Source organism: Grampus griseus, assembly GCF_964374135.1.
Source record: "Grampus griseus genome assembly, chromosome: 7".
NCBI lineage: Eukaryota > Metazoa > Chordata > Mammalia > Artiodactyla > Delphinidae > Grampus > Grampus griseus.
This window is the reverse complement of record NC_139001.1, coordinates 44,530,077-44,591,514: the sequence shown is the minus strand read 5'-3', so window position 1 is coordinate 44,591,514 and position 61,438 is coordinate 44,530,077. Positions and strand designations below refer to the sequence as shown.

At 39.2% G+C, this 61,438-nt stretch overlaps 1 long non-coding RNA gene and 1 pseudogene across 2 annotated transcripts; both read left to right on the top strand.

Moving 5' to 3' along the window:
• The first annotated feature begins 21,949 nt into the window (after positions 1-21,949).
• Positions 21,950-35,033, top strand: LOC309825190. The gene is made up of 4 exons (XR_014297005.1): positions 21,950-22,091; positions 32,665-32,858; positions 33,782-33,950; positions 34,326-35,033. It is a non-coding gene; the product is annotated as an uncharacterized lncRNA (long non-coding RNA).
• Positions 35,034-35,548: 515 nt separating this feature from the next.
• LOC309824681 (nucleophosmin-like) lies at positions 35,549-36,415 on the top strand (annotated as a pseudogene). Its single transcript has one exon. The product of its transcript is annotated as a nucleophosmin-like (transcript).
• Positions 36,416-61,438: the final 25,023 nt, after the last annotated feature.

Sequence of the window (61,438 nt, the reverse complement as noted above, 5' to 3'; positions counted from 1 at the left end):
ATGTGTGTGTATGTGTGTGTGTGTGTGTGTGTGTGTGTGTGTGTGTGTGTGTGTGTGTGTGTGTGTGTGTGTTTAAAGAGGAAGAATTAGGAGAGGCATCTACAGTTCAAGGGGCATCTTGACCATCAGTGGCCTTGGTTAAAACTTGGCAGATAAGTTTACAATCATGGCAAAACCATTGAAGATTTTTATATTTATCTTTATTAATTTTATCCTAAATATGCACATGAGGTATTCTGGATCATAAGCAGATTTTGTGTTCATTACGTTACAGTAAATAAGAAGCACACGGGCCCCCCTAGGGTACTGCAATGAGAGCCAGGTCAAGTGTCTTACACAAGTAGCTGGATACTCCATAGGCGAGTGATGACAAAAAGTGATTTTTCTCTGCTTATAAGGAGGAAGGGAAGCAGCTGCCCCCTCCCTTCCTGAAATAGTCTCCTTAGAAATATCTCTGAGTCCTTTTTCCTTATGTGAATAAAATAACTCCAGGAGCCAGATAACCCCATGTACCTCAGTTTTTATGACCTAGAGATGTCTCCAAGGTCTGGGCTTCATACCAAAGGAGATAGCACTGCCATTGGTCATCCTGATACCCTGGGGCTTAACCTAGGGACCTAGTTTGTGTTGTAACCATTTGGCTCTTTCAGGGACATGAGAGAAATTGTATTGTCACTTCAGATCAAAGCAAGTACCCCGACAAGTGGATACAGATCTAATTCTCATGGTATGTAAAAAGTGTTGGGAGGTTTGGGGTTTTTACCAGAGCACGAGGAAGTCCAAGGACCTTTTATTTCCCTGTAAACACCCACAGTGTTCTAAAACCAAGGAATGCCTAGAAATTTCTGGTGTCCAGAAAATTGACTTTATTCATTAAGTTTTTGAATATATACTTTGTGAAAAGGTGAGTAAGATGTAGTTCCCGTCCCTAAGTTGCAATGGTGCATGTGGTCAATTTGTTATAGGCCAATGGGACTTGAAACTACTGCTTACACAGTTTCAGAGCAGACCCACCAACATCACAATATAGGCAGGCTTACTGTTAAATAGCAAGAAAAGATTCTAACCAGATGTTTTGCCTCAGATCAACCACATGAAAATTGCTGCCTCACTGTCACTGCACACAGCTGTCCTGAAGATGTGTACTATTAACAGAAACTTACTTATCCAGACCCCTCTGCAGTTCACAAAATGCAACACCCATAGAATTGATCTCCATAAAAATTAGAAGAGTGATTAGTATAGCCCAGAAGTGACTTGCCCAAAGTCATATGATGAATAAACAGAATTCAAATTCTGATTCAGATCTTTGATTACAAAACCTGAATCCTTTTCACTAAGTGAATTCTATATAATTCTATGTAAGCACTCAATATTTATAATATTATAATGTTAATTATTGCAATAGTTGCTGTATATCTCATTCAAGTTCTGAGGACATGAAAATGTTAAAAATTCTTAAACGAGACCAGTTTAAGAAACTGTATAAGAACGCATTGAAGTCATACTTGTTACCATACAGCATAAATCAAATACTGGGAAATGGCAGCAGTAAGTGGGCTAATAGAGTATGTGATAATCTAAGATGACATCACTTTTTTTTTAATCCCTCACCCCGCACCACCGGCAATTTCTGGCAACCACTGATCTTTTTACTGTCTACGTAGTTTTGACTTTTCCAGAATGTCACAGAGTTGGATCACACAGTATATAGCCTTTTCTGACTATCTTTCCACCTAGTAATACACATTTAAGATTCCTCCATACATTTTCATAGCTTGATAGCTCATTCCTTTTTAGCATTAAATAATATGCTACTAATAATAATATGCTATTATTACTAATTACTAATATTATTACTAATAATAATATGCTAATAATGTCTTGATATACCACAGTTTATTTATCCATTCACCTACTAAAGGCATCTTGGTTGCTTCCAGATTTGGCAATTTTGAATAAAGCTGCTGTAAACATCTGTGCAGGTTTCTGTGTGAGTTTTCAGCTTTTGTGGGTAAATACCAAGGAGTGTGATTGCTGGATTATATTGTAAGAGTATGTTTTAGTTCTGTAAGAAACCACCAAACTGACTTCCAAAGTGTCTGTACCATTTTGCATTCCCACCAGTAAATTCCACATCCTTGTCAACATTTAAAGCTGTCAGTATTCTGGATTTTGGCCATTCTAATAGGAGTGCAGTGATATCTCATTGTTTTTGTTTTTTGCTGTACGCGGGCCTCTCACTGTTGTGGCCTCTCCCGTTGCGGAGCACAGGCTCCGGACGCGCGGGCTCAACGGCCATGGCTCACGGACCCAGCCGCTCCATGGCACGTGGGATCTTCCCGGACCAGGGCACGAACCCGTGTCCCCTGCATCGGCAGGCGGACTCTCAACCACTGCGCCACTAGGGAAGCCCTATCTCATTGTTTTAATCACATTTCCTTGCTGACTTACGGTGTGAAGCATCTTTTCATATGCTTACTTGCCAACTGTAGATCTCCGTGAGGTGTCTGTTAAGGTCTTTGGCTCATTTTTCAGTCAAAGTATTTTCTTATTGTTGAGTTTTAAGAGTTCTTTCACATTTTGGTTAACCCTCCTTTATCAGATGTCTTTTATAAATATTCTTTCCCAGCCTGCAGTTGTCTTCTCATTCTCTTAACACTGTCTTTCCCAGAGGAGTTTTTAATTTTAGTGACGTACAATTTATCAATTCTTTCTTTCATAGGTTGTGCCGTTGGTGTTTTTTTTTTTTTTAATTTTATTTTATTTTTCCTGGCCATGCCACATGTGTGGCATGCAGGACCTTAGTTCCCTGACCAGGGATTGAACCCGTGCCCCCTGCAGTGGAAGTGTGGCGTCTTAACCACTGGACTGCCAGGGAAGTCCCATGCCTTTGGTGTTGTATCTAAAAAGTTATTACTATACCCAAGGCCACCTATATTTTCTTCCATATTATCTTTTAGGAGTTTTGTAGTTTTGCACTTTACATTTAGGTCTGTGATCCATTTTTAGTTAATTTTTGTGAAGGGTGTTAGGTCTATGTTTGGATTCAATTTTTTGCATATGGGTATTCAGTTGTCCCAAAATCATTAGTTGAAAAGACTATCTTTGTGCCATTGTATTGCCTTTGTTCTTTTGTCAAAGATCAGTTGACTATATTTACATAGGTCTATTTCTTGGCTTTCTATTCTGTTCCACTGATCTATTTGTCTGTTGTTTTGCCAGTACACTGTCTTGATTATTGTATCTTTATGTAAGTCTTGAAGTCAGGTAGAGCCTGTCCTCTAACATTGCTCTCCTTCAATGTTGTGTTGGCTATTCTGGGTCTTTTGCATCTCCATACAAACTTTAGAATGTGTATGCCAATATCCACAAAATAACTTACTGGGATTTTGATTGGCATTGCATTGAATCTAATATCAAGTTGGGAAGAATTGACATCATCACAATATTGAGTCTTCCTATCCTTGAACATGGAATATCTCTCCATTTATTTAGTTCTTTGACTTTGTTCATCAGAATTTTGTAGTTTTCTTCATAGGGATCTTGCACATATTTTGTTACATTATACCCAAGTATTTCATTTTTTGATACTAATATAAATGGTATTATGTACATTTGAAACTTAATTTCAAATTTCACTTGTTCATTGATAGTATATAGGAAAATGACTGACTTTTGTATATTAACCTTGGATCCTGCAACCTTGATATAATAACTTATTAGTTCCAAGAGTTTTTTGTTCATACTCTCAGATTTGCTACATAGATGATTATGTCATCTGTGAACACAGTTTTATTTCTTCCTTCCCAATGTGTATATCTTTTATTTCTTTTTCTTATCTTGTTGCATCCACTAGAACTTCCAGTATGATGCTGAAAAGGAGTGATGAGAAGGGACAGCCTTACCTTGTGTCTGATCTTAGTGGGAAAGCATCAAGTTTCTCACCATGAAGTATGATGTTAGCTGTAGTTTTGTTGTTGTATTTGTTTGGTAGATATTCTTTATCAAGTTGGGGAATGTCTCCCTATTCATAGTTTACTGAGTGTTTTTATCATGAATGAATATTGGATTTTATCATGAATGAGTATAGTTTTCCATCTATTGTTATGATCACTAGATTGTTCTCTTTTAGCCTCTTGATGTGATGGATTATATTAGTTGATTTTCAAATGTTGAACCAGTCTTGCATACCTGGGACAAATTCCACTTGGTGGTGGTATATAATATTTTTTATATAGTTGGGCCTCTGTATCCATGGGTTCCATATCTATGGATTCAAACAACCATGGGATCAAAAATATTTGAAAAAAATTTCCAGATAGTTCCAAAAAGCAAAACTTGAATTTTCTGTGCACCAGCAACTATTTACTTAGAATTTGCATTGTATTTACGACTATTTACACGGTATTTACATTGTATTAGGTATTATAAGTAATCTAGAGATGATTTAAAGTATACAAAAAGATACACATAGGTTATATGCACATGTTACAGAATTTTATATAAGGGACTTGAGCATCTACAGATTTTGGTACCTGCAGTGGGTCCTGAAACCAATCCCTGGTGCATACTGTGGCAAAACTGTACGTTATTGAATTTGACTTGCTTTTATTTTTTTTTTTTTTTGAGGATTTGTACATCCATGTTCATGACAGACATTATTCTGTAGCTTTCTTTTCCTGTAATGTTTTTGTCTGATTTGGTATTGGGGTGATCCTGACCTCACAGAATGAGTTAGGAAGTATTCCCTCTGTTTCTCTCCTCTGAAAGAGATTGTAAAGAACTGGTATAATTTCTTCCTTAAATATTTGGTAGAATTCACCAGTTAACTCATTTGAGCTTGGTGCTTTCTATTTTGGAAGGTTGTTAATTACTGATTCACTTTCTTTAACAGATATAGATCTATTCAGATTGTGTATTTCTTCTTGCGTGAATTTTAGCAGAATGTGTCTTTCAAAGAATTGGTCCCAGGGCTTCCCTGGTGGCGCAGTAGTTAAGAATCCACCTGCAAATGCAGGGGACACGGGTTTGAGCCCTGGTCTGGGAAGATCCCACATGCCGTGGAGCAACTAAGCCCATGCGCCACAACTACTGAGCCTGCGCTCTAGAGCCCATGAGCCACAACTACTGAGCCCACGTGCCACAACTACTGAAGCCCGTGAACCTAGAGCCCATGCTCCTCAACAAGAGAAGCCACCACAATGAGAAGCCTGTGCACCACAATGAAGAGTAGCCCCCACTTGCCGCAACTAGAGAAAGCTCGCACGCAGCAACAAACACCCAACGCAGCCAAAGATTACATAAATAAATAAATAAATTTATTTATTTAAAAAAATAAGAATTGGTCCCTTTCATCTGGGTTATCAAATTTATGGGCATAGAGTTGTCCACAGAATTTCTTGATTGTCCTTTTAATGTCCATGGGATGTTTAGTGATGTCCTCTCTTTCATTTCTGTTATTAGTAATTTGTGTGCTCTTATTTTTCTTAGCCTGGCTAGATGCTTATCAATTTTATTCATATTTTCAAAGAAACAGCTTTTGGTTTTACTGATTTTCTCTATCGATGTCCTGTTTTCAATTTCATTTATTTTTGCTCTAATTTTTTTTACTTCTATTGAGATATAATTGACATACACAGCACTGTATAAGTTTAAGGTGTACTGCATAATGATTCGACTTACACACATCATGAAACGATTATCACAATAAGTTCAGTAAACATCCATCATCTCATATAGATACAAAACTAAAGAAATCAAAGTTTTTTCCTTGAGATGGGCACTCTTAGGATTTACTCTCAAACAACTTTCATATGTAACATACAGCAGTGTTATTTATTATGTTGTACATTACATCCCTTGTACTTATTTATCTTACAACTAGAAGTTTGTGCCTTTTGAACACCTTCGTCTAATTCTCCCTCCCACCCTCCCATAACCACAAATCTGATCTCCCTTCCTATGAGTTTGTAATTTTTAAAATTTTATTGGAGTATAGTTGCTTCATTTTTGAATAATAACTAAATGATAACACTATGTTAGTTCCTGGTATACAGTATAGTGATTCAGTATTGTTATACATTTCAAAATGATCACCACAATAAGTCTAGTTACCATCTGTCATCATACAGAGATATAATTATTGACTATATTCCCCACACAGTACATTTCATACCTATGACTCATTTATTTTGTAACTGGAAGTTTGTGCCTCTTAATCTCCCTCACCTATTTCTCTCATTTCCCCACTCCCTTCCCCTCTGGCAACGACCTGCTTGTTCTCTGTACCTATGACTCTTTGTTTTTTCATTTTTGGTTGTTTTATTTTTTAGATTCCACATATAAGTGAAACCATACAGTATTTGTCTTTGTCCGACTTATTTCTCTGAGTATATGATACACTTTGGGGTCCATCTGTTTTGTTGCAAATGTTAAGATTTCATTCTATTTTATGGCTGAGTAATATTCCATTACTATATATATATATATATATATATATATATATATATATATATATATATATATATATATATATATATATATATATAGTTGCTTCCATATCTTGGCTATTGTAAATAATGCTGCAATGAATAGAGGAGTGCATGTATCTTTTTAAATTAGTGTTTTTGTTTTCTTCAGATAAATACCCAGGAAAGGAATTGCTGGATCATATGGTAGTTCTATTTTTAATATTTTGAGAAACCTCCCTACTGTTTTCCATAGTGGCTGCTTTTAATTTCACCAATTTCTGCTCTCATTTTTATGATTTCTTTTCTTCTTCTTACTTTGGATTTAATTCACTTTTCTTTTTCTAGTTTCCTCAGGTGGAAACTTAGATTATTGATTGTAGAAATTTCTTTTCTAATGTATGCATTCAATGCTATAAAATTTCTTCTAAACACTGCTTTCGCTATATCCCACATATTTTGATAAATTGTGTATTAATTTTCATTCAGTTGAAAGTATTTTTTAAATTCTCTTGAGATATCTTCTTTGACTAATATGTTATTTAGAAGTGTGTTGCTTAATCACAGCATATTTTGGAACCTTTCAATTATCTTCCTTGTCTTGATTTCTAGTTAATCCCATCACAGTCAAAGAGCAGACATTTCAATATTTCTATTCTCTTAAATTTGTTAAGGTGTGTTTTATTCCAGAATGTGGTCTCGGTGAATGTTCATCTTGGTGAATGTTCCATGTGAGCTTGAGAAGAATATATATTTTACTGTTGTTGGATGAAGTGATCTGTTATTATATCCAGTCGATTGATGGTGTTGTTGAGTTCAGCTATGTCCTTACTGATTTTTCCCCTGCTGGATCTGTCCATTCTGATAGAGGGGCACTGAAGTCTCCAATTATGATAGTGGATTCATCTATTTCTCTTTGTAACTCCATTAGCTTTTGCCTTACATGTTTTAATGCTATATCACTTTTTTTAGCAAAGGTATTTTGTAAATTTTATAAAATTATATTAATATTTTAATGCAAATGCTTAACACTTAAAATTATCAAAGCTCAATTTAAATACAAAATTTTATTTAATAAAGATGATTAACTCCAAGAATTATACAGCATTTCATTTCTGCTACATAATGCCAACCCTATGCAATACAATAAGAACTGTATCATTCACTGTTCATTTTTTCCACTGCTCTTCTGAATCCTAAAGGGCAGAGGGGGAGGTAATCAAACAGACACAAAACAAAATACAATCCAAATAAACTGAGCAGAGTGATTCCTGATAGTTATAAGTACATTTTGACTAAGCTCTCTAACCAAGTAGCTAGGGGATAAATGCAGGTATTGCTCCCAGGTTGATAAGAGGCTTTGTTGCCACAACTTAGTAAAAGCTTTGTACTAAGTACTTACTGTACTTAGTAAAAAGCTTTGTCACAGTTTAAGGATGCATGTTCTTTAGATAGTTATTACACATACACAGTGTCTGTAAATACTAGAAATATAAGTTAGACAGGGTCTATGTATTCCTCAAAAGTTGGGTACAGTTTTAAAAAAGGTGAAGTAACATGAGTTTCAAAGTCCACAGGAATCCTGCCTGAAGAGTTTGAACCGCTGCCAATAATTCATCTTCACTGTGCGAGATTCTTAACTCTGGGACCCTTAGGGTTTGTCCAAACTGGATTTTCTGGCTTTCAGTATAGCAAGTGCATCTTTCACTGTGTGGTAAATAACATTCTTCACCTGTAATTTATCTTCCTGATTAGCATGTGTTTGTGACAGATACCAGAATTCCTGAGTAAGCCAGGAACATTGTTTACCATGCTCTGGAGAAACAAAATCTTCAGTCACTTTGAAACGGCTATATAAGTTATGAACTTTATATGGAATTCCAGATGGGATAAATGCCACATCTCTGGGAAACTGTATAATAGCCCAGCCTTGGACTCCATACTCTTTTTTTTTTTTTTTTTTTTTTTTTGCGGTACGCGGGCCTCTCACTGTTGTGGCCTCTCCCGTCGCGGAGCACAGGCTCCGGACGCGCAGTCTCAGCGGCCATGGCTCACGGGCCCAGCCGCTCTGCGGCATCTGGGATCTTCGCGGACCGGGGCACGAACCCGTGTCCCCTGCATCCGCAGGCGGACTCTCAACCACTGCGCCACCAGGGAAGCCCAAACTCCATACTCTTGATGAAGATGCTTTCTTAGTGATCAGTCTAAATACCAGCTCTGATCACTGATAGGACCATGGCTGCAGGGTTTTCTTGAATTTGCTCTTCTGTTGCCTTTTTAGGAATCCACATTATCTTCTTTGTGTCTTCATTAGCATATATTTGCCAGAAGGCTTCTGGCTTCTCTTTTCTTCCAATAAATTGCTTTACTGTGAGTTCATGAGAATATCCATCTTGCACAATTTTAAGGACTTCTTGGTCACACTCTCCTTTGGGATTTCCTACATAGACCAGGACATTAGCTCCTTTGGGATTTCCTACATAGACCAGGACATTAGCTGCATCTGATACGTCTCAGTAAAGACATTGCTCCACACTTTTGATCTTCTGGAGTAATTAATCCATAATTAATCTTGGGACCCCAGTCTGGCCAAATAAAGTAGTCTGGCAGCCTAGAGACAAAATTCAATTTATCATCTCACCCTGTGTACTCAAGCAGTGGGTGCTGGCCATCAGATCAGCAAACCCGGAGCGCATCATATCTCTAAAATCTCCCCCTGATAGCCAGTCCTTAAGTATCAGCATTGTTAATTCGTTTTCATTTTCCAGGAGATTTGGAACATCTTCAAATCCATTCCAGAAGTATCCTACTATGGCTTCTGTGATTATTTCACTGGTCCTTGGTATAGACTGAATGTTTGTGTCCTCCCAAAATTCGTATGTTGAAACCTAATCCCCAGTTGTGATGGTATTTGGAAGTGGGGACTTAGGTTTGAAGGCAGAACCCTCATGAATTGGATTAGTGCCCTTATAGAAGAGACCCCAGAGAGCTCTATTACTCCCTTCCATCACATGAGGACACAATGAACACAGCCATCTATTCCAGTGGAAAGTGCTACAAAGTCATGTGCCAAAAGGTGTAGCTGTATAATTCCATTACAGAGAGGGAATGAAGGACTGGGAACAAAAATTCACTCTACCCCCTCATTCCAACAAACTGGGGAATGAAAGAAAGAAATGAGTGTTGAGTAGACATCCAATTGTGTCGACACCAGAGTAGTCAAAAGAAGCCTTAGAAACTTATTTTTCTGATTTAGTTAGCAGGAAGAAGAGGAGGAAGTAAGGAAATGGTAGAGTTACAAATTGCTTTCCTGGGCAGGGGTTTCCAGCTACAACATTGCTGGACAGTTGGATAGGCTGATATAGACTGTTTAATAACTCAAACTCTCAGTTTCATAGTCTGAATGCCTGTGAATAGCAAACATCTCTGATGTAGTATGTGCCTGGTACTACACTAAGTACTTTACATGCATTAGCTCATTTTATCCTCACAACAAACCTATGAAGCTATTCTCACTTTACAGTTGAGAGGTCAAATAACTTAGGCAGCTGCTTACGCATGTGAAAGCTATGATTAGAGCCCAAATCTCTCTGATTTCATTCACTCAGGCATCCACTACTTGCCAGGCATTGAGCTGAGGACGCAGACCAACGACACAGCCCCTGCCCTCCAGGACTTCAGATCTTAAGTTTCTAAGCTGTACATCCCACTAGACGTTACATGTCAACTAAAAACAATGAATCCAAGACAAATATGCGTGTTATTTTTTAAATGAATATACTTTATGTCAGTTACACTTCTGAAGGCTTATCATGTCATACGTCAATAAACTATCATACCAACTCTTTGAAGTAGGTACTATTATTCCCCATTTTAAATATTAAGAAACTGAGATCCCTAGAGGTTACCTTTGTTATACACTAGAAAGTGATGGAGCAGGATTAGAAACCAAGCCATCTGACTCTAGAGCCTACCTTTCACCACACCTGCCACGTGCAGCACATGGTTAATAAAATACAGGTTTCTTCAAGTATAGTAATGAATCAATATAGCTTTTTCTGATGTGTTTTCTCATTAAAAGATACTAGTTATAAACTTATCACATAAAGGCCTGTAAACTATTTCATGGTTAAAAGGGTTCCTCACAGATTTTTTTTTTTTTTTTTTTTTTTTGGTACGCGGGCCTCTCACTGTTGTGGCCTCTCCCGTTGCGGAGCACAGGCTCCGGACGCGCAGGCTCAGCGGCCATGGCTCACGGGCGACCGCTCCGTGGCATGTGGGATCTTCCCGGACCAGGGCATGAACCCGTGTCCCCTGCATTGGCAGGCGGACTCTCAGCCTGGTATTTTTAAAGTGTTTCAAAATTATAAACTATGAGGGAAGATATTAAAATATAAAACAATAGGTGTGATTTCTTTTTCCTTAAATCTCAGAGACTGGATTTCATTTATTCCACTATTTTGTCTGTGTTTGATGTTCACATAATACTTTACAACTGCTAATTAATCACGGTACATTCCAGCGATTATTATAACATTAAAATCACTTCGCTTGGGGGTGCTGGAGGCGCCACTGGAGCCCGCTTGCCTGACAGCTCCACACAAGAGCCCTAGGTTGGGCGGCAGTTCCAGCCACATCGGCTCGCGGTTCCCGGCCACCTGACGGCACAACCGCGGGCCGACATTGCCGCCGCCCAGGCGGCGCTGTTGAGCGCGGTTCCCCGAAGCAGTGGCGCTGCCCGGCTTTGCCCACCGCACTCCGGGCCCCTGGCCCCCGACTCGGCGCTGAGGACAGGACCCCACCGCCCACTCTGCAGCAGCCTGGCACTGCACGATATCCAGGACGCCTTCCAACTCCAGAGCAAATTTTTGAGAACATAAAGCAAGAATATAGTCATTATCAGAAGTGGAGTCATTCAGAAGTTGTTCTTAATCAGAGTAAAGCTTACGTTTCCGAAAGTCGTTCTCCCTCCTCGGCACACCCAGCACCTAGTTCTCCAGGTTCCTCCTGGATGAAGAACGACCAGTCCCCCTTTACTCTCCAACAAATTGGAATAATATGTGGGCATCTCTTAAAAGACTAGAAAGATCATATCTGGGAGGGGTATGAGCAAATCCTCTACACCTAACTAGCAGAATGGTATGAATCTTCTGTGAAATTCACACTCATCAGATTATGCCACGAGGTAGGAAGAGGCCAACAAACTATGTGTCCTGAAGCTTTTTGCGAATCTGGGTGCCAAGCTTGACATCAAGAGATGGCTGCTATCTATAATACTTTTTGCAACTGGTTTGATATCACATTTCACTCCAACTTTACATCCTGAGAACACTTAAATGTTTCTACAGGTCCATTTTAAGACCTTAAAACTTCCTGCTTGCAACAAGCATCTCTTTCTTTTCTGCTCATCCAATAAACAGCTGTGCCCTACTGGGATAGATTTTCCAAACAAAAATACCTGAAGCAACAACTTATCAAAATATACCTTCAGTGGCATTTAACAAGTGGAGTTTCCCTATGCATAGTTGTGTAGGAAAGTGTGTGAATGTGTCTTTTACGTTATTGTTTATTCAAAATTTTTTCTTTTTTTTTTTTTTATCTTGGGGATTCTGGCTGTGAATTTGACACATGATGACTATGGTTAAAAGCATTTCCTTGGTGTACAGAAGATCATTAATGTTTTGGGACCATGTACATTATAACAGTAGATTATGTGTAGGTATTATTATTAAATACAGGGGCTGTTTCCAGGCACAGAATATGAATCATAAGTTAGTATGGACATCAGATGTTCTTATAATGACATAGCAAAAGTCTATGGTCCTAGGTCTACAAATGCATGGTGGGAGACTAGGACAAAGCAGAAATGAGCCATTTGACAGTTGGATTCTCCCTAGCTGATATTAGGAAAATACTTTGACTCCAACACTTAAAATACCCATGTGGCGTCTGTGTTCATCTCATTCACATAAAGAGCTCCCTGGACACTGAACCTCTAAAAAGAAAACGTCTCCTCTGGAGTAAAAGCATCAGGATTTACTTGGGAGCTTAGCATAGGTGAACACAGGGTGGGTCAGATTCCAGAGGCATTGCTTCTTGGGAGAAACCGCTTCTTGGGAGAAACCACTTGACCTTTGTATCCATTATTAAAAATAGAATTTGGATTCTTTGGTCAGGTTCCCCCAAGTTCTTTTAAGAGGTGTCCACGGTCAACTGCTTAAGCTTTGTTTTGGCAGCCCCCTGACCAAAATTGCTTATGGACTGTTTTTCACCTTGTTTCCAAGGCTGAGGAACAGAAAGCAGCCTCTGCTTGGAGGAAGTGGAAGTATACATTTATTTATTTGCTGCTACTTGTTCGGGACCACATTTTATAAAATGCTTTCTATTATTATTATTTCTAGAAAGAAAAGTTCTATTAAAATTGTTTTAGTTTCAATATAGGATAGGTTTTTTAATAGGGCTTATTTTGAAATATTGAGTTTAATTCAAATGAAAAAAAAAGTTATAGGTAACCTCATTAATGCAGTTGCAAAACTCCTAAATAAAGCATTCACAAACTACACTCATCAATGAACAAGAAATAACACTACACCATAATCAATGGTGGATCTAGAAAGGCAGGGATTTTCCAGCACTGGAAAATCTATTTATGGAGGTCGTTGACTTTTAAATAATATTTAAATCCTTGGTAATAAAGAAGATTCCCTAAGAAAGATGAGTTAGATAAAGAGAAAGTGATTCCCAAAAATGTGACCTGCAACATTTAAAGCTTATGCAAAGGAGACTCCAAAGGAGCAGCCAATGAAATGAGGGTGGAGTAGGAAAGAGGGATGTGTGGTGTCAAGGCATCCAAGAGAAGAAATTGTTTCAAGCGGCCAAGCTCTGAGAGGTTAAGTAACATGAGGACTCAGAATTGACTATTAATTCAGCACAGTGGTGGTCAGTATTTCTGTGATAAACACAATCTCTGTGGAGTCATGGGAGAGGAACCTGATTGGACAGGGTTAAGGAAAAATGTAAAGTGAGGAAATGGAGCCCAGACTGTAGAAAACTCTTTTAAGAAGTTAAGTACTGAAGGGAACAGATAAATGGCGCAGTAGCTTGGCTCTTTTAAGAGGAGTGGGTAAAGAAAGTTTTGTTTCTTTGTATACTATTTAATATTTGTTGTTGTTGTTATTTAAGGATGATAGGTACTGGACATATTTTACACCGAAGGGAATAATCAAGGAATAAAAGTTTGATGATGCAGGAGAGAAAAGAGAGAATTATGGGAGCAATGCTTTCTCCCTCAGCCAGGAACACCTTGCCAATCTCCAGCTCAGGTGAAACTCAACTGTCTGCCATGCTCCCAAACTCAAGCAGCTGAACATAGTGGAGGAAAAAATACACAGCTAGTCTCACTTAAAATCCATGACTACAAATCTCAAAAGAGCACATAACATTAACCAACAATCCTTCTACACTTCGCTAATATGATGACTTCACCTCTCTGCAAAATAACTACATCACACGTTCTTATCTCTCCAAAAACAAACGGTCTTCACCACCTCCACTAAAATAGGAGCTATTAGATAGATATCCTCTCATCTTCCCACCACCAAATCTACCTGCATTCCTGTACCTTCCTTCTTTCTTCTGTCTCTCTGTGTGGTCTGGACCCCACTTCATTATAAGAGGACAGCAGCTGAAGGATGACTGAAATATTTCGGCTTTCTTAGAAGAAATAATAAGCCCAAATAAAACTGAAAAATTGCTAAAATTATACAAAACAAAAATGTGACTAAAATTAATGGAAGAAAAAAATTAATGGAAGAATTCAATCTCCTTGAAAAAGTTAGATTTACAAACTTGACCTGGGGAAAGAAAATTTGGTAGTAATAACGCACCCAAATAAAAGTCCCATACTATGTGCCATCACCTATAAAAATCTTCATTAGAAAACTTATACAGAAAAGCTGTCCCCTAAAGAAAATGATTCAGTAAAATAATAATAAAATGGTAGATTTTGACTGTGAAAATCAATCAAGGCCATAAATAGTTATTAACACGCTGATATTTAGAAATGAAGCCCAAACAATCTTTTATAAAAATATTGGGAAAAAAACTGTCAGAGAGGTCAAAATGTCCTATACTAATTTGTTATACTTCCTTCCAGACCTATTCCTATGTATTCAGAAGAGTGGAGTTCACTCCCCACTGCTCCAGCTTAGGGTCCTCAAGCATAATCAGCTGGTGAGAACATAGTACAGACAGAGGACAGTTCCCCCAGAGTGTAGACTGAATGATCAGCGAGCATAGGCCCCGCATTCAGGCAATATGAAGTTCTCTTTCACAGGAAGTCTGGGGGCTTCCCTGGTGGCGCAGTGGTTGAGAGTCCGCCTGCTGATGCAGAGGACACACGGGTTCGTGCCCCGGTCCGGGAAGATCCCACATGCCGCGGAGCGGCTGGGCCCGTGAGCCATGGCCGCTGAGCCTGCGCGTCCGGAGCCTGTGCTCCGCAACGGGAGAGGCCACAACAGCGAGAGGCCCGGGTACCGCAACAACAACAACAACAACAAAAATGGAGACATAGGAAGTCTGGGTGGCCAGGTCTCTGATCCAGCATGGCTTTTGGAGCCTCACAGCAGTCCTCCATCAGACTATCTGCCCTTACACCTTCTATACAGGGGCTCTTCCTTGGACCACATTTTCCATTTGGGGGCTCCTGGCATTTTACCTTCCTTTCCTACCCCCAGCATCTTTCCATGCTCCCCTTTTGCCCTATAGACTTTTTCCATTTCTCTTGTAATATCCTTTTTTTAAGGATTCCAAGAATTTATTTTACTAGAAAAATTAATATCCAGTCTCACTAGTAATCAAAGATAAATTCTATAATTTAAAATAACAATGAGATACCATTTTCACCTATCAAATTGGCAACAGTTGACAAAATTAAAGGGGGGGGTGGATATTACTCACAGCAGCTGAGGAACTGCAAATTGGCTCAACTTTCTGGAAGATGATTGGGCAAGACATCAAAATCTTTTAAATGTTCACCCTCCTTAACCCAATAATTCTGCTTCTAGGAACCTATCTTTTTTCTCCTTTTCCTTTTTTTCATTGATATATAATGTTGTTTAAGGTGTACAATATGCTGGTTTGATATACTCTTGCAAAGTGATTACCACCATAGTGTTAGCTAACACCTACATCAGGTCACACAATTCCCATTTCTTTTCTGTAGTGAGAACATTTAAGATCTACTTTCTTAGCAACTTTCAAGTGTATAACACAGTATTGTTAACCATAATCATGCTGTACATTAGAGCCCCAAAACTTATTTGGCTTATAACTGGAAGTTTGTACCTTTTGACAAACTTCTCTCACTCCTCAGCCCCTGATTAACAGGGTAGACTACTCTCAGTTCGAATTTTTTTTTATTTTTTATTTTTTTTAGATTCCAAATAAGTGCTATCATACAGTGTTTGTCTTTCTCTGTCTGACTTACCTCACTTAGTGTAATACCCTCAAGGCCCATCCATGTTGTTGCAAATGGCTGTAATATCCTTTAATGTTTGTTAGAAAGAACCTCAGTGTCTTTAATGAGAAACTGATTTCAAGCCACTTCCCACTCTGCATTTAAAGAGCTTGGCAGTAGCCGCTCCAACCTAACAACAAGTAAAAAGCTAAACATACTGAAAAATCAACAACTCTTCTTGGATCCACAAAATAGGGGAGAGAACACATGGCAGACTTCTGCCCCCAAGACTGGAGAGACAGACAGCGAATACAGAGTCATGACTTACCAGAGCAGAAACGCACTTAGCCAAAATGACCTCAGGAACCAGCGTCAGGGTAGGAAAACCGGACCTGTAATTGATGAATTGCTGGAGGCTCAGTATGGACAACTCTGAGAGTTAAAAACTCCAGGGCACCCAGTCATAGGGGCCCCCCACGATATCGTGAGATTCGCTTCCAGGAGCTTGAGCAGGTTCCCACGGTAAATGTTGGAGAAAAATCCTCTCCTGCTTCCAGCAGGAGGAAGGGAAAATACGCCAGAACACTGCGTGCTTCTTAACAAGGCCTGCCCTCAGGAGAAACTAGTTAACCGGAGCCTAAGAACCTAACCTGCTGCAGTATTATTAGAATCTAACTCACCTGGAGGGAAGGGAAATACTCCAGTCAGCTCTAGCCTTCCACATGGGGGAGGGGAAGTACCCAGCGGCAGCCCACTCTAGCCATCCTGTCCCACCTAAGGGGGGAGAAAAAAAATGGAGAAACACTTGTGAAGTTCGCAATCCAGAGGCACAGCTTCACTGAAAGACTGAGACCTAATCATAAGACTATAGAATACTTCTCCAATGCATACCTCATTACCACATTCCTAAAGGCCAATACAGCAGTTCCTTTCACCCAGTACATCATGGCTAGCTATGAAAAAAAAAAATTACAAAGCATACTAAAAGTAAACAACAACAGCAACAATGCCTACATAGTATTCCAAAAGGAGAATGCATCCTATTTTGTTTATACACTCTCCTATCTATATCGTTTAAAATTTCCACTGTCCTAAAGCAATAAAAACCCATATATATATATATTTGTGGAATCAGATGGTAAATTTCCTTAGGATACATTTCTAAAAATCATTTGCCAGAAGTTTGAAAATAATAGATTATCACTAGCTTAGTAAACAAATACTGTACAATATCACTTATGCATGGAATCTAAAAAACTACAACAAACTAGTGAATAGAGTAAAAAAGAAACAGACTCATAGAGTCTGTTACCAATAGGGAAAGGGAAGGGGGAGGAGCAATATAGGAGTAGGGAATTAAGAGGTACAAACTAGTATGTATAAAAAAAGCTACGCGGGGGCTTCCCTGGTGGTGCAGTGGTTGAGAATCCGCCTGCCGATGCAGGGGACACAGGTTCGTGCCCCGGTCCGGGAAGATCCCACATGTCACAGAGCGGCTAGGCCCGTGAACCATGGCCACTGAGCCTGCGCGTCCGGAGCCTGTGCTCCACAACGGGAGAGGCCACAACAGTGAAAGGCCCGCATACAGCAAAAAAAAAAAAAAAAAAAAAAAACCTACAGGGATATATTGTACAACAAGAGGAATATAACAAATATTTTATAATAACTATAAATGGAGTATAACCTTTAAATTTTTTGAATCACTATATTGTACACCTGTAACATACAATAATTTAAAAAAACTCAAAAAAAAAAACCCAACCCCAGCCTAAGGCACAGAAGAGCATGGGGAGAAATGTGGGAAGAGGAGAAAATACGTAGGTCTAGGAAAGTTTATGACCATGTATGTTACTTTTTTCTCCTCTTAAACTGTTTATATTAATTGTTTGAATATGGTAAAAATATCCTTGGACTTCACAGAATATGTGGAGAAAAGTAAGTCTGCCTCTCAAATGTCTCCCAGTTCCTAGGTTTCTCCCTAGTTTCTCTGTCCTTCTAGATATCAGGATGAAGCATAAGAAAAGCCATTTTTGTAGCTCTTACATGGTTTAAAGTTTTAAGAAATGTAATATGGTTCCACCTAATATGATATGCACGTCCATTTACTTTTCCAAATACATGACCGTAATATATTCAGTGACTTTTTCACATATATCAGGATGTTTTGCTATCAACTTCTCTCCTCAGTGGGAACAAAATATCTGAAAATCAGCTTTTAAAAATTAAAACTGCCAAGGGATGTCAGATAAGTGGAGTAGAGGAGGTCTTGGGTGTGGTGTTACTCATTTTCCTAAAATGAAAAACGGTTTCCTTTAACTTGAAGAGGGAGCAACACGTTTGAAGTCTATAAATTACATAAACAAATGATAAGAAAACATATTGTGTGAAGAATATCTCCCACTAACAAAGCCTAATGGTTTCCTACAGTCGGAGACAGCCCAGCCTCTGGCTATGCAGGCACGTAGGCTAGAGGGTGCTGTAGTTCAGTCCTAATGTGTTGGTTCCTGTAGCCAGGATTTGGGGATAAAATTGCCTAGAATAGTTTTTGCACCATTAGAGGACCATGGGTGAATAGTTTGCCTATTGCAACCCCACTCCCTGAAGTACATTTTCTGCTAAAAAAAAAAAAAAAAAGGAAATTACTAAATCTTGGCTGTGTAACTAAAATAATATCTTTTCAAAGAAAATTCAGATTATAGAACTGAAAGAAACCATGGAGGGTCCATGGTTTTTAACAGGGAATCATATCAGTAATGCCATGGCATCTTAACTAATCGTTCAAAGGCAATAAAATGACTTTTTTCAAGTTTGAAACCAGATCTTTGGACACTGCAGCATTGGAAAGTGATCCTTCCTATTTTAGTTGTCCAGCTTTTCTGAATAACTGCTCAGTCACCTCTTCAAAAGACATTCCTTATTATTCTCTCCACAAAGTGTATCTAGAATCGCTATATCCTGGTCAACTCTGCTAACCCAAAAAGTACATTTCCTCACTCCCGGTCTCTGAATAAATTTATCCCTATACACAGTATAAATTTTGTCTATTCATGTATTGGTTTTATTTTGACCTTCCCTTGCCTCTCTGTAGTGCATTGGTGTTCCTGTTAGTTTCTAACTTAAAAGCATTCGGTTTTATGTTAAGCTGTTTGTTTCAATGGGAAAATATGTTCCTGTGCCAGATTAGAAAATGATGGTTGCGCATCCAAGCTAGACCACCAAAAACTATTTTATCTATAATTTACCTGAACCATGATGCCGATGCCCCTTTATCAATTACACCTCCATTCCATTGAATAAGTATTGACTACGCATGCATTGGAAGATTCTGTTGCATTCCTGTTGTGGGACACTAGCAAAAAAATTTCTCTTCACTTCAGTAGGAAGCATGACCACTGGCTGTAGAGTCAAAAAGGATTGCTGGGCATCAGTCTCAGTGTTCACTCGCTGTATTTGAAGTACCCCTGGTCCTCGGGAATATTCTTGTTTTGTGTTCAATAGACATCTATTCTGAAAAATAGTGTGTAGTGGATCTCAAACTAATGAAAGAATGAAAACATGGCAAAATTCAAGTGGGAGCAGTTAGTTCAGACAGTATTTTGTTTAGTAATTAAATGAGTGAGTCAAGGTAAGCCAGCCCACAAACTCAGCTACCCCAACTGTTTCCTTTTCTTTAAAGTTAGCAGCAGATATGTAGGGAGCATTAGGGCAACAGCAAAAGAGAAACCTAGGAGACTTCTCTAAATCTTGCCACTTCTCAAAATGGAAGTAAAAGAGTGTGGGGAGAAATTAAAAATGGAGAAGATAGAAAGTTTATCTGGGTGCCTTCGGTGAGAAGCAGGGTCAGTTCCTACAGCCTGGTTAGGATGTGGTTTGTTCTGGTTCGTTTGTAAATGATTATAGGAGGTTTTCCTAAAAGCAACAATGATGTTGCTGCTGTGTTATCAGTTTATATCACCTCATGAACGAGAACATACCTGGGCAAGATTAAAGACTCCAGGTCGCACTTACATTTCTAACCCTCTGCCAGCTGCCTCTCAAATTGCTTATAAGGTCACCAGCAATGAGGCGTGTAAGTGTGGATAGCTCTGTGAAAACCCACCATCACTAATGAAAACAAACTCCAGTGTCTGGTCCAGTGTCAATGAGTCAATCACATCCTATTTGTAGGGAAAAGACAGTAGTATTTATTGTGTGGACAGTGGTCCATTAACACACCTTTTTTTCAGAATATTAGTTTGTTTGCTTATAAGTGGACATATTCACTGCACAAAGACAAATGTTCTCACGCTGAACAGAAGGTAAACACTGTTCTCAGAGTTTTCTCTCTTTGATGAGCTTTGCTGTATGGGTGGAATATGGAGGGTGATGGGGAAATAGGAAGAATGATTATGGAATAAGTAGCAAATGTTTCCTGGTAGTTGGTTTACCTAAGATTAAATGCAATTACCTGTTCCTCTGACTCACTAAAAAGCTTCTCAGTCCAAGAGGCAAGGTCTGCACCTGGTATGTGAGGGAAGCCAAAGGGCTTTCTGATTACTTACCTGCCAGAATAGCCACATTAGCACAGACCATGGGAGTGGATTAATCCATCATCAACTGTAGTCATCTAAGAGAGAAAATTTCCCTAGAAAATAAATCCACCCTGTTGAGACTGAGGTGTTGTAATGGATGGTGAGTGCTCTAAAAAGGGAAAGAGTATTAACATTATAGGACTAGAGGATAGTTTCCTTAGTTATAAAAGCTTCTTGATCTAATAATTGGTTTATATTTTGGATTTTATCTGAAATAATATAAATATGGCTTGATGGTATAGTGGAAAAGTAATGATTGAAATAATAGACAGTAGCCATCTTTCCATAGAGTTGAGGGTTTGTCCTACTGTTTTGTAAACCTGGTCAACAATTTCCTGAACATTATCATTAAGAAAAAAGAAAGATACATGGCCATTTGACAAAGACAACTATATAAACAAAGTTCTGTCTTTCAATATAAGCAAGACTGATACAGCTGGAAATATATTCCCCTAAGTTAGGAATATATATATATATATATATAAAATGTGTGTAGGTGTGTATGCTGTGATATATGTTATATATGCTATATATGTAACTATGATGAAAGCTACATCATTCTTGGGATATTGTTAACCATTTAAGTCCAAATTCAGACTTGACCAAGTGAAGAGAAGCCATGAGCAATTATCTAGCACTCGGAAAAGACAGAGCTTGGCATTGCAAAATCTGGGATGGAGTCCCTGCCCAGTCCCTTGGGTTAGTCACTTAATCCCTCTAAGCTTCATTTTACTACATCAAATTAAGAATAATATGTTACTTCACAGGGTGTTTGGGCATTCAAATGCCATAATGGAAATGTATATACTTCATAAATTATAAAATACTCTACAAATGTCATTTTAAGACATTTAAAACATTTGAAAAGTAATATCTGAGACAACTTCCTGGCTGAGCAGGGCTTTCAGGAATTATTTAAATAGAAGAGTATCAGAAATTGAACTTGGCATAATTAAGTATGAGATAGTCACAATTCATGCTCACTTTCCAGGCCAATGTACTTACTCCAGGATCCCCATGCCCTCTGGCTGTGGAAGACCTACTCTGTGGACCTGGAAGTCAAGGGGAAATTTTTCAGGCTCTTGAATGACCAGGACTAGCTGGTTTCTTCACTCATTTTCTGTACTAGGCTCTGGAGATACAGAGAAGACTAATAGCCAAGGCACCTGCTCTTCTGGAGCTTAGAGTCTAGTAAGAGAGACACAACTTAGTCAAGTAATTACCCAAATACATAAAAAGAGTGTAAAGCCTTTAGGAGTTCAGGTGGCTCTGAAGCATATTAAATATGGACTTGATCTATTTTAGTTTTGTCAGAAAGCTTTCCTGAGGAAGTAACATTTGGCCTAAAACATGGTAGCAACAAGATGAACTTGGGGCAGGGTAGAGACGATGGTAGAGAGGGAACTGCTTTGGCAAAGACATTGAGACAAAAAGAACTGAAAGGAGGATGTGTTGAAGGAGCCTGAGATTGGCGGCAGTAGAAGACACAAGCAGGAGCCAGTCTTTATCTAAGAGCAGAGGAATGGCAAGATTACTTTTTTGAAATAGCACTGTGGAGTGAATTGGTGCGCTGGGAGGCAAAAGTGAAAAACAGTAAGTTTGATCAACATGGAAAGTTTGATTCAACAGAGAGCAGTTGTTAGCTCCAAAAGAGGTCTGGGCACCATCCCATATCTATGGATGTAAATTAAGAGAAAATGCTGATGAATAAGTCTTGAGGGGCTCCAACTTTTAACGCTTCAATAGAGAAGGATAAGTCTAAAAAGAAGAGGTAGGAAGGTAAGAGGGACGTTAAGAGCTGCAGGGGGGAAAATGCTGCTGAATGGTCAAGTAAGATGAAGACTGAAAAAAGGCTCATTGGGTTTAGTGACATGGAGGCCATTAAGTCATTAGCAAGAACTATATTGGAGGAGAGATGGGGACAAATGTCAGTCAAAGAGTGAGAAGAAATGGTTATGAAAATTGTAAGTAAAAGATTGTAGCAGCTGAGGGAGAAAGATAGGGAAATATTGGAAGACATTTTATCCACCCCTCAAATTGTGAGCCGGTCACTCAATTTATTAGTCTAGAATTTCTTTCTCCCTTAAATTTGGGGTGGTGTTAGTCCTTAGACAGTATTTGAAGAGGAGGATGGAGATTAGACTAATATATATATAGACTGTAAAATTTTAAAAATAAATAAGTAAACGGGTTATTCATTTCCTCACTACCCACTAACAGCAAGCGCCACGTCAGGATTTATGATTTCTAAAAGCGACTCTCAATGGTATGGTGCTGGAAGGAAAGGAAAAACAAAGATGTAATATTTCTCTACGTAAGTGTGGGGCTTCCCTCTCTTTCCAAGACTTCTTTTCCCAAACCATTATTTAAAGCCATGTCCTGTCCCCTCCTAGCATCTCTTATGGGTCCATTTCATCCATCTCTGTCTTCACTGGCTTGGAAACATCTCCTTTCTATATTAGGCCCTAGACAGGTATGGCCCCAGGGGTTTGGGGGATACCACTGCCTTCTCTATCCCAGTCATCATTCCTCATTCCTTGTCCTCTCACGGTAGACAGACTTCCACCGAGCACCCAGCCTTTGGTGTTATGCTGGCCTGTGCCGAGGTTGATAGAGATGAGATTCCAGCCCCACTTGCTAGTCTGTCAGTTCCTCTCTGCCACTCACTGATAATAAACCACATACCACAGTTGGCAATTGGCACTTGTCTTGCATGTCCTGCTGAGCCCAGCTCCCAGACAACATCTTATAGTTCCTGATACCTCTTCTTAGAAGTTTTCTTCTAGCTGAACCTAGATGTTGATGGGCAGTGTAGTATATTCTACAACTCAAATTATTTTTTTGAAAAGTAAATTTAGGGCTTCCCTGGTGGCGCAGTGGTTGAGAGTCCGCCTGCCGATGCAGGGGACACGGGTTCGTGCCCCGGTCCGGGAAGATCCCACATGCCACGGAGCAGCTGGGCCCATGAGCCATGGCTGCTGAGCCTGCGCGTCCAGAGCCCGTGCTCCGCAACGGGAGAGACCACAGCAGTGAAAGGCCCGCGTACCGCAAAAAAAAAAAAAAAAAGTCAATCCTAAAGGTTACATCATATATGAGTCCATTTACACAACATTTTTGAAATGACAAAATTTCGGAAATGCAGAGTGGATTAGTAGTTGCTAGGGGTTAGGGATGGGGGTGAGAGGTGTAGAAGGGAGAAAAGTGGGTATGGTATAAAAGGGCAACAGTATCTTATTCAGTATCTTGACTGTGGTAACAGATGCAGGAAAACCTACACATGATAAAATTGTATAGACTAAACACACACACGCACCCACACAAATAAGTACAAGTAAAACTGGGGACATCTCAGTAAGATCAGTGGATTGCATTAAGTCCATATCATGGTTATGATGATACACTAGAGTTTGCAAAATGTTACCATAAAGAGAAACTGGTATCCCTCTGTACCACTGCTTACAATAGCATGTGCATCTGTAACTATCTCAATTGAAAATTTCAAGTAAAAAAAGAAGGCAAAGCAAATTTTTTTACCACAGTCTTTATCACCATGAGTTTTTCTTTGCGAGGTACTCTAAGCAAAATGGTGATGAGCAGTGATCATTAGTAACCACATGCTTTGCCACACATGGGTTAAGACAGCTGTGTCAATAGGATAGCCTACCACATGAGCTATAGTTCAAGCACTTTTTTATTCAGACAGTCAATGGGTACTTTAGAGTCTGTTCAAATAACATCAGAAGCCGATTTACTATATGAAAACTACAACTATTAATTTTTCCCAAATCTTTTCTTTCATAATCCACTGCTATGAAAATGTAAGCATGAATCTCCACCTGGGCAGGAGTTTGCAAAAGGCTCTACAACTTGCCTAACAAAACTTTGACTTTGCTTCTTACCCACACAGTAGTTAGGTGAGGAACTCCTATCCATTTATAACCCAGAATCTTGTGATTTCAGGAGCAGGTTTGGTTTTGAATTCTCTCCTCTGTTCACCTTCTCACAAGCTCATCTGGGACACCTGAATCCTGAAAGGGTGGCTCACCGCCCCAGCTTCTCATCAGTTTAACACTGTAGCCGTCAGATCACATTTTTAAAAATCCATTACTAAGTTACTCTAACACAGACATACTTTCATAAGCCTATCTTAACATTTTACTTTCTATTTTAGAAAGGGTTATTATAAGAACTAGCCATATTAAGACTGTTTCTGCATTTCCTCAAACTATGAATTGAATGTGCTGTCTACCATATTATTAAATGTCTCCTATGTAATAATTCTTGCAATAAATTTCTCTCAGAGTATTGGTGAAAACAAAATGTCCCTTTGGGTACAAAGGTATAATTCCTGAGATTAGATCATGAGAAATATAGAATCTAACGTGATTTATTTTTGCCCTACCAAGAAACTCAGACCTAAGTTTTGCGCTCATTTACTATTTTTACCTAACTAGAGATATTTTCCTCTTCCTCATACCTGTTTACTTCAATATAACTTGTCTTAAAGGTTGTACTTATTTAAATTTTATCAAAGATTTCTGCCAACTTAAGTTCATTTAATTCTAACAGTTTAATAATAAAATCATTATACAACTACCTTAAGCATTATTTATTTTAATTCTTTTTACAAAAAGATAAACAATATACTCGAAGGAAATAGAACCAGCAAAAGGACACGTGCAGGATTACTTAATGTGTTTGTGTTTCCATTCATTTTAAAACTTAAGACTCAGGGATATTTACTTCCCTATTTGAACAACTTCGTAGATTCTCTTGATCTAAGAAAAATTGATTGCTTGTATCTAAACTCAAATTGCCAAGGATAACTCATATAGTAGACATTTAAAAAAAGAAAAAAAACCCACCCTGCCAGAGATTCCTCCTAATAGTTTCTGGTCCTAAATAAAAGAAATGACTCATGTAAATGTATTTTCTGCTTAGGTGTAAGCAAAATCAACAAAGGAGGAAAACTTATGATCACTAAAAGTCATTATATTAGTGAAAAACTGACTAGGATACAAAAGTCACCATTGAAGGAACCTCATTTCTGATCTGCCAGTTTGAAAACCAGAAGCTGGTGCCAAAGGACATCACACATATCCTGGCTTTATGTAGCCATCTTTTCTCTTACTCTCTACCAGGAGTCCAAGGATACGTTATAATTTTGTACTAGCTGGTCCAAGCTGGCAATCTCTTTTTCCCAATTTACCTCCATCTCTATTCCTTTCTTTTACATCAAAAGTGACTTGTACTGGAATTTCAGAGAAATCTGGATAGAAACCACTGAGACATGTGGCCTCCCAGCCTGATCCTTCCAGGGGCCATTTCATCTTGGGGCTCTCAGCTGTGGTTTTCTTTGGTTTCTTTTGACAGTAGTTCCCAAGGTCAGCAGTTCCATGTGGTTGATCACGGACACTTCTCTGGTTTACTACGGCCTTCCTTGATGATTGCTTTTGCAGGTGATAGTTCCAATCAATGATGATTATCCTGTTAAAAGTAGTGTCCCTCACTTTTGTACATGTCTACTATGACCCTATGTCTTAACTGAGGCTGACTTATTCATGCAAATACAAACAGTGCCCAACAAAGAGAACCCAAGCAACATTACTCTGCTCGTTGCAAAAATTCCAGACCTAGACCCCTTCACGCATGTGCTTTTAGCTCCTCTTCATCTTGTTCCTGGATTCTTAGATTCCTTCTTGACTTTTGGACCCATTAACTGTTTTTTTCTTGTTGTTGTTTTTTTTTTTTCTGACTTTGGCCCATAGCACTCTTTTTTACACACATGCTACAGACTAGCTCTCTGGATGCCTCTGACCCCTATGGTTAAATAGTAACTACCTTGTGTAGTGTCCTACAGGCCTGTCTCACTCTCCCTTTGACCCCCATTATGTGGCCTACTGTTCTTTCAGGGATTATATTCAAAGTCTCTTATGAATGCTAATTCCTATTCCTCTAGGGAAACTGCCCCTAGTAAAGGAGGGAGGACAATACTCAGATCTGCTTCATAGACTTTCTCCTGCTCTTTTTGGAACCAGAGCCTAAGCCCACTCTTGTTGCAAATGAGTCCTCAGAATATTTGAGAATGTCCACCTACGGGATGCTGTGCGGAGTCCATCACTTCCCTATATCCAATTCAGATATGAAGGTAACTTGACCAAACACCCAAATTCCTTTTCATTTTTCTTGCTCACCCAGGGCACTCATCCAGATTGGAGCACAGGAATATCCTTAGCTATTTCATAGTTCCCCAAGCTGGATCAATTTATTGAACTCTATTATTCAAAGTGGTCACCTCTTATACTGATAATTTTAACTATTCCACTTAGATGGTTCCAGTCACAATGCTCTCCTTTCAATTCCTCAAATACAGCAAACACATGGTAACAGGGCTTATTTGCCCTTACATGATCTAGCTTAGGCTCACTTCTCCATCCTCATCCTTTGCCACTTCCTTTCTCACTTCAGCCATGTTGAACTTGTTTCGGTTCCTTGAGTGCTCTTACAGGGATCTGAGATTCACGCTTATTTGTGATTTTGTCTGACACTAGTTAGCACCCAGCTTTTATTCATCCTTATAACAATACCACCTTAGCCCAAGTTTGGATCCTGTGGTCTATCTGTGTGCATGCGTGGTGGCGAGCTGCAGAGTATCATGATTTAATGGGAGTTAAAATTACATTTGTTTAGCATTTTCTAAGTGTTTTCTGGTTACACCTGTTTACTTGATGGTCTCTACCATTAGACAGCAAACTTTGTGAGGTAAGAGGCTGTTACAACATGGTAGATGGTCAATTCATATTTGTTGAAGGAATGAACTATCAAACTATAATTTTCCAATAAATCTCTTCAATGAAGTGTCACACTTCCACTCAGATTGGTTATACTAGTTATATTCACGCTCTTGTGAACATGGAAATCCTACCCTGCTGGTGTTGCCTGACCCCATCTCCCTACATCACTCTTACAGCTGGGTTTTAGCTGTTTCGACAGTGAGAAGTAAAATGGGGCTGCCTTGGTTTTATTAGTAAATTAATTTCCTGAAATGAGAAAAAAAAGCTCAGACAGACGATACACCACCATGTTCACAGACAGAGCATGCAATGTTCAACGAAAGGTACTTGAAAAGCCATTTCATTCTTTATTCTTATGTATGAAAATGCTGACTATGACAGTTTGTAGTCCAAAACACAGAAACCTCAAAGTTGGCAGAGAATGTTATCTGGAAGGCAATGTCTGACCAAATTCTGAATTATTATCTCATTCCCAAGGAATGTCCTCCCTAACAGTAACTTTTGCTATGATTCTACCATAAGCTTCAAATTGACCAAATTTTCATAAACAGACTAAATTTTCTTCATAGGGCAACTTTAAAAGCAATGGTTTTGAGAGTAAGTGGAAATGGCACTATTAAAAGGATCTGAATAGTTTTTCCTCTGACCAAAGCCATCCCCATTTTTCCTGAAATCACCAACCATGCTATGCTTTGCTTTTTTGCTCTCATTGAAATGTGTTTATGTATCTTACTAAAATAGAAACACTGTAATCAGTTCCTTTGAAAAGGAAGTAAACACTAGCCCTTCCTTTACAAGAGGAGGTTCGTTCATAGGAACAAGTACCAGGAGTAAGTCCTGACCAAACTACAGGGAGCACTGACTTATTTTTTTTAAATCAGATTTTTATATGAGAATAGGTTTCAACTATTCCAGAAGGTTCAATACCTGTTGAAGAGTAAAATACTAATTTTTTCTCCAAGTTTTTTCTTGAGTTTATTACATCTAATTAATAGATTCCTCTAATCAAACATTTGAAGAGATACCATTTTATTCTTCAACCTTTTAAGAATGAAAGAAATAATAATCATTTTAACCTCTAACTTCAAAAATCTAGATTACCTTTCAAATAGTTTTATCATTAATCAAGGCAACTGCCGAAGCAAGTACTTTAATCCTATTCAACATCTTCAACTATTCAAAGATTGTCCTGAGACCTGAGATCAAAACAGATCCTAAAACTCTCAGGCCAGTTCTAAGATCCTGGAACATGCCTACCTCAAGGGCCAGTATAGTGAAATGGGTTGTGGGGTGGGGGGATGGTTTGGTAAAGTAGCAAGATCAGTCCTGTGGGAACAAGATACAGAAAAGAGAAGTGTTGATTGTAAGGAGGAAGAAAACAGGCAGATTCTAGTCTTGAGTTGAGCCATAGATTTCTTTTATAACTGAGGTAACATTGGTTTATACCATTATATAAGTTTCAAGTGAACAACATTATATTTCTACTTCTGTAAACACTACAGCATATTCACCACAAAAAATTTAGTTTCCATCCATCACCATACAGTTGACCCCCTTTACTCCTTTTGCCCTCTCCCCTGCCCCTTCCCCTCTGGTAACCATTACTCTGTTCTCAGTATCTACGTGTTTCTTTGGCTTGGCTTTCCTCATTTATTTTGTTGTTCGTTTGTTTGTTATATTCCACATATGAATGAAATCATATGATATTTGTCTTTCTCTGACTTATTTCATTTATCATAATATTTTCAAGGTCCATCCATGTTGTCACAAGTGGCAAGATTTCTTTTTTTTTATGGCCACTGGTATTCCATTGTATATATATTCCACTATTCTTTATCCTATCATCTATTGATGGGCATTTAGGTTTTTTCCATATCTCAGCTATTGTAAAAGAATGCTGTAATGAACATAGGGTGCATATCTCTTTTCAAATTAGCATTTTTGTATTCTTTGGATAAATACCCAGAAGTGGAATAGCTGGATCATATGGTAGTTCTGTTCTTAATTTTTTGAGGAATCTCCACACTGCTTTCCACAGAAGCTACAGACTATCTTAAGATATTAACCCAGAGAGAGATGTCTGGGATAGGTACCTCATCAGCCTTCCTGAGTTGTTACTGCAATTTGGCCAAGGAAGGCAAGCCCCAGTCATGGGTTGTTCTGCTAATTGCTTTGAGTAAAATGATCTCCTTTCTTACCTGTTGCACATGTCTCTCATGTGTATTATCTAGTTTTGTAGCTATTTTTTTAAGCTTCTTGAGGCAAGCATTTGTGTCTTATAATAGTCTGCACCACCATGCATCTGTGCCTGGCACAGAGCAATATGCAAAAATAAGATTTTTTAAATCAATGAATAAACTAATTTTTATAATACTTGAGGTTCAATGTAACAAATCACAGAGAAAAGCATATCTTCAACATAGTTCAATCTGTACTGCTTATATTATGGACAATATACAATCTGTTACTTGATTAATATTTCTAAATGCATACATTTAAGGAAAACCCTAATTCACCAGCAGAAAATGCAAGGCAATGTATTCTCATTTGGAGTGTGCTGTTATTTAAGTGGAACAATACTCAGCATTTTTAATTGCTTAGTTTGGGACCAGTTCTGCTTTCTCATCTTTGCTAATCTTCATGTTTGTCACAGGCATAGTCATACTCTATATTTATTCCACAATATTAGTTCATCTCTAAGCAAAATGTGGTGCTTCCCCTCTTTTACATCTTCTATTCCAGCTTCCTCCACAACACATCTGTGCCAGGCACAGATGCATGGTGGTGCAGACTATTATAAGACATAAATGCTTGCCTCAAGAAACTTAAAAAGATAGCTACATCACTAGATAATACACAAGGTGTCTTTCACCTTCAACTTGTTCAACAAAATATTTATTAGTAATAAAAAATAATATTCATTGATCTTTATTATCCCTAGAACATGACAAGAAATGTTATACTATTTAACCTATAGAAGCATTTTACTGATGAAAAAAGCCTGGAAGTTCAGTAGATTATATAAATTGTCTACAGTCATATAAATGTCAAAGCTACTGTCACTAATACCTATATGGAGCTAAAAAGAGGGGTCAATGTAGGAGAAATAGATTTGATATTGGCAGTTGATAGCACAGTGGTAATTGTTGACAGGGTGGGAATGCATGAAATGACTACCTCAGAGAGAGAACATGAATGTGAATAAACAATTCCAAATTAATCCTGGGTGAACATTTAAGTGTCAGGATGAAGAAACAGGAAAGTGAAAGAAACTGAGAAAGAGCAGTAAAATAGGTGAGAAGAGAACTAAGAACCGGTAACACTGTAGAAATCAAGAAGAAAAAATGACCAATAGTGTTGCTGCTACAAAGAAGTCAAGGAAGGTGAAGACTGAAAACAGGTTCTTGATTTGTCAATTATAAAGTTATTAGCAATCCTAACCAGCATATTTTCTGAGGAGTTGTGGAGATAGAAGTCAATTTGCAAAGAGAGATCAGGAAGACAGAGAGAGCAAGTATAGACAAATCTTATACACATTTTGGTGTCAAAAGGAAGAAGATAAAGCAGTAAAGTTGGCCCTCCATATGTGTGAGTTCCTCATCTGTAGATTCAACCAAACTTGGATAGAATGTATTGGAAAAAAATTCCAGAAAGTTCCAAAAAGTAAAACTTCAAACTTTCCACACACAGTGACTATTTACATAGCATTTACATTGTATTAGGTATTATAAGTAGTCCAGAGGTGATTTAAAGTATACAGGAGGCTGTGCATAGGTTATACGTTACATAAGAACTTGAGCATCTGTGGATCTGGCCGTCTGAGGGCGTCCTGGAGCCAACGTCCCCACAGATACCAAGGGATGACTGTAGTTTGAGGCAAAGTCAGAATCAAGGGGAAATGCTTTTAGTCCTTTCTGGCTCTCTTTTTAAGAGGGAGGAGACAACATGTAGAATGTGAAGCCACCAATAACTGATAGAACAAAGTCCTAAAAGGGAGGGAAAGGATTCCCTTAGGGAGACAGAATGAGAGGAGGGAGTGGTGGGTGAAGTTATTCATGCTGGAAGGATAGGAAAGGGGAATAAATGGGCTTTATTGTATCCATGACTTAAGAGATAAAGTGCTAACACCTAGAATGAGAAGATGAGTAGGATAAAGAGTTGCAGAAAATTTGAAAATATTTGGGACCATCCCAGGGAGGAAAAAGAAAGGCAACTTTAAAAAAAGAAAGAAAGAAAAGAACTATCTGGAAGCACTAAGTGCTCAGAGGGAGGGTAGACTCACCATAAATTCAATTTTCCCAACAGAACTCAGGTCAGCAAGTTTCCTGCCCACCAAGGCTCTTAAAAACAATCACTTTTTCCAGTAAAATGAAGCTGCAGACGGGAAACCAGATTAGCCAGATTGTGGGGTGGTACTCTCTGAAATAAACTACACTCAGGAAAGAGCAAGAGTTTCAAAACCAAACTGTGAGACAAAGTAAAGGCTTCTTTTTATCTTTACCCTCTCCACCCTCCAGTTACTACTTCTCCCAGAGGATATACATCCTTCACTTTCCTTTTCTTTCCCCTTACCTATTTTTCTCAAACCCAACCCAAACTGTGCCATCTATTAAAATCAAAACTGAAAAATGCATATGTGTTATTTTTGAATCCAAACATCACATGATTGGAGAACATTTCATTTGTATTTCACATTGTCTCAGGTCAATGTGCCAGGTTCTTAAGCCTGTCACAAGTCTCAGAGATCATTCCTGAGAACTGCAAAACAAAGAATCCTGTGACAGAAATGCTGACAACGTGGAAGGACTTTGTGATTTGCTGAGTTACTAATCATAACTTACAATTTTCAACATTTTCTTTTGGAATTAAAATTCCATATCCTAACATGCCCATCTCTCTATATATGGATTAAAAATCATTTAAAATCAACTTCCATATATGAATGAAATGGTAAACTATGTTTTCAAGTACCTCTCCCCCCACCATACACATTCAACTTTTAAAATGATCAATTTCTCATTAATTCAATCTTTTCTCTTACTGAAAATTTGCAGTAATTTAGAAATGGGCTAATTGTAAGTTTTCCTTTTGCACATCTTTCAAGAAGCAAATAAATAAACACAATTTCAAGGGTAATTTTTACTTGAAAAATTTTTACAAGTAAAAATTTTTACTTGAAAAAGGGTAATTTTTACTTCAATTATGTTGACATTTGGAGTGAATATATGCTGATGGAAACATTTCTATGGTGAGGCAAATCAATGCCATAGTGTCTAACTATAGATTTGCTGATCATTCTTCTGTATTCTTTAGAAAGGACCGCTACTAGAATGCATGTTAACCTAGATCCAGGTCCTGTCTCTATTTGATAGTACAGATGACCCTTGAGCAACAAGAATTTGAACTGCAAGTGTCTACATATATGCGGATTGTTTTCAACAGTAAACACTACAGTACTACATGATCCATGGTTGGTAGTATCCACAGATGCCAAACCATTGATATGGATGAACCGCCTATACAGAAGACCGACTATAAGTTATACCTGGATTTTCTATTTTTTAAGGTATTTTTAAATTTTTTGTTTTATTTTATTTTTTAAAATTTATTTATCTTTGGCTGCGTTGGGTCTTCGTTGCTGTGTGCGGACTTTCTCTAGTTGCACTGAGTGGAGGCTACTCTTCGTTGCGGTGCGTGGGCTTCTCATTGCAGTGGTTTCTCTTGTTGTGGAGCATGGCCTGTAGGCGCATGGGCTCAGTAGTTGTGGTTCACGGGTCTAGTTGCTCCGTGGCATGTGGGATCTTCCCAGACCAGGGCTCAAACCGGTGTCCCCTGCATTAGCAGGCAGATTCTCAACCACTGCGCCACCAGGGAAGCCCTAATTACTTAGTGTTTTAATTTAATCTTATGTTTATTTTACTTCTACCTTTTAAAGTATATGTTATTTTTATTCCTAGGAAATTCCTTAAAATAAAGCATTTATTTCACCAGTGTCAGTCTATAATGCTTCTTTAATGTCAGATCAGAGGTAGTGTTTCAAAAGGAACAGTTCTCAAAAGCCACGACAGTTCCTGCCACGTAGCTGAGTTAAAATGAAGACTCTCCACCAGGCAAAATTTTTAAAGCCTAGTCTGAGATATTTTCTGTACTTAAAAGTAAGAAACTATATCGGCTTTAAAAAACAACAAAAACAACTTTATTATTTACATTTTGCATTAATTAAGACAGGGTACCTGTTATTTATTGACATATATAATTGTTTAATGGAATTTTACTATACGTTGAACTTATTTGAAACAACCTAACTTTCTCTTCTGTCTATTTCAGAGTAATTGCCTAACAATGACCTCTCTAAATTTGTAATTTCTGGAATCTGCACTAATTCAGTTCATCTCTGATAAAATGTTCCGATGCTTAGAATTCTCTCAGTCATTCTACAAACTTATTTATGTTGCAAATGTATATTGAGGACGTGCTATCTCTAACCAGGTGCTGTGCTGGATGTGATAATCCAGAACATTGGCATTCTGTTCTGAAGGAACTGACATCTGGGTGAAGGATCCAGTCACGGACGAGAACCTGCATGAAGCAAGATAACTTTAAAAAAGGAATACGCGGTATGCGACGGTGAAGGGAGCACCTATCACAACCTGGTGAGGTCAGTGTACCAGGCTGTTTTACAGGGAAGGTGTTGCTGAGCTGAGCCCTAAAGGAAAAGGCTTTGAAGATCACTCACTTGTGCAAGGGAGGCCTGCCAGTGCAGGCAAAGGCCTGGAAACGTGATCTGCTGACAGCTATGAGGGTGTGTTAGAGAGTCTATATTGCTAGACTTTCAAGTGCATAGGCGAAGAAGAGGGGCTCATTCTCCCTGACTTTATAGTGATCGGAAGATTAGACTTTAGTCCTAAATTCAAATTGCTTCAACCTTAAAAATGTTTGTATCTAAGAGTTTGACTGAAGTCACAGTTCTTTTGTTCTTGAATGCAAGATGTTCTAGAAACGGTCTCTAACCAGGTCTTTCACTTTGGGACAGGAAATGTTCAAAGAGCAAAACTGTAAACCATGGAGTGCTTCTGAGGAGGAATGTTGTTAATGCACCAGCGGAAGCCAAGGCTCAGCGAGCTTGTGGGTTGAGGGAGAAGGAGATGGGGTTCAGGACCCTGGGTTCTGGCTTGTATGGCTCCAGACTGGAGTGACTGGGGAGGGCTGTCCCAGAAGTGTTTCCTAGTCATGAAGTAAAGTCATATGAGAGGCTGTCTCCTTCCCAACTGTTTCACTTTTAACCCAACACAACAAATAGAAAGCAGATTTCCCAGACACTACAGAAGAAGATAAACAGCCTGAGGAAAACTGGACTTCTGCAAATCAGCATAGACTAGCTCTCAAATACTTTACATGAATAACAAATTAAAACAGCAGCCAAGCAGGACAAGGCAGATGGGGGACTGGGTGGAAAACAGAAGCCAGGGCCGAAGATAAGTACCTGATAAAACCATTCTTTTCAAAGAATGCCAAGAACTCAGATTTGAAGATTAGCCTTGTCAACTTTTAAGTCTCTGATTCCTCTCAAGAAAAGATGTGATGAATAGATGAGTAAATTATAACGAGTTTTTTAGTAGTTGTTTATAAGTTACTTAAAAGCAGTTCTTTTATATATACACTACCAAACGTAAGGTAGATAGCTAGTGGGAAGCAGCCGCATAGCACAGGGAGATCAGCTCGGTGCTTTGTGACCGCCTGGAGGGGTGGGATAGGGAGGGTGGGAGGGAGGGAGACTGCAAGAGGGAAGAGATATGGGAACATATGTATATATATAACTGATTCATTTTGTTGTAAAGCAGAAACTAACAAACCATTGTAAAGCAATTATACTCCAATAAAGATGTTAAAAAAAAAGCAGTTCTTTTAAGCCTCTTAAATGTTTCAGTATACTATTAATTTACGTTATATAGAAGATGACTGACTTAGCAAATGCACACACTGGTCCAGCCAATTATCACAGACCTCAAAGTAGTAGAGTCAAAACCAATGAGGCTATCCTGATGCATGTTAGCCCACACTGTTAATTTAGCATTTGAAGCTAGATTTAAAAGCAAAAACCTATTACCCTTCATATGAGGCTCCATCAGTTATTAATTAAAGATTATGCATTCTGCTTTTCCCTGGTGTGATTCTGTCGTGTTCGACTGTTCCCTGGAACAGTGGTCTTTTATCTCCATCCACCTTCTCTCCCACCTAAGTGTGTGCCACCAACCCATGGAAGATTTGATGGAAATGGACATGAGCCCCCTGAGGACCCAGAACTATCTTTTCAGTTGTGAACTAAAGGCCGACAAAGATTATCACTGTAAGGTGGATAATGATGAAAATGAGCACCAGTTATCTTCAAGAACGGTCAGTTTAGGGGCTGGTGCAAAGGATGAATTGCACATTGTCAAAGCAGAGGAGATGAATTATGAAGGCAGCCCAATTAAAGTAACACTGGCAACTTTGAAAATGTCTGTGTAGCCAACGGTTTCCCTTGGGGGCTTTGAAATAACACCACCTGTGGTCTTATGATTGAAGTGTGGTTCAGGGCCTGTGTGTATTAGTAGACAGCACTTAGTAGCTGTGGAGGAAGATGCAGAGTCAGAAGATGAAGAGGAGGAGGATGTGAAACTCCTAAGTATACCTAGAAAGCGTTCTGCCTCTGGAAGTGGTAGCAAGTTTCCTCAGAAAAAAGTAAAACTTGCTGCTGATGAAGATGAAGATAATGATGAAGATGACGATGATGATGATGACTTTAATGATGAGGAAGCTGAAGAAAAAGCTCCAGTAAAGAGGTCTGTACGAGATACTCCAGCCAAAAATGCACAAAAATCAAACCAGAATGGAAAAGACTCAAAACCATCAACACCAAGATCAAAAGGTCAAGAATCCTTCAAAAATCAGGAAAAAACTCCTAAAACACCAAAAGGACCTAGCTCTGTAGAAGACATTAAAGCAAAAACGCAAGCAAGTATAGAAAAAGGTGGTTCCCTTCCTAAAGCGGAAGCCAAATTCAGCAATTATGTGAAGAATTGTTTCCAGATGACTGACCAGGAGGCTACTCAAGATCTCTGGCAGTGGAGTAAGTTTCTTTAAGAAAATAGTTTAAACAGTTTGTTAAAATTTTCCATCTTATTTCATTTCTGTAACAGTTGATACCTGGCTGTCCTTTTTATAATGCAGAGTGAGAACTTCTCCTACCGTGTCTGATAAATGTTGTCCAGGTTCCATTGCCAAGAACGTGTTGTCCAAAATGTCTGTTTAGTTTTTAAAGATGGAACTCCACCCTTTGCTTGGTTTTAAGTATGTATGGAATGTTATGATAGGACATAGTAGTAGTGGTGGTCAGACAAATGGAAATGGTGGGGAAACAAAAATATACACATGAAATAAACTCAGTATTAAAAAAAGATTATGCATTCTTATACATTAAATACATATACACAAAGGCCTCTTTTTTTAAAAAAATAAATTTATTTTTTTATTTATTTTGGCTGTGTTGGGTCTTCGTTGCTGTGCATGGGCTTTCTCTAGTTGCGGCGAGCGGGGGCGACTCTTTGTTGTGGTGCGCAGGCTTCTCATTGCGGTGGTTTCTCTTGTTGCGAGCACAGGCTCTAGGCACGCGGGCTTCAGTAGCTGTGGCATGTGGGCTCAGTAGTTGTGCCACACGGGCCCTAGAGCGCAGGCTCAGTAGTTGTGGTGCATGGGCATAGCTGCTCCGCAGCATGTGGGATCTTCCTGGACCAGGGCTTGAACCCGTGTCCCCTGCACTGGCAGGCAGATTCTTAACCACTGCACCACCAGGGAAGTCCACAAAGGCCTCTTTTTAAGACAAAAAAAACCCAGTTATAAATAGACTGCAAAGCATGATGAACCTCCCTAGCCAATTGGCAGGGTGCTCCCTGTTGCAAAAACATCCCAGCAGAGGAGTCTGTCATCTGTTATGAGGCATCCAAGGATCTGAGTGCTTGGGAGGCAGAGTTCCTCTCTAGCTCTGGGAAGCCCAACTCTGGCTGGGGGCTAAATCAAGAATTACTGTGAAGCTCTTGAAACCTACAGATACAAAAAAAAAAAAACCAAACCTCTCAGATATTTTATATTCAAAGTTTTGGGGGGGCTTCCCTGGTGGCACAGTGGTTGAGAGTCCGCCTGCCGATGCAGGGGACACGGGTTCGTGCCCCGGTCCAGGAGGATCCCACATGCCGCGGAGCGGCTGGGCCCGTGAGCCATGGCCGCTGGGCCTGCGGGTCTGGAGCTTGTGCTCCGCAACGGGAGAGGCCACGGCAGTGAGAGGCCCGCGTACCGCTAGCTAAATAAATAAATAAATGAATGAATGAATGAATGAATGAATGAATGAATAAATAGAATCCGCCTGCCAATGCAGGGAACACGGGTTCAATTCCTGGTCCAGGAAGATCCCACATGTGCGGAGCAACTAAGCCCATGCGCCACAACTACTGAGTGCACTCTAGAGCCCGCAAGCCACAACTACTGAGCCCACGTGCCGCAACTACTGAAGCCTGCATGCCTAGAGCCCTTGCTCTGCAACAAGAGAGGCCACCGCAATGAGAAGCCCATGCACCACAACGAAGAGTAGCCCCCGCTCGCTCCAACTAGAGAAAGCCCGCGCGCAGCAAGGAAGACCAAACACAGCCAATAAATAAATTTATTACAAAAAAAAAAAGTTTTCGGGCTTCCCTGGTGGCGCAATGGTTGAGAGTCCGCCTGCCGATGCAGGGGACGCGGGTTCGTGCCCCGGTCCAGGAAGATCCCACATGCCGCGGAGCAGCTAGGCCCGTGAGCCATGGCCGCTGAGCCTGCGCGTCCGGAGCCTGTGCTCCGCAACGGGAGAGGCCACAACAGTGAGAGGCCCACGTACCGCAAAAAAAAAAAAAAGTTTTGGGGGACTTACTTGGTCACCACAATGAGAAGCCCGTGCACCACAATGACGAGTAGCCCCCGCTCGCCACAACTAGAGAAAGCCTGCGTGCAGCAACGAAGACCCAACGCAGCCAAAAATAAATAAATAAATTTATTAAAAAAAAAACCAAGAAGAACATTTTCCTTAGAGATAAAAATGGCAGACACCCCTAACATCTAAATAACAAGTAAGGCCCAACATCAGTGAGGCTGCCAGCACAGAAATAATAAAAACAGTTAACATCCAAAAAGGTCTCTTTCCTACCAAAGTTTTAAAAAGTCTCCCTTAAACAATGAGTTAGAGGAAATATAAAAATAAAAAAATAAAAAGTTTTGGGTAGAGTTCTAGAGACAGCAGACTCAAAACATAGGTGAGGCTCCAACAAAGCCTGATGGTAGGGCAGATCAGTACACCTTGCTGCTGATTTAAAAGCCTAATCTACAGTACTGCCTCAAAATTAAGAATTAATGCACTAATACAAACCTAAATTTGTAAAATTATTGTTGAACTCTGCTTCCTAAGAAAGACCTTTCAGGATTCTTTGACTTGCTTAGTTCTTAAGGGCAGTATTAAATGGGATACTATCTTTGTCTAATGTAAATATGGTCACCATCTTATAATCAGGAGACATGAAGTCAGAGAGGTAAGGAATTTTCCTTATACCACACTGCAGAAAAATGAGTTTGTAATAGAATTCAAATATTTTCAACCAGTAACTAGAAATGACAACAGTCATATAGCCAACTTTCTATTATCATGATTTTTAATTCTTTCCATGACTTTTTGTGTTTCTTTGATTCTCCAACCTATAATGTAGGTACTACTGACATTTACCATTTTACATGTGAGGAAACAAGCACAGAGTAGCTGCATAACTGCTCCAGTATCACACACAGCTGGTAAATATGGAGGCAGGAGGGAAATTCATAGTCCATGCTCTTAACCACCCTACTGTTCACCCTTTATGTCTCTACCTACTTCCCCAAATAACAGTTTGTGGGTATTTTGTCTATCAGACACCATGAATGAACTCACCATAGAGTAAGTCCTCCATCTAGACTCAAAGGCAAAACGAAACCACAAGGGTGTCTTTTGGTCTAACAATCTGTGACCCAGGATCTGCTGAGAGGAGGCACCCCACTTGCAATTCCTGCCACAGTCTCTGTGGTTCAGGGCCTCGACCCTCCCTAATCCCACCAGCATTCACATTAGTTGTCATCAAGCATTCTCTCCATGTACAACATTGTTTGTTTTATAGAAACATAAAAACACGTTTCAACCACCCATCTGTTGCTTAAATCTCCTCTATGATACACTGGCCAAGTGGTCCGGAAATTTGAAACTTCCCATGGTAGCACATTCCATCCTGGTTGGCTTTCACTAAGAAACGATTTCCTCACGTTGAGAAAAAAAAAATCTGTAGCTTCCTTTTATTTTTTCCAATTATAACTATTAGATCTAATCTGTTTGTTTGTTTTTATTTTGAGAATTTAATAAACATTACAGGTCCTACCCCCAGAAAAAATGTAGTCTGTAGCCATGCACAAAAGCTGACAAGCAGACCTCCTAAGGCATATAATGGTCCGTGGGCCTTAAGTTTAGAAACCCTCTTCGATAATAACCCTTCAAATGCTGTACGGGGGAGAGCGCTCTTCCTCTCTGTACTGTGCACCGGGTCCAAGAAGAGACTTGTGTTCTTTTCCCCCCACTGAATTGCATCTGCTTATATTTTGGTCACTCATTTCAGCCCATGGAGACCTTTCTGAACCCTGGTCCTGTGATCTAATCAATTCACTATCCCTCCTTCATAGGCTTCCTATGACACACAAAGAAGTGTGCAATTTAACAAACAGAATATAATCATATGCAGTTAAGTTTGTCACCCCGGAGACCTGCTTCTGTTCCGATTTCTTCATCAGAACCAATTAATTCAGGAATTAGACGAACCAACTCAGAGGATACGAAAACACATGAGAGCCACATGATTGAAGGTCTAGGTACTGACTGCAAAACTTCCTTTTACAGTTTAGCATGTGACCTCAGGACACCCAAGTATTTTCCCAGGCCTAAAGCAGCCCTGCAACTGTAGTCTTCCTAAATAAAACAGAGTGGCTGCCCAGGGGCTAACTCTTTGGCGTGAAGGATTCTCATGGCCCGCAAGCTTACAAATGCCATGGTGGGTAGTAGGGGTTTTTTAATGATTTAATTTACTTGTTTTTAAATGAATTTTTTCATGCTTCAAGAGTAGCTTCTAGTGTTCTAGCATTTTGTGGACAACTTCACATTGATCCTGTCCAAGTACTTTGTAGATTTTATAAATTAACTCATAACACTTCTAGTGTTTGTCATTTCATAACTAAGAGTTTTAATATAGCCAGCATTGTGGAAGAAGATTGAAAAAAGATTTGAGTCAGAGGACCCCACTCTGTCATTAACTAACCAAGTGATCACAAGCAGTTCTTCTCTCCTTTCTGGGCCTCTTATTTCTCATGTGTAAAAGGAGGGAGCTGGGTTACTTCTTCTGTAACGTCTCCTCCAGTTTTCAATATCGTTTTATTCTAATTTTGTTAAATTAGATGGATGCCCTGAAGCATCAGAACTAATACAAATAGCAGTATCTGGATTCCTTTCTGTGCTTTAAACTTCAAGGCTGAAAATATGATTTTAATACACAAGGGCTATCACAAAACATCCTTTCACTATATTAGTGACGCATGGTAGGTCACAGGACACAATCTCTCTATTCCAATGATTCCTAAACTTTGGAAACACCTAGGGAATTTTAAAAATTGATAATGCCTAGATCCTACCCCCAAATGTTCCAATTTAATTGGGAAAGAGTGAGACCACCTGGACCAGCAGAATTATAAAACCTTCTCCAGTTTAGAACCACTGCTCCAGTCCATAGTTTTCAATTCTGAATGCTTACAGGAATCACCTGATAACTTTTCAAAGCCTGCCAATGCCTAGATCCACTCCCAGATTCTGATTCAATTGGCCTGTGGGACCAGGGCATTGACATGTTTTTAAACTCTGCAGGTGACTGTAATATGTAGACAGGGTTGGGAGCTACTCCTCTAAACTCTACTTCACAAGTTCCTTCTAGTTGATCGTCCTCACATGCTACTCCACCTCACACTGGCTATTCATCGAATGAAAAAATTTTGGACCTGGTTACAAGTTACAGCACCACCTCCACTATATCAACCTGGTGTCATAACTTCCTGCTTTTTCTCTAGGACCATAACATCTTATCTTGTCAGTTAACCAGTGCTCCCTGTTATGTGACTTGAATTGCCCAGCTATGAGCTCTCAAATGCTTCTTTCAGATTGTAGTACCACTTCTTTCTATCAATTTCTGTCTGCTTTATGCATCAGTTTTCCCTAGTACCTTGAATGCCTTTGCCCACTATTCCAAACTTCCTCTGCATCCTGGATTATTCTGATAAAATTTCTCCTATGATCCCAACCAACTACGATTAAATGGAGTCTAAAGGACATACCCAACTGAAAAAAAATCTGCCTATTTTCACCAACAGCTAACCAATGCTAGGCACATATAGCAAAGGGATTGGACACACACACACACACACACACACACACACTTTCTAAAACTGTAACACTTTCTTCCATTCAACACTGGCTTCAGTTCTGGACAGGTACCTTAAGAAACACAAGAATCAATCTTGGAAAAGTGCAAAGATGAGAACTGTACATTCTCAAGGGAATTAAGAAGTTACCAAAAGAAGGTGTAAGCAAAAATTAGACCCTCAGTCTAGAAAAATGAAAGCTGACAGTGAATCATTTTTAAATCGTGACTAAAATAATATTATTTTCTCAAATATGGAACATAGAAGCTGAAAGAACAACTTTCTAGGAAAAATAAAAGATAATACTGCATAGTAAGTATAAAACAAAATTATAAGGAGCTTATACAGGTTAAAGATAAATAGGTTCTTTGACGGCTTAGATAAACTTGATAAATGAGATAAAATGGGTTTTTCAGAAAGAAAAATTACTTAACATTTGGGGGGGAACTTTATCAGTTTTTAAAGTACTTTCATACACACACATGTTTTTATTCAAGTCTTAAAAAAATCAGAAGTTAGAGCTGTTCTGAGAACATTCTGAACATTTTGAGGCCAGTATTACAAAGGTATCCAACATCTTCCACAAAAGCTCCTTTGAGATGCTGTCTGATACTGGGCTGGCCAGATATTCGCTCTAGAGGCATTTCTATTCTTTATGACCAGAGGTGGATTTACCATGAATCTAATGAAGCTTTAAGCTTTAATCACTTCTCTTGCAAGGGTTTTTTCCCAGTCTTAATTGGAGCCCTGACAGTAGGTTCCCATGGTTGTATGTTTTTGTCAAATAGCAAAAGTAAGTTGTTATCATCTGTTGTGACTTTTTTTCTTCATTCTGAATATTTATTTTCGAACATACTCTGTATTGGAAACTTTATATTCTTTTTCTTAAATATGGAATGTGGTGCCCCTCCTGCTTATGAGCTATTATTACTAAGTCATAGCATCCTGGTACCCACTGCAAGATCATAAATATCCTCCTCTTTGTCTTTTAACCTTCCTTCTCCATCAACCCTCAGCCTTTGAGTTTCAGCTGTTCCTTGCTCTCTCCTCGGTCATATTTCTCCTTTCTGATGACCGTCTCCTCACAGGGAATGTCTTCCCAAGGAAGACTCAGAGTATCAGGTAAAGCTTTCCAGTTATTCCCTTTCTCTTCCCTGGACCAGCTCTCCTCCTTTTCCTCAACCTTGGAGAAGGTTCTCAGTCTGAGAGAACTCAGTTTCTACTTGGAACTCTGTCTGCTGTGTCCTCCCAGCTTTGCCCTTTCATTTCAGTCACTCGCCCTTCTCCTGTTCCTCAGAACCTTTCTTGCTGCCTTTGCCCACACTCAGCACCTTCAGCAGTTATGGTCTCCTTTAGTGGTTTCTCTCTTCTAAATTTCCATTCCTTCCCCAAAAGTAAAAAATACACTAAAGACTGAAAATGTCTTTTATCTTGAGTTGTTTTGGCACAAGTGTCCCAGAAGGAAGGGAGAGAGAAGATGTGTGGCAGTTACTCCTGGGCCAAACTTGGGAGCAGTGCTTTCCCCTGCTGTGGATAAGTTGCCAAAATAGACACTGGGAAATGAAAAAAAAAAAAATTTTTTTTCCTTCCATGAAGTGTGGTTTCCCGCACCTGGAGCCTGAGCGAGGCAGAAAGTGTGGGGATGTGCGTCACCTGAGGTATCCATTTACACACGTGCACACAACCATAGAACATGGGTCAGAAGTGTTAGGACTGACTTCAGGAGCTCAGCTACGAAATAAAGATTCCACTGTGTCTACCCTAAACTACCCACCCAATATAGAAAAAGGGAAATTTTTATTTTACGAAGATTTTAATAATGCAGGATTCAGCTCAAAGAACTGTAATACTTTGAAGTTTATCTAGAAGATATAATTAAAACATAGACTATCTCAGTCACTGAATATTTTAGTTATCATGGTTTTTTCTGGTTTAAGCAATACTAAATAGTGATTCTGAAAAATGTTTAAAATATGTTACAATGTTACAGTGTCTTAATTTTTCCTCCCAGAAAACCGTCTAATGGGTTAAATCAGATTTAAGTAAAGATTTTAATAAAGAAGCATTTAAATGAGAGTCCAGGGCAGGATCAGCATTGTGGTTTAATGGAAACACACAGAGTCTGCCAAGACAAAAAGAGGAAGGGATTTGACCTTTGCCTTAGATTTCAGTCTAGGAATTTGCAGTACTTTAATGTTACATATTTTGTTCAACCAACAAAAAGCCACAATGTTTATGGAAGCTCAGGAAAGTCAACTTCTTCTCACTAGATATTCTCAGTACAATAAAATATTAATGCTGTGCTAAAATTATAAATTTTCATATATACAAGAGCAAACTGTGCTGATTTCCTAGGTGCAAAAGATTTAGTAATTAAAATAAGTGAACTTATGGGTAAACACATGCCCCTAGATATTTTTTCACATCTGTCATTTGCTAGCTTCCCAGTGTCAATTTGAGTGCCCCTGTACTGGGATATCTCTTTGGGGAGAAGAAAACTACAGCCTACACAGAGTAACAAAATCCTGTGAATTCCTGACAGTTCTAACATTTTTGACATAAAGATTTTTAGTTAAATATGTATGCCTTGATTTTATCCTACCCATTATCACCACCTTGTTCATTCACTCACTTTCAGTAGCTCAACAGTATACATTCACTGAAAATGCTGAATCACAATGCTATGAGGTATTCATGCAATCTCCTGCTTAGGATTACCCATAATGAAGAAAGCTCAATGATGATTGGCTAAATAATGACCAATATAGAATTTAGTCCACTATTTATATTGCCTATCTTTCACTCCATTCTTGGCTGAGTTCCATAAACCTACATTGCCTCAGGCATGAGGAAACAAAAATACAGGTCAGAGTCTGCAATATTAGACCAGGGCTTACACCATAAAAAAAGAAAGAAAGAAAGAAAAAGCTGAAGCCAATGACAAACATGAAAACAGTTTCCCAAAAGGGTTGGACTAGCTTCTTTGAGTCATCACAATAAAAATGGACTAACATTCAGCAGAGTCATCAATGCCACTTACGTCACATGCAGACTAAAAAAAAATCATAGCCCAAACATCATGGAACACAAAGCAGAAAAAGTTGGGTACATCCACCCTCTTCATAGCAGTGGCCACAGCAATCATCTTTCAAATCTCAGAGAAATATCCCAGCAAACTGATACTCAAATGAGTAAATATTTATTCTACGCATTAAAAAATAGTTTCATATAACCTTATGTGTCTTTTCTCCTCACTGTACCTTGCTGTCCTTTTACTCTATTACCTCTGTTTGGCATATAGTTGAATTTTACATATGAATAAACAAATGATGGAAAGAAAATTTAATATCTTGGGATATGATATCTAATTCTAAAAAATAAGAATTCTTAAGTATGCTTGAATTGGGAGAATTTCCTGGGGCAGTGGGGTGGGGGGCTAAAGGACGATGTATTTTTAGTGCACAAAAAAGTTTTCATTAGATATTTGATTTCTTCATTTATTCAGCAAATATTTTTTGTCTATCATCGGCACACCAGGAATTGTTCTAGGTTTCTGTGATTCAATGATCAACAGCACGGACTTGGACACTGATCTCATAGAATTTACATTCTAGGGTGGGGGGGAATAGTTAAAAAATAAAAATGAGCACAAAACTAATGATATAGCTATGATTGTGATTGGGGCCAAAATGGGACTTTTTGGAGAAATGGAAAGGTGAGAGCCAGACTGTACAGAGCCTTATATACCATGTTAAGGATTTTCTGTTTTATTCTAAGATAAATGGTAATATTGTGAAATTTAAAGCAGGAATATACCATGATTAAATTTTCATTTTGAAAAGAATACCCTAGGAGTCTAAAAGTAGAAAGGATTAGAAGAGATGAGAAAAACACGATTACGGCAAGAGTGGGTGAGAGTAAAGGTCCAGCTGGGAGGCTACTGCTGTAGTTTAGGCAAAAGATGATGGCAGTTAAGCCACAGGAGTAGCAGTGGACACATGGAGATGTGACCAGATCCAAGATTCATCCGCAAGGTGTAAGATGCTTATCAAGTAGATAATAGTCAACAGTAACATCAGCGTTTCTGTCATGAGCAACTGGAAGGATGGGGGATGGGAAGACTGAGAATATTAAATAAAGATTAGGTTTGAGGGATAAGTAGGTTTGAGGGATAAAATCCATGAGAGGTAACCAAGAGGAGATAGCAAGTAAATGTTGTACATACAGTTTTGTAGCTCGGAAGGGAGATCTGTGACGGAGAAAGCAATCTCTGAGTCATGGTGAATACATAGTATTTTTTATAAGCTGTGGAAGTGAATGAGATTTCATGGGAAAAGAATGTGGGGTAAGAAAGAAACAGGGTCCAAGACTGATCTTTGAAGAACTCTAATTGCTAAGTAGAGGATGAGGCTCTACCAAAGGTGAATGAAAAGTGTTGGCCAGATGGGGTAGAAAGAACACTAGATTGTGTGTTACACTAAGTTGTGTGTTACAGAAGCCAAGAAAAGAGAGAATTTCAAACAGATAAATTGATCACGCAGGGAAGTCAAGTAAGAGGAGGATTTTGCAATGGGGCCACCATTGAGATCTTAGCCAGGACAGTTTGAGTGGCATGGTAGATTGGAGAGAACTGAGCTATGAAAGGGAAGTGAAGGCATTAGGAAAATGTGCATACAATAACCCTTTCCAGAAGCCTGATCATGGACAAAATTTTGAGGTTCTATTCTTGGTTATGTAGACTGCATTTCTCCATTTGTGAAATGAGGGTGTGAATATAATCATATTCAGAAAATAACTCAGAAATGCAAGGGAAAAGCCCTGTGATTGGCATCACTCAATTCAGTTGATTTCAAATAATATTTATTGAGCACATGATAGATCCTGGGACACAGAGATGAATAGGACAAGGTGCATTCTTGCCAAGAGCTTATGATTTAATGAAGGAGACAGAATAAAACCCATAAATTTTTAAAAATGCAGTAAGTTTGAAGATGAAAGTATGCGTGATGTGCCATGAGAGAAAAGAAGAGGGGCATATAGCCCAACCAGAAAATCTGAGAAACTTTCTGGAAGGGAAGACACGTGAACTAAGCTGTGGAGAAGCAAATAGGAATTAGCCGAGTGGTAAGTAAAGATACACCACGGAGGGAATGTATGAACATAAGCAAAGGCCCAGAGAGGTGGAACACAATTTAAATTCTGTGTACACCCTGTCCATGATTTGCTCAGAGCATCTGCAAACACGTCAGCTACTAGAATGTAAAGAGGAGTGTGAGAGTTAAGTCTGGAGAGGTAGACAGGCCAAGCTCATGATGAACTTGTGTGCCATGTTAAGAAGAGTTGACTTTAGTAACTATCTGGATTCAAATTTAAGATCAACCATCTATTAGTCCTGTGATTTTGGACTATTTCCTTAGACTCCCAGAGCTTCAATTTCCTCAATGAGAGTTTTTATTTTTAATTTCCTTAAATGAGAGCTTAAATAGTACCTACAACCTAATATGAAAATTTCATGAACTCTCAATTAGGGTTAAAAATTATCTGAGCAGGAAGCAGCCTTAGACTCACCCAATCTACTTATTATATATATACGGAAACTGAGTCCCAAGGAGATGAATAACTTATCCAAGTTCATGCTTTGAAGAAGCAGCAGAGCCTACGGCAAATCTAAGTTCTATTATATGACACTACTGAACATTCCTTTCTTCCAGGAGTTAAAAAGAAGTTTGAAGCAACCAAAAAATCAAAGGGGTGGCAGAGGACAGGATTTCAAATGCCAAAGTGTCAGTAGAGATGACATTTTTTGATGATGAGCAACAAACTGAAGGTTGAGAATTAAGACAGGGACAAGGCTGGGATGTGCTAGTCACTTTCTTTCTTCCTGGTGCAAATCACCATGAACTCACAGCTTGCTACGTATATCGCAAGAGGCATGGGTTTTGACAGAAGCCAGGCTAGGTTCATATCCCTGTTCTGCAATTTATTAGCTGTGAGACTTGAGTCATCTCTTTTCTGTATCTGTAAAATCTGAAAATTATGCCTCACTGATTCTTTGAATAAGTTAGTATATATGGACATGCTTAATATATTGCCTCACACAAAGGAGGCACCTGAGTATTTGTTTTCTTTATTCCTTCTGACAAAAATACAGGGCAGACCACCACAGGTACAAGATGAGCCCATTTAATGACATATACCCAGACAATTTATTCTCAAGATCCCCCAGGGAATATGGAAGTGGATGATAGACTATCTTATAGACTATTCTCTATCTTCTAGGTTTCATACCAATCTACTAAGTCCTGGACAGCTGATGACAGATTAGTCAACAGCTCAGAGACCAAAGATCAGAGTCTGAATTGACTTGGTGGAGCTTTTAGCTAACAAGAAAGGGACATGTGATGGGTTAGTAGGACAGGTGTGGTGTCTACGATAGAAATAAATGCAACTGAAGGTAAGAAAATGAAAATGGGTGAAGTAGAGAAAGAAGTTGTCAACCAACACGTCATGGTCTCAAACATAAAAATGCTCTGTGTGGGCAGCCATAAAATGTTCTCTCTGTAATTATTAACAGCTATGGCCTGAAAATTATTTTGAGTTCATTCCAATGTAAATAGTAAGACAGGAAGAGTAAGCACTTTTCTTTTACTGCATGACCTTTAAGGAAGAAAGCATAAAGATTTGCTTAAAGTAGCCATGGAACTAGTTCCATCAAATTCACATGACTGGGTACACTCCAGCCCTCTGATGAACACAGCAGAGAACGAACCCTAGGCCGGGGGTATGTGAGGATTTGAACCATGTTTCATTGCCGCTTCTTTTCTTCCCTGAAACTAGCTGACTTCTCTGTTTGGGGCATGTGGTAACATACACACTTCCTGTTGAAACAGCCAGGCAAAAACAAAGGCAGACTAACCTCTCGCCATGCTCTTAATCTTGAGCCTCACAAGTATTTTATTTGCCAAAGTCATACCACATAACAACTCTCTTCACATTTCCCAGTCTACAGTTTTCTAAACCTTTCTATCACAGGCTAGGGGAGGACAAAAATGAATCTCCCTATAACTCCCTCTCCCTTTTTCTGCTTAAGAAATTCTGATAAGAAAAAATTAGGAAATATAGATGAGTCTCATTCACTTTTCAGCTATTCACTGAGTACCTCCAATGGGTCAGGTGCTCTGCTAGGTACAGGAGACACAAAGATAATAAGACATGGATCTTGCCCTCGGGTACTCAGCCTAGTACAGAGACAGACAGGAAAACTAGTCATTGTACTGCAGTGTAACGAATGTAATGAAAGAGGTAAGCAAGGGATTAAAGGGGCTCATCAAGAAAACATTCAAGGCAGATCAAGAAAACATTCATGAAAGAGTATTTTGAGTTGAGTCAAGATGAAAGAACAGGACTTTGCCAGAGAAAAGGGCATAAGGTCAGATGTAACAACACGATAAACACAGGGATGTATGAAAGGACCTGCCAAATTTGAGTATCTGCTAAAAGTTTGTTATTGATGGAATAAGGGTACAATAGAATGGAGTAGGATTGGGGAAATGAGGCCAGAAAAGGGGGCAGAGGCTAAATTATGAAGGGTTTTATATGCCATGATAGAAACATTTTAACTCTATCCAGAAGGTCATAGATACCCATTGAAAGGTATTAATCCAGGGAGTGAATAACTAGATTTAACCTCTAGAAAGGTCATCCTCAGCAGGGTGGAGGTGGAGACAGGATTGGATGCGGTGGAGAGTCGAGATAGGATTTCCAGTGAGAAAGTCACTGTGTTGCTTCCTGTGAGTTATGATGGGAACCAGAACTAGAGGACTGGCAATGGGAATGGAGGAGAGGAGGCATATTTGAGAAGTATTTAAGATTAGCCAACTAATTAAATGTGTAGATGAGGGCAAGGGAGAAGTAATGGTAGATGAACACCAGACTGGGGGCTTTGGCTTCTGGGTAGGTGGTGGTAAAATTAGCTGAAGTAGAAACATGAAAGGACATTAAGGGGAAGATTTGTGTGAATTTATTTTTTAAATTTTTATTTATTTATATTTTTATTGTGTCAAGAACACTTAGAATGAGATCCATCTCTTAACAATTTTTTCAATGTAAAATACAGTATCGTTGACACTATATGTACGATGCTGTACAGCAGATCTCTGAAACTTAAATCATCTTGCTTAACTGAAACTTTATGCTTGTGGAATAGTAATTCCCCATCTTCTCCTCTCTCTAGCCCTGGCAACCACCATTTCACTCTTTCAGTCTATGAATTTTACTATTTTAGATCTTTCATGAGTGGAATCATGCAGATTGTGTAATTAGAATCTCAAAGAGATATTAGCACTCCCATGTTCACTGCAGCACTATTCACGATAGCCAAGATGTGGAAACACCCTAAATGTCTATCCACAGATGAATAGATTTAAAAAAATGTGGCATATACATACAATGGAATTTTATCCAGCCTTTAAAAAGAAAGAAATTCTGCTATATGTGGCAATGTGGATGAATATTGAGGACATTATGCTAAGGGAAATAAGCTACTGTGAACTTCTCACAGGATACTAAGTTGATGCTGTCCAATAAGTACTTAGATATACATCAGTTGAATCTTCAGCTGAAGTAGAGAAATTTCTGAAGAAAATCAAGACAAATCATAAAGTTAAGGAGGCAATCAAAAAATTGTACATGACATTCTCTGCCTCTAGAAGTCAGATTTGCTTAGGAAATCAAGTAGTAACTAAAGAACTTTAAGAAACATGTTTTCATTTTATTATCAAAACAGGAACAGAGGAAGACTGGAAACAAAATTGAGGAAAACACTGTATGTTATACATGAAAGTTAAGAGTGTAAATCCTGAGTTCTCATCACAAGGAGAAATATCTTTTTCTTTTCCTTTTCTTTTGTAGTTATTTGAGATGATGAGTATTCACTAAGCTGACTGTGATAATCATTTCATGATGTATATAAGCCAAATCATTATGCTGTACACCTTAAAAATACAGTACTGTATGTCAGTTACATCTGACATACAATACATCTTCCAAAACAATTTGAGGAAGATAGGCTGATTAACCTGGAGGATGAGAAAGATTTCCTAAGACGAAAGACTGAGATCCTAGTGGACACCTTGACAGATTTAAATGAAGGCTAATAGGCCAGGAGAGACTAATATGAGAAAGGGTGCTCCATGTCTAACTGCTCTTTCAGAGGGTTTTAGAAAGGGGGAAGATGGGTCAACTGCTATCAGATCAGAAATTGTGCCCTCCTGTAACAGCTCTGAGAGGGCAGAAAACGATTGAGAAGCATCTCCTTAAAGTCACAGAGACTGCAAATCAATTGGGGAACTTTAAATATTTAGAGAAGTGTACACAGTGTTTACAGAATATCTGGACGGGTATGATGGGGGAAGATAAGGAAGATCAGCGTAAGATGCTCAGGGCATTACTGGGTAACGAAGCAGAAACAATGAATAAGCAGAAACTCTGGGCATGTATGAAGTAGAAAAAAAGTTAGGGTTAGAGGTAACATAGTTGATCGGTAGTGACAAGAGCAGTATAAGCAGTCAACAAGGAGCTGAGTCACCATTATCATGGGCTCAATATTTCATACTGAGGAAGCCACAAAATAACCCAGTCCCCAAGAGTGTTTCACCTCCATGTGGGCCACTTACAGGGCTATTCCTCTTTCCATGAAATTTCTATTACATTATTTCTACAAATATATTTATAATTAAACTCCCTCAGTACCTGGGGGTAGTCTGAGATCATACTGTTCTCTCTTTTTCTGGCAGCCAAAACTGCATAAGATACCGCTCCAACTTTTTTAAGCAGTTAACTACACACTTCTTTTAGTGTGACAGCCAGAAATGAGTGAAATAGGTCATAATGTCCAACAAGAAGTCAAGAGAAATGATCACCCTCTCCACTCTGAACATCATCCCCTTTTGCTGGCAGCCTCATTGCACTGCTCGTAATGACTTTTCTGTCCATTAAAAGCCTCAATTCTTTTATTATTTATTTATTTATGAAACATACACTTATGGAACTTCTATCATCTACCAAGCACCCTATACGAAAGGAACTGGAGGATGTAAAAGAGAGTAAAAGCAAACACAGTCCCCTGCCTTCATGTAGTTTAGCATCCAATGGGGGAGACAGGCACTGAGCCAATAATCACACTCATGAAAGTATCATCTATCACACATGAGGGAGGAGGTGGCCCAGGACCACTCATGCTCCCCGTAAGACTGCCTTCCCTTGTCTTCAATCCCTCCAGTGGCACGAAAGAAGAGGGTGCTGCACAGCTCCCTCCCAAGAGAGGCTTATAATCCCTCTACCACTATCTACAATTTATCCCAGTTTCCTGCAGTTAGCACAAAAGGTCCAGGTCTCTCAGGAGTTCCCACAAACCCAAACCCCCTAACTCCTTAAGGCTCTGACTTCAGCCCCACCCTAACTCCTACTCCTCAAGCTCTTCTGCTCTCCCCTGAAGAATGCCCAGTCCAATATCAATTCAAATCCCCCCAATAAATACATAAAGAAAAATAAAATCCCCAATGTCCTCAAAATTTCCATGAATGTTCCTATCACCTTTGTGTTCCACCCCAAATCTCCCGCTCCCCTGAGGAATCTGCTTTCCCTGCAGTCGTCTCTGGTGGTGGCTCTTCTATCTCCCTGGGCCTGGAGGGGCGAAATGTGTCCTCCTTGCTCCTCTTCTAAATCTTTTTCTTTCTCTCATTCCTAACCCCTCCCTCCTCCCCCCCCCCCAGGCTCCCGCTTTGAAATTCATGTCATCAGATTATACAACCTATTACCTTCCTTACAGGACCCTTTGGCTCACCTGCCCCTCTTTCTTCTCACCTTTAAGCTTCTTCCAACACCATAACCCCACCCCGCTCTCTTCCCTGGACCTAGTCCAATCAAAGTTTTGGCCCCCATCGCTCCATGGCAACTGCCCTTTTCAAGATCGCTCATAACTGCGGCAGTGCTCAATCCAGTTGTCAGTCACAGTCCTCATCTGGTTTTGCTTGTCCTCAATATTTGGCACAGGCTGACCGCTACTTTCTTGCAACATTTCTATCACTTGACTTCCAGAACCTTATACATCCCTGGTTTTCCTTCTAATTCACTGGACCCTCCTTCTTACTGTCTCCTGCTCATCCTTTCTCAACTTCCTCACTCTAAATGCTCGGGTCACCTTGGACATTTCTTCTCTAGTTCACTTGCTCTCTGGATGATATCATCTAATATTTTTACTTTAAGTGATGTTTACATGCCAAAGACTCACACATTTATATCTATAGTCCAGATCTAGGGTAACCAACTCATCCCAGTTTTCCCAGGACTTTCTTGGTTTTAGCATCAAATGTCCCATGTCCCAGGACCTCCTCAGTCCCAGGCAAACCAGGATGGCTGGTCACCCCACCCAGACTTCTCCCCCAAACTGTAGATTCGTAAATCCAGCTACCTACTCTCTAACTCCACTTGGATATGTACTAGGCATCTTAAAGTTGACGTGTCCAGACTGACCCTTAACCTTTCCTCTCAAATCTGCTTCTCTCATAGACTTGCCCATCTCAGTAAACGGTGACTCCATTCTTCAGGTTACTTATGCCATTAACCTTAATGTAATCCTTGATTTTTTTCTTTCTTCTGTAACTCATCTTCAATCTGTCAACATATTCTTTTGGCTTTCCTTCAAATGTATCCAGAATCTGACCACTTTCCTCAATTCTACTGTTATTACCTTGACCAAACCACCATCATATCTTGTCTGGATGAGCACAGACAAGTTTAAAACTGACATCTCTGCTCTACTCCCCAACCCCCATCCACACAGAGTGTTTATTGCCCAAACAGTAGCCAGTGCAATCCTTTGGAAACGTATGTCAGATCACGTCCTTTGCTTAAATTGCGTAATTACTCTCCACCCACTCAGGCTGAAAGTCAAAGTTCTTACATTGACCTTTCAGGTCCTACTTCACCTGACCCCTCTCTGTCTTCATCTCCTGCTATCTGCATGTCCATTTACTCTCTTCCAAACATGCTGGCCTTATGGTTGCTCTTTAAACACATCGAACATGCTTCTATCTCAGGGCTTTTGCCCTTACTCTTCCCTCTGCCTGGCGTAGTCTGCCTTCAGGTATATGCAAGCTTCACCCTCTAGTTCAAATGTTGCCTCATTAGTTCCTCCCTGACCATTTAAAATAGCGTGCACTTGTGCACACACATGCACTTCCTATCTTCTCTCTCTGATGTACTTTTCTCCATAACGCTTAACACCAATGGACATCCTTTACATTTCACTTGTTGATATCTCCTCCATCACTAGATGACGATCCTTAGGAAGGAACTGTTTTATTCACCACTATATCCTCAGCACTTAGAACAGAGCCTGGAACACAATAAATATTCAACAAATATGTGTTATGTAAACAAATGAATGAACTATAAATTGAGATAAGAGCTCCAGAGGGCAGGACTGTACAGACTATGTAATGTGTAACAAAGGAATCTCAGCCTAGAGAGTTAGGGAGGGCTTCCCTATGGAAACACACCTTGAATGGAGACCTGAAGGATGAGTAGGTATTAACCAGATGAGGATGAGAAACATTTCAGACAGAATGAACAACCTATGCAAAGGTTTTGTAGCAGGAGACTTCAAAGTGTGTTCAAAGAACTGAAAGAAAACCCATATGCCTGTGGTACAGAGAACAAGGAGGATATTTCTAAGACTAAGCTGGGCAGGTATACAGGGGCATGGTTTTTATCTTAATGTCTTAATAAAAAGACATTAGAGGAACTTAATCTGGGGGTAGATGTGTATATGACCCAATCATATTTGTGTTATGAAAATATTTACTCAGGCTGTTGTGTTAAATGGGGTGAAGGGGGCCAGAGTAGAAACACTGAGACCAGATGGACCATAGCAATAGTATGGGTGAGAAATGATGGCCCTATAGACTAATAAGGTAGTAGTGGAGATGAATGAGTGACAAATTCTGAGATTCTAGGAGTTAAAATGAACAAAGTCTTGAGAGGAGTTAGAGATAGGGAGGAGGGAGAAAGAGGTATCAATGATGATGCCTAAATTGACTAACAGAAGAGAGAGTAGTAATATTTGCTGATTGGGGGGTACTGGAAGAGGAACTGGCTTGAAAGGGATGGTTTAAGAGTTCCATCTTGGACATGCTAAGTGTGAGGAGACTTTCAGACATCCAACTCCAAGAGAAATTTGTTGAGCTATTGGACACACAGCACTGGAGCTATGTAGAGATCTGGGCTGGAGAACAGTGTTTGGAGACTATCATTGTTAAGATGGTAATGAAGCCTTGAAATTGATGAGACAGCTGATTTTTTGCATGAGTTCCTACTAAGCCACATCTTTCCACCTCTGTACTCACACAGATAACTTTTCAGATAAAAGCACAATTATAATTTTACTCTTAATTTCGTTGTGTTAGATTCATTCAGATTATTGCTGTCACCTGTTATAATTTTTTTAAGATTCTCATTCTTGGTTTCCCTCTCCTCTTTCAGCCTTGTATATCCTGCACTACTAATGATAATCAGTAGCAGCAGCAGCATGGCATGAATGTTTCTAATCCATTAATAACCACATGGAACCAAACAAAATGTAAATGTTGTTTTTGGTACCCCACTTGGGACCTCCCTCCAGAGAGGCACTAATAGAGGCAAATCCGTGTCAGATCAGTCACAGCAACAGTCCAAAATTCATCCAGCTATTCAACAGCCCATGATGTCTCCCAAGGATAGCATGAGAGAACTTGTAAAATTATTTATGCGTCAGGCAACTTCAGAAGCATTACAAGCATACTCTTAAACCTGGTGCTTAAATCCCAGTTCCTTTGTTTGTGACAAGTTTGAGCAAGTTGCTGAAACTCTCTGGGTTATAGTTTCCATTTATAATATACTGATCACAATATCTGTCCCACAGATCTACAGAGAAGATTAAGTGACATGATGCATGCAAAACACCTGGCATCTAATATATGTACACAGACAGGAGCTTGTTTACTTTTGTGTTATTATTACTACTACCATTTCCCCCAAATCTATGTGCATCTAATTTACTACCAGGTTATATCTTTTTTTTTTTTGATAACTTAGTGGGCTCAAGGGAGGATCATAGCCTTATTCCAGCAGATAATAGCAACATAAGAAATCATATTTGTGCAAAGTTGGTCATAAGATGGGTGAAAAGAGTTGTCCAGGAATAAACTACCACTGAGGAATATTTTCAGATACAGCATAGGGGATGGAAGGACATTACTGGTTGAGAGTGAAAATCAAATTTAACAAAGTTTCTTTTTGTTCAAATGCTGGAAAGCATAGACACGTACCTTTATTATCAATTTAATGCTGAAATATTTACCACTAGCTAAATGTCTTAGGTACCTAGAAAAATAGGGTACTTACAGAAATTTACATTGTAGAAAATATTGAATTTTAGTGGAAAATAAAACTTATAATGGAATTTTACTGAAATCTGGTCTTTTTCTAAGAAAGTATGCACAGGGAAAGCCAAAAGGAAGAGCACAGCTTTTGGAGTCAGACCTAGGCTGGAAATCTAGCTCCCTACTTACACACCGGGTTGCCATTAGCAAGCTTTGCCATGTGTCTAATCTTCAATTTCCTCATCTACCAAATGTGAAAACTAATGTCAGCATCATAAGGTTTTTGAGTGCATGAAATGACTTACCATATGCAAAGTGCTGTATACAAAATAAGCATTCAATAAATGTTAGTTCCACCTTCCTAAACACTGCTAGCTACGCAAAGGTAAACAATAGGGAAATAAAAGCCTTATTTTGTTCAAATGAACTGCACTGCACCCAAGCTATTCTAATAATACACTCTACAAGCTTCTTACTATCTTTCATTTCCAGCACTTATCTTCACAAACCTATCTTGGGGATCCCACCATTCATTACAGCCAAGAGAAGACAATGAAACAGTATCTATTTTAAAACACTTGCTAAAAGCTCCAGAAAGGAAAATCTATTTCTAACGATTTTGTGTTTAATCCCATGACACTTGGTAGATGAAAAATGAATCTCATTCTTTGATTGTAACTGTTCTTAGAAGTCACTGCATTTAAATATATATATATATATTAATCAGTATAATACATGCATGTGGTGACAAACCAAAAAGGACTCATGATGAAAGCAAAAATAACATTCTCATCCTTCTCTTCTCACCTTCAGTACACACCCTAGCGACAAACTCTTTCGGTTGTTTCTGTTTCTAGTTTTGGTGGTTGCCTCCCTAATTCTAGATATCATGATTTTATCTCTGTTTTGATTCATCCACTTTAGACATAGTATCTAGTGAATCCCGTATATGAGAGCTTAAAATTTAGGTCACTTACTCATCTCTATTCCTCTCAATGTATGTTATCATTATTTATAGTTTTTCTGTTGGTTATCTTTACATCTTTAATAATATATTTCAACTCTAGTTTTTATTCCAACAGCTTTGGCAGTATCTGTGGCAGCTACATGTCCTAAAAGCATAACGTAATGTAAGCTCCAGGAAGGTAAGGAGTTCTGTCTTATGTTTTTCCTTCCGTTTCCCAAGTGCCTAGAACAACACCTACACCCAGTAGGTTCTCAGTAAATATTTGTCAAGTGAATGAATAAATGACTATGCTAATGGTATCAGTGTATTAACATCCTTACCTTTCCTTCTACACGTCCTTTCTCCCATCAGCTCACTTAATTTTTTACATTGTAAAATTATTAATATTTATATATTGTCCTGTAAACACAGTAAAGCCTTCTACATTTTGTCCATAAGTGACTTAGGGCTACTTGTCTTTGCTTTCCCCAAACGTTGTTCAGTTTATTTAGTAAGGAGGCCCCTACACACCAACTGCCTACGTATTGGTTTGGGGAAGGGCGAATGAAGTACCCACTGGTGGCTATGGTTTCATCACAGACCTCCAGTGAATCCCTTGGTTTCAACTCCAGTTCTCGCTTGCTTGTGGTTGATCCTGAGGCCAGAGACTCTGGGATTCTGAAGAGCAGATCAGCTCTTATCTCCTTATAGTTCCTTATCTATAAAACTAAGGCTCTTCCAGCCTGTTTCATTCACCAAGACATTCCTGTTCATTTTCAGTCTCCCAGAAATTTGTTAAAATCATTTGCTTGGGAACTTCCCTGGTGGCGCAGTGGTTAAGAATCCACCTGCCAATGCAAGGGACACTGGTTCGAGCCCGGGTCCGGGAAGATCCCACATGCCGCAAAGCAACTAAGCCCGTGTGCCACAACTACTGAGCCCACGTGCCACAACTACTGAAGCCCACGTGCCTAGAGCCCATGCTCTGCAACAAGAGAAGCCACCGCAATGAGAAGCCCACGCATTGCAACGAAATATAGCCCCCGCTTGTTGCAACTAGAGAAAGCCTGTGCACAGCAACAAAGACCCAACGCAGCCAAAAGTAAATTAAAAAATATATATATTTGCTTGTTGAATTGGTTCATCCGCACCTTGATTTTCTTTATTGCTAGTGGCTTATTTCTTTTTGTGCTTTTCTACTTTTATTTCAGTAGATGTTAATATGAAAATGTGTACCTCATTTGTCATCTTAAACCAGAAATGTTACAAGTAATTTCTTAATGTTTTATTTCATTTGTGTGTATGTGAAAGGGATTATAGAATACACATGATTTGCTGTAGGCAATTTCTTTTTGCCTTTCCTGCTCTAAGTGCGACTGCCCACGTGAACAATAACATAGTCAATATGTGATTGTTGAGTCTCTTAACTTTTCTTTCTTATTTTAAATTGAACTCTGAGATTTATGTTAATTCCATGATTCATCTTTTTAAGCCACGTTAAAATCTTTTTTTTTTACCAAAATGCATTTAAAAATAAGAAAACGCATTTAAAAAAGAATATCCCTTTCCTCCCACGCACACTATGGATGAGGACAAATCCTACCTCAGAGAGGAATAGACAAGAGGAGAAGAGAGGAGGGGTGAATGAGCCACTGTGTCCTAACTTCCTGCTTATGTGGCCATAGAGCCAACGTACTGACTCAGCCAATATTTTCCAAAAGGGGATGAGGCTGGAGAATTCCAGAAAAAGAGGTCCAAAGATCACCTACACTTATCACACTTCCACCTGAAGAAAAGCAGTTCTCTTACCAAATACATTCTTTCATCTAACAAACATTAGTTTGGAAGAAAGGAGTCTCATATTTATTGATCATACCATGTTCTAACTCTTCTACCTGTATTCCTTTTTTTTCATGGTTACAAGAAACCATGAAAAGGAAATAGGTATTACAGCAGACTCTTGTCATTTGAAGATTTAACATCGGAGATTTTGGCTATTTGCCAGTAACTCCAAAAGTTTAGGACTTGGCATTTTTCTAAAGGATTCACTTGAAGCTGATGCCCCCGTGGAGGCTGAGGTTGCAGAGCAAATGATAAACCAGTGAGTGAGATGGGATTATTGGCGAGCATCTCTATTTCACTTTGAGTTTGCTTTTCTCACATCTCTTTCCTATCTGTGTAGCTCTCCAGAAGCGTTCCAGTAGTCTTCTTGCATTTAAGGCTTGCATGTCTCAAGATTATCCCTTGAGTATTTCAAGGGTCTATTATAATCAAGACATAAATTAATGTGACAATGTTTACCCAGGAAAAAATGGCAAACTGGGACTCGAGACCATTTTTCTAGACTCTAAAATTCATGCTCTTCCTTAGCTCACCCACTGAGCTTCCTCTAATGCTGGGGACAGAAATGCAGCAATAACTTTTGTCCCCACCAAGTCTGAGGCCCCATAAGGAAGGCTGCACCTCTCCCAGCAGCAAACTGGGCTTCAGGCAGTTTATGGGTCCTGTGAAGTTCAACCTGTCAACAAGGAGGCTTATCTTTTCTTTGTTTGCAGGAAGATACAAAGCTAACTCCCTCCTGAGGACCAACAGAATAAGATGAGCAAACACAAGTCATTCAGTTGAATCAGTCAAATGACCAATTTAATAACAGGTAAAGATGTGTGACCTGAAGAGAATATGTATTAATCGTGAAAAATTGACAAAGAAGCCAAAATCGAGCTCAAAAACAATGGTCTTAAGTTCTGCCAAATTCAGAGGGAGCCCATGACTTAGGCAGCCCATGGTTCACCAGCTGCATGACCAGCTGGCAGAGTTTTCTACAATTCCAATGTTCTCATCCATAATAAAGTGAAACTTAAAAGTCTTCCAGTTATTTTTAGCAATCACTAAACCAGTGTCTTTGGGCATGGGAAATATTTTGTCAATGACCAAATCTGCTTCTCTCTCCAAAATATCTCATCAACATGTTTCCTTCAAACCAATTAGCTCTGTTTCAGTAAGAAGAAGTTTGCCCAGAATCTCTTTAAAGAGATTAATGAGATCAATTCTTCCATAAAACTACCAGCGTATAATAGGGCCCTAAGTGCCCATCCTCTGACTGAGGCTCCAACAGATACTTGTGAGTTTTTCCTACTTTGTGTGGCATACTCTACTTGATATGAATGTTTTGGTTTGGTTTGCTTTGGGGGATTTTTTTCCTCCAAGAAAAAAGTTCAAAAATAATTTCTTAAAACCAGATAGCATCTGGGCCTCAGGCAGCTTAGTTAGCTGAGATGCCCCTAAATAAGTATTATAATCATTTAGAAAGTACCTAGGCCAGATAATCAGTGAGATTATTAGTGTTTTCTCCTAAAGAACACAGTACAAAGAAAAAATAAAATCTAATTCAATTTGCACAAATAACAACCCAGTACATTCATGAGACACTTCAGAATTACAGAGTAACTTCACATCCATTACTTCATTTAGTCCTTACGAGGTTCTTGTGAGATAGATATTATTCTCTTATTTAACAAGTCAAGTAACTTTCCTGAGGTGACACAGATGCTATATGACCAAACCCAACTCCATTTATTATATATATTATTCCTTTACTGAGGACAAACGTGGTGCCCATACTAAGTGAGGTGCTGGGGTTACAACAATGAGTGAGACAGTGTCTTTCTTCACACTGTGTTTGCAGTGTGTGTACACATATTCTCAGTAAAATGTCTAACACTTGCTGGAATGAGCTAGAAAGCAGTCTTTTTGCCAGCAGACAAGAAAACTCCAGCCAGGCATGGTTCCAATTCAGCCCACCTGCCCTGCTTGGGCTTTGACCTTGATAGATCATAAATCACGTGAAAAGATGCTCAGGGCTCCCCTGGTGGCGCAGTGGTTGAGAGTCCGCCTGCCGATGCAGGGGACACGGGTTCGTGCCCCGGTCCGGGAAGATCCCACGTGCCGCAGAGCGGCTGGGCCCATGAGCCATGGCCGCTGAGCCTGTGCGTCCGGAGCCTGTGCTCCGCAACAGGAGAGGCCACAACAGTGAGAGCCCCGCGTACCGCAAAAAAAAAAAAAAAAAAGATGCTCAGTCACGGTGCCAATTCTGTTCAGATCCATACAAGTTACCAAGAAAGCTTTTCAGCAACCTGATTTATCAGATTGTTGTTATGAGAGCAGTTAGTGTCACATCCATTGTGCCAGGTTACATCAGTGTCCAAGCTCCGCCCTAGGAAAAAGTAAGGGCAACTCTTGAAG